At 33.8% G+C, this 72,089-nt stretch overlaps 1 protein-coding gene across 1 annotated transcript; it reads left to right on the forward strand.

The window, feature by feature from the left end:
• Positions 1-19,311: 19,311 nt before the first annotated feature.
• LOC140438859 (uncharacterized) lies at positions 19,312-23,873 on the forward strand. Its single transcript, XM_072528502.1, has 3 exons — positions 19,312-20,242; positions 20,428-22,905; positions 23,359-23,873. Exons 1-3 carry the CDS (start codon positions 19,312-19,314, stop codon positions 23,871-23,873), a joined length of 3,924 nt encoding a protein of 1,307 aa, XP_072384603.1.
• The last annotated feature ends 48,216 nt before the right edge of the window (positions 23,874-72,089 follow it).

The raw sequence follows: 72,089 nt of genomic DNA on the forward strand, positions 1-72,089 counted from the left end.
AAGTTATCAGTGTTCGGCTCTAGCAGTCGGACGATACGGACGCGAGTCAGCGAAGTGTGCTTAGGTGGGGACAACTGACCTGTTGTCAACGGAGCTTCTCAGCTCCCGGTGCGTAAGACACCGTGCGTGGCACAGGCACTTGTTTTTCAAATAAGCGAAGAGCGGATGCGAGGCTGTTATTAAGTTAAACCTCGAGGGGTTGTCTTTATAGGCTCCTCGTAGGAGGCTGGTCGACAGGGATGACACTGTAAGGCTTAGTATTTAGAATCTAAGTCGGACAGAAACGGCCCCTGCCTCTGAGGTGAGTGAACTACGGCGAGGTTGCTGGGACGACACCCAGGAAAACTGTCAGGCAGCGGCTTGGCAGGAAGAAAAAAACAGAGCAAATTCCAACAGTCTTTTGAACCTATGTTCACAGCCTTACGGCACTATGAGTGACTTTCCTCCCCAAAACAATGTTGTCACGCAGGTGACAACATGCGAAGCAGAAGACGATGACAGGCCCCAGTCATCCACCCCCTCATTATCTGCTGCAATTAACTTATACAACAATTTTACCGCGAACTTGAACAATCCTATGGATAATCTACCAACATCATCCGATGACGACTCCTATTCGCCCGAGTCCGAGGACGAGAAAATCAGTGAAGACGATATGGACGAAGCCATCCCCGACGAAGCATTGAACGCTGAGTCGGACGAATCTTTGAACGTTCAGTCGGACGAACATCTGAACGTCCAGTCGGACGTATCATTAAACGCCGTAGCCCCGCCCCCACAGGAAAACAACGTTGAGATGGAAGCCCCATTGAAACAGCTTAAAAGACAGCGTGCCCCGGAAATCGACGAGGATGAAGAAGAGAGAAAAAAGGCCAAAGAGATGGAAGCCATAGAAAGGGCCAAGGAGTTAAGTAGGTCAGTCAATGCACTGACCGAACAAATGAAAGAGATGAAGAAAGAGATGCGAGCCAGGGAAGAAAAACTTCTTACTCAATTAAATGAGCTAAGAAGGGAGAATCAAGAAAAAGATCGGGAAGTCAAAAGACTAACCGACAAGATCATCGAGTTAATGGATGCATTAACTCAACAAAGAAATGAGGCAAAACTCGTAAAAGAGAATGCAGAAAGCATCCAAGTACAACCCCCACCGCAAGAAAAACCCGTCAAGACGAGCTCGACTAAAAAATCAAAGAAAACAAATAATAAAGAAGTCATACCCATCATACCTAATGATGACGGTATGAAAATCGAAGGAGAAGAAAACTGGCACTCCACCGGCACCGAAGAATGGATAACGGTCGAAAAAAAACCCAAGCAAAGCGCAGCGGAAAAGCAAACGCAGCTTATCCAAAAGCGCAAAGAAGAAGAGATGGACAGGACCATCAAGGCCAGGCAGGAAAAGAGAAAAACTCTAGAAAATAAACCAACAATAAAGGAGCCGCAACCTCCTATCAAAAAAGTTGATACTAAGAAAAAGGAGGCGCAAACTCCTACCAAAAAAGTTGTCAACATGGAGTCACAACCTCCAAACAAAAAAGTTAAAGAAAAAGCGACCCCTGAGATCACACCTGAAGTGGTCTCTACTCCCAAACAACTAAAACCACCGGCGATAATTCTAAAATCAGTCGGCGAACACCAGAAGATACTGCAGCAAGCTGCAGCAATGAAGATAATCTCGGCAAATAAATTTGCCAGATCAGGAAGGTCTATTGTTATCCAAACAAAGACCAGGGAGGATTACCTAAAAATGGTAAGACTCCTAGAGACGTACACCCCAAAGGTAGATTTTATCGTGTATCCCATTGATACCGATAAAATGAAACGAGTAATTATTAGAGGACTATCGGCAAAAACCGATACAAATCTAATCCTAAATGAAATCTAAAGTAAAGGAGTAGAGGCCACTAAGGTCATTAACATAATCTCCAAAAAACCAGACAGGAAACCCCTCCCATTGTTTCTGGTAACAATTAAGGCAGAAGAGGACGCCAAAATCAAAAGCATTTCTGACCTATGCTACATGAGGATCAGCATAGAGGACGAAATGAAGACAAGACAAGAAACAATTCAATGTTTTAACTGTCAAGGCTTCTACCACAGTTCAAAATCTTGCCACTGTGGTTCTAGATGCGTAAAGTGCGGAGGAAATCACCTTAGTAGCGAATGCGAAAAGGACAGGGAAACTGACCCAAAATGCGCTAACTGTGAACAAGCGCACACAACAAACTACCGCGGATGCCCAAGAGCTCCCAAGAAGAAAGCCGCCCCACAACAACAAAGGGCAAGGCCTATCAACACAAACAACACCAACAAAGGTGTTAGCTACGCTCAGGCTACTAAACATGCCTGAAAGCGTGACCACAGAAGAAAAAACAGCCAAAAACGAAGCGGCCGCACTAATCGCGAAATTCAACGCTGATCTAAATGCCAAAATGGCACATGTCACCAACATGTTAGATCAAATGCAACAAGTAATGACAGCCATAGGAAACATAGGTCAGAAATGTTAGTACACCAAACGGAAGATCTTCGCATTGGGTCATGGAACTCTGGCGGACTATCCAAAAAAATCAACCTTCTGGATGAAATGATAAATAGATTAGAGCTCGATATCGTAGCCCTACAAGAAACCAAATTAGTGGAAAGAAAGAAAACAAAATTTCCCGGCTACGATATCTACAGGACGGATCACAGAGCACTATCAGGTGGAACAGCCATACTTGTGAAAAAAGAAATCGAACACGAACACATCCCAACACCAGATGGACTGGTCACAATGGAAGCCACACTCATAAGAATAAAAGCCAACAACGACTCACTAAAAATAGTGTCTGCATATGTCAGACCTAACGAACCGATCCTAGATGAAGACTTGAGCCTAATATTAAACTCAGAAGAGCCTACTATAATAATAGGAGACCTTAATGCGAGATCTCCTAATTGGCACGACAGGACGACCAATAACAACGGACGACGACTATGCAACTATCTGGAAAACAGACCAAATACGTACGTGATCGGACCAACTGAGCCGACATGCTTTCACGGACAACTTCCCACTCATCTAGACATTGCAATCCTACACAACGTGGGTCAACAATATGAGATACACTCTCTTAACGAAGGCGATTCGACACATAACTTAATCGTCCTGACCCTGGGTGCAATAGAAACAAACTATTTGCAGCCCCACAACAGAAAAAAGACTAGTTGGCCAAACTACAGAAGAATTGTGAGCGAGAACATCGGTAATATCCCCACAATCAACAATATAACAGAACTAGAGGATAGTGTAATAAAACTAGAGGAAACAATTATCAACGCTATCGATGCCAGCTCCAAAACCGAAACTATAACTAGACAAAAAGGAAGATTTAGAGATATAAGCACAGAACTTAAAAACTTAATCAAACAGAAAAACCGGAAAAGAAGAAGAGCATACCGCACTAGACCGGTAGAAGACAAAAGGATTGCAAATGAGCTAGACAGGGAAGTGAAAAAACAACTTCAAAATCATCGAAATGAAAGCTGGGACTCCTATATCGAAGAGCTAAATCCAAACAAATCTGCGTTCTGGAAACTATCAAAAATACTACGTAAAGACAAAAAACCCATACCCCCTCTACATGGAGTAAACGGGATTGTCTACACAGAAATCGAAAAAGCAGAAGTCCTAAAAGACGAAATAGAAAGGGCGTGTAGAAACAACGAACACCCCAACGAAGATATAGATTTTGAAGAAGAGGTAGAGAGGACAGCAAGAAGACTAAAAAGGACAAAAGACAGAATAGGGATACTTCATACATCTCCCGAAGAAATAAAAGAACTCATAAAGCAGACCAACGCCAAAAAAGCCCCTGGTCCAGACAACATCACAAACAGGGCGCTGAAAAACCTACCTACAAAAGCTATTGTCTATATTACCAACATCATAAACAATATGCTGAAACTAAGATATTTTCCAGACAGATGGAAGGAAGCTCACATAATCATGATTGCAAAGCCAGGGAAAAATGGCACATTTCCTCAAAACTACAGACCAATCAGCTTACTATCATCAATAAGCAAGATTGCGGAAAGAGTAATTCTAAAAAGACTGAATGAAGAATCTCAAGCATTACACACCATTCCAGAAGCTCAATTCGGTTTCAGAAGTGAACATTCCTGTGAATTACAAGCACTAAGACTCACAGAATTTATAACCAAAGGTTTCAACGAAAAGGCATACACAGCAACCGCATTTCTGGACGTCAGTAAAGCATTTGACAGAGTCTGGCACAAAGGACTCATCTACACAATGAACTCATTGGGATACAGCGAGGCGATGACATGTCTCCTTGCGTCATACCTTGCTAACAGAAGGTTCCGAATTCGTATAGGGGCAACCCTGTCTGAAGTCGGAGCCCTGGAAGCGGGTGTACCTCAGGGTGCTGTGTTATCACCATACATGTACACCATCTATACGGCCGACACGCCAACAGAACCTGGATCTCTGTTAAGTCTTTACGCAGACGATACAGCAATTGCGGTTAGCTGGAGAAACCCGGATCATGCAGCTAATCACCTGCAAAGAGCACTAAATAGATTCCAACGATGGTGAATAAAATGGAAAATAGCCTTAAACCCAGACAAAACTCAGGCTGTAATGTTTAGTCATAGAAAAAGTGTACCAAACCGAGAAATTACGATAGACAACACCCCAGTCGAATGGACCAACCAGGCAAGATACCTAGGAGTGTTACTCGACAAGAAGCTAACATTCACAGAACATATCAACCAACAGGTATATAAAGCCAAAGCACTGAAAAATCAGCTCTTAACGCTCATAGGAAGAAGAAGCAAACTTAGATTTAAAACCAAAATCAGGGTTGCAAACAGCATCATCATGCCAGTCTTAACGTACGCCTCGGCAGCTTGGGGACATACCTGCAAGTCAAACAGAATGAAGATTCAGAGATCTCAGAACCAAATCATTCGAGACGCCATAAAAATACCAAAATACGTACCCCTAAGGTACGTATTTAGAGATTCAGGACAAACCAGGATACTACGGACGCTAGACGAAAGAGCATACGATATATTCAATGGACTTACAAACCACCCTAGTAGGATGCTAAGAGAGCTGACGAACTACAACGAAAACATCAGGACGGTACACAGAAGACCAAAGCAGCAAATAGCAAGATATAGGGAGAACCCAAACGAATAACAAACGATGCAATGGTGCATAGTCGTCATAACCTCAAGATGAAGATAGATAGAAGACTAACCAAAAAAATATCTCTGGCGAGAGGGTACGCTTTTTCTTTTAGGTTTTTAGGTTTTTTAGGTAGAATTAAGTCCAATATACACCGGGGTGAGTGAGAGCAGTATACACTTGGGAATGCTCACCCCAACACACGCACACAAATAGGATTAAGGAATAAAAAAGGAAAGAATTGGGACCCAGGCATATTATAGTTCCGAAGCTCCAAGGAAGTCCACAAAAAACAAAAAAAAAATAAAAACAAAAAAAAACAAAAAAAACAAAAAAATATATAAAACGGTCTCTCTATTTGAATCACTCGGATTCATCCATTACCTAAACCTTTGTCACTATATTTCCGTAAATTCACTTATCACTGACCAAATATGGAGGGCCCATCAGGCTCTACATATACCGTTACAACGGACTAGGCCCCTAAGGCGGATCAGATGAATACTGATATTCTCGCGAAATCCGAGCACTGAGGTCTTGTGCGGCATACAAGGGCTCAGTGGCCGGACCCCACTCGGATGCTCGGCCGGCGAGGAGAACAAAATTTATTTTGCCAAATCGGCGGCCGAGTGACCGAGCACACACTCTTTTCCGAACATAGAGTCGTCAGCCACGGCTGGGGGCTCTATGGTCGGAACACACGCTTTTTTTCTTTTGTTTTAGGGACTCAAGTCCCGAAGTCATGATAGAGTAACTTCAATAGAGTCAGTAATGTAAATAGGGAGAAAAGCCTAGATGTGGCTACCCCTACAGTTAGGTGGCATAACCACAGTAATTAAAAACAGAGGGTGTTCCATTACCCAGGACACCTTAAGTAACTTTCAATCACTCAGATCATAAGCCTCCTCACGTAAGTCACACGATGAGGAGGGGTGGACGAAAAACCTGGGGGTCAGATAGGTACCACTTCGACTAGCGAGGTGTGACCGGTTTGATCTTCGGACATGTGGATCCCATTCTTAGATTGGTATACACATGTTCCTAGGGGCAGGGTTGATCACTGCGTGTGTGTGTGTGTGTGTGCGTGACCGCTTGTTATAGATCAAACAAAATCCCAGTCTAAAACACTTTGTAAAATGTGCAAAATGTAACAATATTCTTTCCTATAAAATAAAAATATTATAAGATGAGAACTGTAACATAAATAATATTCTAAATTTCCTAAAAGTAATTCAAATTTTTCTCCACTTATGAATTAATTCAGTAGTTGATTATAAATGTAGATTATTACAATTATTACATTAGTAGTAGATGCTACTGAAATTGTAAAATATAAAAAAAAAACAAATAATCAAGAATATGAAAAATGTATATCCAGGATATGCCGAGGTAGATATACAATTGCGACTTACAAATAATATGTTAAATGACTATTTCTCATACTAAAGCGTATATTTATTAGAATTTTCTTAATGAAAATTGAGCAAGCATGCCCTTTATTCAAAAAATCAATTTTATATATTTTTCATTATCAGGTGCAAATTCATTAATAGCCTCAATTATTTAAGTGCAAAAATTAAAATTAGAATTCCTACGCATGTTTTAAAACAAAATTAAAAACACACACACACACACACACACACACAAAGTATTTCTTTATATATTCAACATATTCTTCGTGTATTACGTAAAGATTAATTAAACCAAATATATTTGAGGTTGTTCAATTACTTCAAAGGGATTTTAACTACGATTAATGTTTCCTACCTTGAAAAGGAGCGAAACAGAAGTTACGTTACCGTACCGAATTCCGTTTGCTCAATATATTTCAGCTAATTTTTCACTTGACATTTTCTCCGGGCAGAATTTCCACCGACCGATTTTCCTAACGTATCCTTTACGCTTCGAGAATATTTTACTATTCAAACTTTCGATTATTGAAGTTGCTGCTGGAGAATTTCGCTTAAATCCTGCGGGCTTTACCAAGCTCGTACCACATAAACTTATAAATTACTAAAATTGGTTGGTTTCAGCAAATATGTAAACAGCAAAAAGGAATTTTATTGTCTTACCTTCTACATTTATTAAAAATAGCTATTTAAGAACAATAAATTTTGGTTTATGCCAAATTAATTATCGTCAAGCATCCTTCATTCATCTTCCATTCATCTTCATTGAAAATGTTTCTTTAAGGTTCTTTATTTTTACATAGTTCTTTTCAGTTTTCCACATTAATTAGTTTCATGTCTTTAAAAACCTGGTGTTTACAATTCTCTTTAGGTCTTACTCGTAGCATGTATTTATGTTCATGGCTTCAACTTAGTAACTTCTTTATTAACACTATCGGGTTATCATTCCGGGCGGGCGCGCTATCATTCCTGTATGCCGCCTTGTTACTAATTTCAAGTTTCCGTAAAGTAGTATTATTAGTTAGATCCGATTGTACGCAGCGGCGGCTCGTAGCCTAAAAAAGTGGTGAAGATGAGGAAAGCTTGCCGGAGCCAAAAGGAGTTTTGGTACCTACTTCGCGCCCAAATCTCATTAAAAATTCGTTAAAAAAATGTGAAGTTAAGGGCCCTAATAACTTTAAAACAGTTTTTTAGGGCACTTATATGATTCGTTCTGCTTGCCTGGGGTATTTTAATTCTAAAACTTGACATCTCATTGAGGGTTTTTTGGCGATTAAAACACCACGCCTGCTAAAACGGGTTGGTGAGTTTCGATTCAGCCGCCCACTCTGAGTCAGATGCTGATTTCAGCCGACCACTCTGAATCAGACGCAGATGTTTAAAATACTAGTTGGTCGACCATGTAAAAGAACATCCCTTTTATCTTCATTTTTCCAATGCCTAAACGGAGTCTCTAATATATTACACACCAAGTCATTAATTTAGCCACCATTTAATATAGTCTTCTGCAGGTCATCATGCAGGGTAGAGTCGATGGCAAAAAGGGAATAGATAGAAAGAGGAAATCATGGCTGCGAAATATTCGAGACTGGACAAACATGACTGTGGACGAATTATTTTACGTTGCAAAAGACAAAGAAACTTTTAGAAATGTGGTCGCCAACCTTCGTTAATGGAGACGGCATAGGAAGAAGAAGAAGAAGTCATTAATTGGATTCATGTCTGTCTAAAGTTATTTTTGTCCAGATGAAATCCACGAGAACACTTTATATCCGAAATCCGAAACAAACCACAGAGAAATAAAGTGCACTAAACAGATAAAATTAATACTTTGACTAAACTAAACTAATAAATACTATACTATACACTAAAAACATCTACATAATAGACTAAATTTCAAAATATCGTCGCTGAGAGAAATTTACGAAAAATAGGAATACCAAATACACATCCAACAGTGGGTGAAGACGGATAATATATTTTTAGACGAAACTGCACTCACCAGTTTTCTCAGCTATCACTAAGGATAGGCTGACGTCACGTTGCCATGGCAACCGTATACTCCTTAGTATTTAAGTGGAAATCAGCTGCTAAAGTTATTGTTCTCTCATATTATATCATATTTTTGCATATTCCAAATTTCTTTTGTAGTTGGGCAGTTGGTTTGTGAGATATAGATATCCACATTCCACAACTCGTCTCGTAATGTTTAATTTTTCAAACAGCTGTGTTTTTATGGAAATTCGTTTACCTTTTGTAAAATCATTCAATATTGGTTGTATCGGTTTCATATTAGATAATATTAAATTTGTAGCTCTTTATTTTTTATTATATTTGGATATATGTGAATTTATTTATATTTACTATTTAAATGGGAATATGCCACAATTAAAGGTTAAAGTAAGTTTATTGGAGTTTCAATTTCCACTTCGGAACTCGTTTTCAAAATACATTAAATTTAATATTGAAATTGAAATTGAAACGTCAATAAACTTACTTTAACCTTTAATTGTGACTTATTCCCAGTAAAATAGTAATTGCTTTAACATACCACAAGAAAATAGCTTCAGAACAATATTGTGTAGATTTGTCTGTTGCTATTATTTATCCCCCAATAGAATTTTATATAGTCTACTTGCCCTTATTATTTTTCTATGGCAATATGTATACCCAATGCGAAATAGAGAAACCAGCGAGTTTAAGCTTAAACATATATAATCTCTCCCTTTCTGATGACCTCAATGGTTATATAGAGGTTTTCGTATGTGCACAAAGCAACAAAATGTACTTTACCCCAATGGAATGATAGCACCAACCGCTACTGAAAAAGACGACGTCTTCAACGACATACAGGAACCATAAAAAGTATTGATTATGTAACAGCTTCCACCCCCCACTGGATGGGACGACTGATGGTGACTAAATGCTTGATGGAAACTGAATGCTACGACCGTTGAGCCCAGACTTGTTGTTTAAAAGCAAACGCTAGGTGTGGGCGATAAATACTCAACAATCTGCAATTTTAACAAAAGCCATTCATTTTTCTATCGTCCGTTGTTTATATACACTGTATGGAAGAACACTCTTTTGTCTGTTACAAATTATTTAACAATCGTTAATTGTTTTATATCGTCTGTATTTTTGTACACGGAATTCTGATTAATTATACGGGGAGAATTAAAACTAACCAAAAACTTTTTAATGATTTAACAAGGTTTTTAAGGCCCCTGTAATAGCAACCAACAGTTGATACTTAAAGCTAGCTACATTAGACTTGCAATGGACAATTTATGGACTGACAGCATGAAGTACAGAGAAAAAAAAAATGACTCTCTAAAATCTCTGGTAGGACTACACTTAAATTACCTAGTTTTATGATCGTAACTACCTACTTTATAATTAGTTTTATGTCTACAATAAGTTGTGTACATATTTGGATTACCATGGCCCGACTTTTAATGTGGTAATCGTCCTTACATGAATCTCTGTTGTTGGAAAAATTATAATAATTTTTTAAAAAAACCGAAGGCAAATTTTGCCAGGAGTCGCTGTGAAAAGAGTCCGTTGTTCGGAGGTATCTTCATATTCACCTACATATGAAATGTTTGGTGACCTAAAAACTATCGGATCAGCAGAGAATTTCGGTGTGGAGTGATGTTGGTTTACAGAAAATTTACTGTAAAACGAAATATATAGTTAATAGATCAGAATCAAAATAATTATTTAAAGAAAAATAACAAATATACATTTTTTGTAACCTTACAAACATTTTTTAATATTAATTTTACAGTTCCAAGTAAAACATCTGTTAAACATAAAACGCAAAACGTAGGTCTAAAATTAAGTAAAATAATGATAACAAAAAACTATTAAATATAAAATATTTATGGCTGAAAATTTGATGAATTTTTTAATTGAAATCTAAGAAAACGAAGAAGAACAAAGATTAATACATTTTTGTGCAAAAATACGTCATACTACAAAACTACAGGTTTAATTATTTTCCTTGCCAAAATTTATCTCTAATTAACAATCCAATGGCAGTGTTTAGTTTTCACATATTCTGCTTCAGATATTTTAGCATACACGAATATTATTGTTAATTACATAAACAGCTTAAAAGATTAATTGGAAATCAGCAAACATCATGCATAATTGCATCGTGCATACAAGTACATGAAATTCTAAAATTGTACTGCTAATAAAAGAGAAAACATACTATAACAAAATTCTAGTTAAATATAACACAAATCAGACCATAATTCAAGCGGCTAATTAATTTTTATATTATATAAAAACGCAGCTATGAGAGCTCAAATATGCAAATAATTATTATATAATTAATACTGAATAATTTAATTACATATTATTTTCTCATATTATCTAATTTAATATCTAAACTCATGGTAAAATATTTTGCGAACGGTATTTGAATTATTTGAACTATACTACCGTCCTAAAAAGAATACGCGATATGTACAGCCAACTTAAAACCTAGAAATCGGCTATCAAAGTTTTTTCCCAGGACTTTATATGTTTTGATAAACTATATGTTTTTAATTATATTAATAATAACATGTTTTAACGAAAAACATGTTATATTTAAAGTGTGGGCTGCGCTTAGCCACAATCTGAACCATATCTGAAAGGTGTGGTCGGTTTTCTAAACCTTTCTCTAACTTAGTTCCTTTTTTTTTTCATGTTTTTTCAAATTTAAAAGTCAATAAAATTAATTTTTTAACGTTCACATTTCCTTTGCGACCTTTCCCAACTACATCAATAAAATCTCTGAAATCACAATTTTTTTGCTTTCTCTTCACAGACAGTTCGATTTGGCAATGAAAACTATCAGCGGACATAAAAGTATGTCCAGGTTCGCAGTGATTGCAAGTTATTTTTCGGCTTGTATTTCGCTACAGTTTATTATTTTACCTAAAAAAGTAAACAATGTCCAGTTCTTTATCTGGCTGGTACAGTTGTCCACAATATTATTATATTTTATTGTTTTCTCAGAAGTACAAAAAGTTTATTAAAAGCTATTAACCTTTGTAAAAAAAACTTTTTTAAACGTGTCCATCTTTTGCAGATCGCAAGAAGCACATGTTGTGTAGAATTAAATGTAGTTTCTGATTGTTCTCTACATTATTGAAGCATCTTTTGGAATGAATTATATGGTTTTTCCAAAAAAAACATTTGTTACACGATTCTTAAAAACTCTTATCTTTATGCCTATGAAGTTTAAACGATTTACTATGTCGCATTCTTCATGTCCAAGCTTAGTGAACGAGATATTTTTGGCGTTAACTTTTCTCCGGTAAGTCTCGTACGAAACATGTACATTAGGAAACTTTTTCTGGAAATTTTTATGCATTAGGGTGATTGATATATTGTTACCAAGGTATCGGGTGTTCCCCCGATAATGGGAAAACTCTGGCTAAAAGGACTCAATGTGAGCATTTATTCCTGCGTCGTCTATTTTTCTAATGGAGGGTTGTCCTATGCGTCCATGTTGAAGTGGTGTGAGCTGGCCCGAAGGAGTTTTTGATAACGTATCATGTAAAACGACTTTATTATTTGGTTTATATCCCATTGTCGGTAGATAAAATGTTTAAAACGTTTACCGACTCACCTTCCTTCCTATCCAGATATTACTGAAATGTGATATCCTTTCTTTTACAATCTCCTGTTCTTTGCTCTACTGTTAATACCTTACATGTATTAAGAATAAAATATTTTCTTTTCCTCTTTCAAATTTTCCAATATTTACTGTTTATTTTTTGCCTTTTCTTTTCGCACATAATAAAACAATATATTTGTTTTACAATAATTGCATCCTGGCAGCACAAAATGTTTTTAAGCAATTTAATTTAGTTTTTTTAACTTTCTATTTTTTGTCAGGTCATTGTTATAGACTTTTATGATGTTTTCTTAAGTGTGTACTAAAATAACAACAAATAATTTTAATATACGATTACTAAATCTAAAAAACACATTTGCAAATAACCATAACATAACACTTACTATCTACAGAATCTGTCTCTGATTACGAATGTCTGAAACAATACAATTATGTTGAAAAATGTGTAGAACTTTTGTGATTTTATAAGGTAATCTAGAGGACTAGAACCTTTGGTGTAGATTTTAAACAATAGCAGTGTTATCACTTCCCCAAAACGCTTTATTTTTTTTTTGAAGTCGTAAAACACCTGTTTTTTGATGTCTAATATGTTTTTCCATTACCTAATAATGTGCAAAGTTATCTACGGTATTGTTGGTCTATTATTAGATACTGTTTCTACCAATATGATGTCACTTAATTTCTGTTGTACAAAATTAGTCTTTTTAATAACAGCGTTTCTATTTTCTGGCCAACTTAAAACCTTATCGTTTAATACAGTGCAAGACATCTCAATTATTTTTGAAAAACCTGATGTTCATTTTCGGATGATAAATATTTTAATGGCTGTAATTCTTACAACACATAGTGAGCAAAGTTACTTCCTAGATTATCGTTTGTTTGTAGCAGTGGATTCTAAAGTAGCACTATTGTTCGGACTTAATCTAAACTGGCAACAGCGCTCCCACGTCTTACCTCTCGCTGCAGCATCGCGCTGTCCAAAATTTGACTCTGCGAAAGATTTCACAGAGAATTCTTTCTCTTGCGTTTCAGCTGCCGACCAAAGCAGACACACCGCTCTTTATGTTTCAACTAATGATAGAATCAGCCACCCGGTGAATCATCAGATCACGGGTTAACTATTATTGTAAGTTATATTTCTTATACAAGCAGAGAGCAAATAAATGTTAATTGTATTATCTATCAAACAATTTAATAAGAATAAGAAGTACTTTATATAAATACACACAACAAAAAGAACCACCGCTTAATGGAAATATACCAAAAGTCGAAGGAACAATCCGAAATGTCAACATATTCATTGAAATACATTTGGACGATGTTAGAGAAACCCTGCTCGTTTTCATGGTCCTTAGCGCAGATGATATAAACTAGGTTTTATACTTATAGCCCTTCAACATAAATAAACATTTTTAAAATATATAATCTACAAATTGCTACGTCATTCGCTGTGCCAGAATTCACGGCACCGCCGGGCTTTATACAAAGAAGTAATTTCCACTTGTTCACAGAACAATTTCGATACTAAGAAAGACCTTATTGTTTCACGTAAAATAAAAATTTTACTAATAATTATTCGTTAAAGAAATTCTTTGTAATAAATAGTTTTAAAAATTAAAAGCATTTATTTGCTCAAGCGAAAAATTTATTAATATTTATCTTTTAAAAACTCACTAAATAAATACTTTTATTATTTTACATATCGTAAATATTATACTTACTGATTTTACAGTGCCTCCATATACTTAACGATTTTATAAATAATACACATATTCTATAACACATTTAAAAATTCATTTTCTTTATATTTTTATTGATTTTTGATTATTGCACAGGTATTTGTTTTTGCACACTGCTCTCGCAGTGAATTTAAGTTGTTTTGAGTGATTGCGCATCATACTTGTTTAGATTTAAGACCTATAATTAATAATGGAGGCACTGAAGAAACAACGAGTAACGGCAAAGTCGGCTTTAACGCGAGCATATAATTGGTGTGATCAATTTTTAGATTCTCAGTTAACTATAATAGAAATACAATTAAGAAAATAGTCAATAATTACATTTTGAACGTTATAATGTTATACAAGGTAACATAGAACAAGCCACAAACGATGCCGATACTCATGAAAATCGTGATTTTATGGAAAAACACTATTTTAAATATTTAACTTTATTACGAGAAAAGTGCAAATATCTCGTAGAATCAAATCTACCCACTTTTTCCACTCAAACTCCCACTGTTAGTATTCATTTGACTCTCGACCTGTAAACATCGATACGAATTAGGCGAAAGTTTATAGTGGTAATTAAAAACGGGCTCCGGCCGCGTTTTTACCGTCATTATCGTTCAAGTGGATATACTATTTATAAACTATTTAAAAATTAAAATATACAGTTTTAACAATTAAAATGAGTGCTCCACCAGATTTATCGGTGAGTGTTCCTTTTTATACTGCTACTGTTAATGGTCAAATAATAAATACTCAATATCAGCAACAGCAAATTCAACCAGAATGCCCAAATGTCCTTTTTCCACAAAATTTACAACCAAATTCAGCACAAATTTTAAATAACCCACCAACAACAATATATTATGTTCCTAACCAAGTACTATCACAATCTTCCTCAAACTGTCAATACAATCCTAAAATAAATCCCACATTATCTTCACCTCAAAATGGAGCTTACGATTCGATTGAGATGACACGTACATTACAAAGTGAAGAATCTTCAGGGGAAATCAGCGACATTGAGTCATCGGACATCCACGAATGGCAAACTATACAACATAGTAACAAAAAACGCAAAATTAATCCTCCGACACCAACAGAAAACGAAGACACAGTAGTAACTAGCAATAAATTTCAGATTCTACAAAATGAAAACGAAAACGACAACAATAACAGTACAGAAAATACCAACGAAACTCCAGCAACCTCTAAACCCCCACCAATTTTTATATATGGTGTTACTGAATACAATAAAATGGTTAATAGCCTATCGGAAGTAACACAAACAGAGACATTCTATTGTACAGCATTAAAGAACAACACAATAAAAATAAATTCCCGTGACTCAGAAACATACCGAAAACTGGTAAGACATTTAAACAGCAAAAAATTGTGCATCATACGTACCAAATGAAAGAGGATAGAGCATACAGAGTTGTAATTCGTAATCTACATCATACAGTGCCCATTAATATAATAAAAAGCGAAATAGAAAAACATGGGCATTTAGTACGCAATATTGTAAATATAAAACACAGAGTAAGTAAGGACCCTCTAATGATGTTCTACGTCGATATAGAACCTAATCGAAATAATAAAAAAATATATGAAATTCAATTTATAAACAATGCGAAAATAGTTATTGAGCCACCGTATAAAAAGAATAACATTGTCCAGTGTACCAGATGCCAATTGTATGGACACTCTAAGACATACTGTAATAGACCTTATCACTGTGTCAAATGTGGAGGCAACCATATGTCAGCTGATTGTAAAAAACCTAGAGACACACCCGCCATATGTGCTCTCTGCAATGGAGCACACACCGCAAATTACAAAGGATGCATGGTATATAAAGAGTTAATTAGCAGTAGAAACAGAGCAAGAGGAGTATCATCGCACACTCCAGTGAACAATCAACTACAATATAACAGAAATACAGTACAGAATAATCCGCACTTAAACAATCAAAATCACGCGACTTACACACAAGCAACGGGTGGAATAAATGTAAATAATGTCCATAAAAATACGAACTCATACAACCAGAATCATGCAACTTACGCTCAAATAACAAGTGGAACACATGTAAGTAATACAAACAGTGACATTGGAGAGATGATGAAGAGTTTCCTTAACGAATTCAAAGCTATGTTTTCACAACTAATTAATCAAAATAGCGTGATCTTAAACATGCTTTCCACAGTAATAAATAAAATTAGTAATGGAACTTAAGTCACTACGAATTGCACAATGGAATGCCAACGGCCTAGGCAACCATAACACAGAAGTTACTAACTTTCTTAAACATAACAAAATTGATGTTCTACTCATATCGGAAACCCATTTCACTGACAGAACGATGTTCAAGATCCCTCATTATTCTATTTACAACACCAACCATCCTGATGGAACAGCACACGGTGGCGCTGCTATTATTGTACGTAACACTATACCACACTATGAGGAAATAATGTATCAGACGGAAAAAATACAAGCTGCAATAATCTGTATCAGTTCTCAATCATGGTCTTTTGACATTGCGGCAATGTACAGCCCTCCAAGGCATAATATCACCACAGCAGAATATGAAGACTTCTTCAAACATCTATCAAACAAATTCGTAATTGGAGGTGACTGGAATGCCAAGCATACAGACTGGGGATCAAGACTATGTACGACAAAGGGAAAAAATCTCAGACAAGCCATAGCTAACACAAACAGCTCTTACTTATCTACAGGGCAACCCACCTACTGGCCATCAGATCCAAACAAAATCCCAGATCTACTCGACTTCTTTATCCTCCATAACATGGCCTTAAATTATTTTGACATACAAGCATCCTGGGATCTGTCCACCGACCATACTCCCATAATTGTGACACTATCTACGCAAATTATAAAACGTCCGAATATCCCTAAGTTGACAACATCAAAAACCGACTGGAATATATTCGAGTCTTACATAAATGAAAATTTAAATTTAAATATAAGATTAAAGCAACCAGACGATATCGATAACGCTGTGCTTCTTCTCACCCAAACTATACATGCAGCCGCTGAAATAGCTACACCCCCTCAGAATGACAAAGAACCAAGTGACACCAACATACCCGTATATATAAAACGTCTTGTTGCACAAAAAAGAAGAGCCAGGCGCATATGGCAAAGAAGTCGCAATCCTATAGATAAAAATGAATACAATAGATTAACACGGCAACTTAAAACTGCTCTACAAGACGCGAGGAATGATACATTTGAACTATTCATCAACAGCCTGTCAAAAGAAGACCACAGCATCTGGAAAGCAACGAAATCATTCAAGAGACCTATACAGCACATACCACCTCTAAGGAAAGCCGATGGAAGCTGGGGAAAAACTGAACAAGAAAAGGCATCAATATTTGCTGAACATCTCTCACACGTTTTTGGTGCACCTGAACTTAATAACAATAATAACGAAGAACAAGTTAAAAACTTCTTAGACGCTCCATGCCCAATGATGCTGCCAATCAAATACTTTACTCCTAATAATGTCAAAGAACAAATTTCTAGATGCAATAACTACAAAGCACCAGGCTTTGACATGATCACTGGGCTAATATTAAAAAAATTACCGAGAAAAGCAATTGTCCTACTGTAGCGTTATAACTGCTACATTGCCTGCTTTCTTTCTTATGTTAATATATTTCGTTAATTCTATTCTCCAATTTCCATATCTTCTGTCATAATTCATATTCTTCTATATCCTCCATTGTATCTCTTATTTTTCTATATATTTTCTCAGATATAGATTGTATCAGAATTATATCGTTACTTAATTGATTCATTATTCTCTTTTCATTTTTACTGGTATTTGGTATAAAAACCAGTTGGCGTCCAAATCTATCTTCTTTATATATATATATATATATATATATATATATATATATATATATATATATATATATATATATTTCAGTATCTACCTTTCCTATTTTCTTAATAATCATCATTTTTATCTTTTACTCAAGTTTCTAAAGAATGAATTTTATTTTCATCTCTATTTCTGTTACTTTGGAACGAGAGGTGCCATCTTTATTCTCTGTTTAGTTTAATATTAGTGACAAAGACTCCTTTTTGTTGACATTTCCCCCTTCCCGTTCGATACAAAAGTCGATATAATGGCTTTTATTTCTAAAAATGTCGATTTTCTTCATGACTTTTGTAAAAGTATAAATAACCAATTGTGTCGTCTCCTGAATTAGGAGTCAACCTCCGGGATACATTTCTCAGGTGCAGGTCAATTTATATTAACATCCAGAAGACCAACCGGCCTGAGAATGGCACTATCATTCCAATAGGAGAGTTGACTCCAGGGCAAGAAAATCCACAACTAACAACATGGCTTGCTAACAACCATAGCAGAAAAGACCAGGATAAAACCTAGGATTTGGTGACAAGCATTTTTCCTTACTATAATGTAACACTGTAGCAAGAAGTCAAATAATTTTTATTTAAATTCAATATAATATTTAAACATGTATTTTTCTGCCCTTTTTGTTTAATATTTTAATAAACATGTGTTAATTTAACTGTGTATTGTTTCTTCTTTTTACTTGTTTGCGTGTGTTGCTCCAGAGTAGGCCATATTCACGTCCTGAGTGAGCTAGCCAGGGAGTGTTTCGTATAACGTCTAATGTAGCAATTTTGCAATTGATACATTAGGGGTTATGACGTTAAAAAATTGGTCCCAACGGGAAACGATTTGTCACTCCAACGTTGTTAGTGATGTTAGTCTGATTGTAGCAGCAAACTAAGGTTTGCGATTACAAGTTGACAACAGCAGCTCAACGTTGGGATGTTACAAATTGAGCCTCGAAGGATTACAAATTGGCACCCAATGAATGTTCGTTGGAACGTTACAAATTGGTGTCTAACGTTACAAATTGGCGCCCAACGTAATATACTCTGAGTAATGCATACATTCTTGTATTTAGTTGAAACAATACTTTTATATTTTCTTGCTATTATTATCTTTAACATTTTTCTTCCTATTTTGAGTAGTAAATTTATTAAATTTCAGTAAAAATATCTATTTTCTATCTTACTTACTTTTTTATACTTATTTTTTTATCTAATTTTTACTGATAGTTTTTTTTGATCACCAACCTTTTTTGTCTGCTGGTTATCATTAACCTTGACAAGTTCATGTGTTGTTGGGTAGTGTTAAAACTTAATTAAATATAAAATAGTAGTTTTATATTATTTTCGTAAATTTAATTATCTTTATCTTTAAAGTTGATTTGGTTACTTGTTGGTTTACATAAATTATTGTTTTTTAAATAATCTTACAAAATGGCTACCATCAACCCTAAGCATTTGAAAACTGATGAGTTAACCTATGAGTTAATTATTAGAGATCTTGAGGTTCCTTCTACTGTCGATGAGAAAAGAAGAGTCCTTAGTGGAATTTTGTCTCAGGAAGCATCAGACAGAAGCTTCTCTGAAACAGTTGTCCCTCTTGAATTTGAGCAAGACCATAATCAGGCCTTGGCTACTCTTGCTGATTTATCTAGTATCATCGATGAATTTTCAGGTAGTAAGTCTGATTATAGGTACAAATGTATTTGTTCTCGTTTAACTCATTTGTCTGGCCGTGTATCTCGTCTGAAGACCACTTCTTCAACGCAGGAAACACTCAAAAGACAGTTACGGAGTAAATTATTGTCAATTGAGGGTGTGCTTGTGGAAAAACTTAATCTTCCTTCAGAATCTACTCCAGTTAGGGTAGAATCACATACTGCATCTTCAGTAGTGAAGTCTGTGCTCATTTATAAATGGGGAATTCAAAAGTTTTCCGGCAAACAGCCTTTGATTCCTTTTCTTGAACAAATTGAGACGCTTAAAATCTCCAGGAATTGTTCTAATGATGACCTGTTTCTTTCTGCAGGATATCTGTTTGATGGCAATGCTTTCACTTGGTGGCATAATCATCTTCTTAAAAAGACATTTCAGTCATGGTCTGACTTAGTTGCCGCTTTAAAGGAAACTTATCTTCCGGCAGATTATGAGAGGAATTTGTGGGAACAAATTCGTTCTACAAGGCAATCTTTTCGAGAACCTGTATCTACATTTATCTCTAATTTTGAAGCTCTTTTCTTCCGTTTACCTTCTGTCGTTTCAGAGAAAGATAAAGTATCTGAAATTAGGCGTGGTCTTTTGCCAGACTACATCAAAGCTTTGGCTTTGCACGATATAGACACTGTATCTGATCTTACCTCTTACTGTAAAAGAATTGAGTCTGCGTTATCTATACCCCACTTTAATAATAATAATAAGAAATTTTCATATGAAACAAATTCACTTGATGAAATTTGTTGGAATTGCAACAAACGAGGTCATGTGTATCCTCAGTGCAGGTACCAGAAAAATAAATTTTGTTATGGTTGCGGTTTTAAGAACGTTATTAAGGCACATTGCCCCAAATGTTCAAAAAACGAAGCGCGAGGTTGTTCGATAGCGGACAGGAATCAACCTTATTGCAGTCAAATGTCTGCATCAAACCTAAAAGGGAAGAACATACCAGGAAAAAATTTGAAGAAAACTTCAAACAAAGGACAAGCAGAGTAACATTTCAACTACCACCTATTATTAAAACGCGAGCTGAAACTTCTGATTCTAATTGTGATTTTAATCCTTTACCTATAGACAAAACTCCCATAGATACAACGCACAATGTTTCTTTAAGTCCTGCGAATATTTCTTTTCCGTTGATTTCAACGTCTGATACTTTATGTAGAACTAATCCTCTTCTCGATATTCGTACACAGGATAATCGACCATATATTTCAATAAATATTGGCAGTGAAACAATATCTGCACTTGTAGACTCTGGTAGTAATGTCTCTATTATTGGCTCTCCAGCCTTATTTCTTCTTAAGAAGCTGAATTTGCATCTTCACTATGATGTTTCAGTACAGCTAACTACTGCTGATGGTAATGTCCAAAGTACCTTAGGTTATGTGTTTTTACCTGTTACCTTATCTGGTAGCACACAAAAGTTAAAAGTTTTAGTGGTTCCTTCTATCTCACATAAAATGATTTTAGGTATGGATTTTATGAAATTGTTTAGAATTTCTTTGGATTTCACAAATTTTTCGTATAGTACAGCTAAACTGTCAACTTGTGTTGTTAATACTATAGTAAGTTCAGAGAATTTATCCACCCATCAGCTTTCACAACTACATTCGGTAGTCAAACTGTTTAAGGAAATAGGCCCAACAGATTCTATTGGTAGAACCCACTTGTATACTCACCATATAGACACTGGTGATGCGAAACCAATTAGGCAAAGACAATATCCTCTTTCGCCTGCTATGCAGAAAATTCTCAACGAAGGAGTTGATGAGATGCTTAAGTTGAAAGTCATCGAACCATTAACAACCAGTACACCTTGGTTGTCTCCTTTGTGGTTGGTTCCGAAGAAAGATAGTTCCTATAGAGTTTGTTTTGATGGTCGAAAACTTAATTCGATAACAGTTCCTGATAGTTACCCCATGCCTTTAATAGATTCAATCATATCTAAAGTAAGAGATGCTAAATTTATTTCGTCAATCGATTTAAAACAAGCTTTTTATCAAATACCTTTGGATGATCAATCCAAATTAAAGACTGCATTTACAGTTCAAAATAGAGGTTTGTTCTGTTTTAATGTATTACCTTTTGGCTTAAATAATAGTGCACAAGCTATGTGCAGAGTTATGGATTCAGTTATAGGTCCTTTACTGGAGCCTTATGTTTTCTATTATCTTGATGATATTATTGTTGTTACTCCTGACTTTGATTGTCATATCAAAATTCTTAAAATGTTGTTTAAGAGACTTAAATATGCAAATCTTACAGTCAATTTTGAAAAGTGTCAGTTTTGTAGACCTTCTCTTAAATTTCTTGGTTTTGTTGTAGATCAACAAGGGTTAAGAACTGACCCAGCTAAAGTAGAAGCTATTTTGGAATATCCAGTTCCAAAAACTACTACTCAAATTCGTAGACTTATCGGATTGATAGGTTATTACCGTCGATTTTTGAATAATTTTGCATCCATTTGTACTCCCATTTCTGATTTACTCAAGGGTAAAAAGAAAGGACAGTCTATTGTTTGGACTCCAGAAGCTAACTTAGCTTTCAGTCAGATTAAACAGGCACTAACATCTGCTCCTGTTCTTGCTAGTCCAGACTTTGACAAGCATTTTTATCTTGCTTGTGATGCAAGTGACACTGGTGTTGGGGGTGTATTATTTCAAAAAGAAGATGGTTTAGAGCATCCTATAGCTTTCTTTAGTAAAACTCTCTCTAAAGCTCAACGTAAGTACACTACTACTGAGAAAGAACTGCTGGCTATTTTATTATCTATTGAAAAATTTAGGTGTTATATTGAAGGAAGTGAAAACTTCACTGTGATTACTGATCACTCATCCTTACAGTGGTTATATTCCATGAAAAACCCTTCTCCTAGAATTGCCAGATGGATAATGAAACTATCCTGTCACAAGTTCACTGTCATTCACCGTAGTGGTTCTTTAAATGTTGTGGCTGATTCCCTTTCTAGAATACCTGAACAAAATCCTGAAATTTCTCTTTTAGATTTATCTAATCTTAAAACAGATACTTGGTATAATAATATGGTACAAAAAGTACAAAATAATCCAGATCAATTTCCTGCTTTTAAAGTTCATGGTAATGTTCTTTACAAGCATATCTTTTCAAGGAATAAGTTTTCAGATCCTTCCCCAGAATGGAAAATTTTCGTTCCGTCTCCTCACAGAAAAGATATTTTGAAACTCTTTCATGATGATCCTACAGCTGCTCACCTAGGAGTATATAAAACGCTCTCTAGAATCACGGAATTGTATTACGGGCCTAGAATGAGACTTTATGTCGCAAACTATATCAGTAAGTGCAAAATCTGTGCTGCTAGTAAACCAGGAAATGTACCTCCTGCTGGTTTAATGGGAAAGTACAGAGATATTAATTTTCCATTTCAGTTTTTATCTGCTGACTTATTAGGCCCTTATCCTAGATCTAAAAATGGAAATCGTTTTCTTTTAGTTGTTGTCGACTGGTTCACGAAATTTATTTTTGTCCATCCAATGGCAAATGCTACCTCTACAGCTATTGTTAAATTTATTGAAAATCAAGTTTTTCTTATCTTTGGGGTACCACAAATTTTCGCAGTTGATAATGGGAAACAGTTCGTTTCCAATGATTTCAAAAATTTAATGAATAAATATAAAGTACAAAAAATTTGGTATAATGCGAGATATTTTCCTCAAATAAATCCTACTGAGAGAGTTAACAAAACTATCGTAACAGCTATTCGTTCTTTTATACATGATAATCATAAAGATTGGGACAAAGAAATCTTTAAGATTGCCCAGGCTATTCGCCTAGCCAAACACGAAGTTACACAATTTAGTCCTTCGTTTCTAACTTTTGCCAGAAATATCCCTTTGGACGGTTCCTTCTTTGGTGCAATAGAAGACAAAGCAAGCAATGTCATTAATATTAATAACAAGCTATTCGACCCAAGACCACTAGAAAATATGTCTTCTATTTTCAAAGAAGTGCAAAAGAGAATACGTCACTCTTATGCGACGAATTCTAGCAGGTATAACCTTCGTAGACGTGATGTCAAATATCACGTTGGTGATAAAGTCTGGAAGAAAAATTTTGTCCTATCAAAAGCTGTCGATGATTTCTCTGCAAAACTAGCGCCAAAATTTGTCCCCTGTATTGTCAATAAAGTTTTGTCTAAATTAGTCTACAATTTAAAGGATCTAGATGGAAATGATCTTGGAAATTTTCATGTCAGGGATATCAAATTAGATGTCACTGATTCTAGTGACGATGAAAATCAGTAATGCATATTAAAAATATATCTTTTGAGTAAAACTTGCAGTTATACTATTATATCTTACCTTTAAGTGTAATTTAAACTTACATATATCTTGTATTGCATATATTTTAAATTATCTTCTTATCTCTTTTGTTAAGCTTATACATATTTTTATTACCTGCGTTAACAAATATCTTCGTTATTTATGGACTTTTCAATAAAATATTTAGTTATGAGAACCTTTGCTAGAAAATTTATCTACTACCTTTCACAAGTTTGATTGTTATTTACTTATCTTTATCTTCGTTTAATAACACATTATCTCTTACCTTTGCAAGTTAGCTACTTGTATTACCTTTATGGTGTTATTAAAACTATTGCGGTAATAACTTATGTCTAATTTTCATACCTAGTGCAAGTGTCTTGTTTTTCCGTTGAGTGGGTTCAAATATGAGATTTGTTCGGACAAGCACATAAAAATTGCCTAGGATGATTTATCTTCGCGGGACTTGAGGTCACTGCAGGAAAACTATTAACAAGGGCGTTAATATTTTCCATTTACCCATTAGGGGTGTTGCGTTAGGCATAATTCTTTATCTTTTGGAGTGAAAGTAATCTTATGCATATATCTTCTTTTATAGAAACCTCTGGTGTAAGATTATGAAGCTTTGAAGTTTTTGATTGCATTTGAATTGTCTTTAACATTTTAAATACATACGTCTATATTTATGCAGTTCTAGTTCTATTTCTTTTGTGTAGATCCCTGGATAGTGTTTAGTGTTATAGCAATTTTATATGATATTACCACAACTTATCTTATCTTTGCTTTGTATTTTCCTTTATCATAAGTGAGCCAAATTTTATGCAGTATCTTTAATGTCTTTTGTGTAGAACTTTGACTTACTAGGTATTGTGAAGAATATACTTATCTTTATCTGACAATCAAAATTACTTGTGTTACTTAATTATCTTGATATTTACCTACCTTTAATTTTTGATACTATTTGGTACAAAAATTACTTTATCTTATACTAGCTTAATGTCAATTTGCTGTTTTATTGACTTGCCTTAGTCCATAAATATGCATATGCAATATGCCGAGAATTCATTCTCATTATCTTCTTATCTTTAATAAACAATGTAATTGTTTTCAGACCATACTGTCTATTGAAGTTTAGTCATAATAAGTTTCTCTGATTTAGTTCACAATGATTGCCCTCATCAATGCATAACTACAATGAATTTTCTTTTTCTTGAGTGTTATATTTTAATGAAATTTTTTTTATTGCATTTACAAGGTAGATTTAACCTTATGCATACTACTATTTAGAAATCTGGTGTAGGGTTGTGTCTCTTTGAAATGACAATGGAAAGGTTTTGTTTTTTATACCCTCTTGTATAACTTTGCTCTGTACAATTTTTCTGTATAGATTACTTTATTATTCTAACAGGTGCATAACGTTTGGATTTAAATCAAAGTATATTTATGACTAATTTTTCTTCTTCAGTTCAACTGAGTATAATTTTGTGCAGTTTTCTTTTCATCTTGTGTAAATTTTATACTTAATAGATGTCTAGATTGGTCTTACTAAATTTTTACTTATTTCTTTTATATTTTGATGTTTACCTTATCTTTCTTAACTGCTTATAATGTTCTACTCATACTATCTCATGCAATATATGCAACTAAAATCTAGATTAGTATTATGATAACTAATATTTGGATTTATATACCTACTGCATTACTGATGATTATGATATCTTATCTTTTATAACTTAATGATTATATGCATATCTAGTGATATTGCTAATATCATAATTACCTTGGTTTAAAATTAGCTTCCCTTAAGAACTAACATTCTTGAAAGAATGTCTTTCTAACGATGTTTATCTCCATGAGTGATAGATACATCGTCCCCATATTAGCTGTTTTTGTATGATATTTATGTAATTACATATATATGGGACCGAACTGTGGTGGAGATGTACATTTATACCACTGGATCTTCCTTTAATGGTAAGGTTGTCTTTAGGGTATGGCGTCGGGGGGTTCATAGTACACAGGACTGTCGTCTCTGAGGAGCGCTTTCGAGGTTTAACCATGGATTATGAGCTACTGCGTTCATACCAACATGATTTCAATCGGCCCAGTGTATAATCGATGTACAGTACCAAAGATTGCGGATAACCCTTAACGTAGCTTTTCTCCCTCTTGGTCTACGACCAATTTTAGTGTGACGAATACTATAATTCGTTGGGATAAAATATTTCCCTGAGTATTAACTCTAAAGCCCTGTTACATGCTGCTACAATGTATAGCACATAAATATTTGCCTCATAATTTTAGTGTGACGAATACTATAATTCGTTGGGATAAAATATTATCCTGAGTATTAACTCTAAAGCCTTGTAAGGAATTGCTATAAGGTATAGCATAGGATTATTTACCTTACAATTTTAGTGTGACGAATACTATAATTCGTTGGGGATGAAATAATACCCAGAGTGCTCACTCTAAAGTCATTTAGTGTATATAGTATTACAATACTGTAATACATAGTTTATAATTATGTAGTTAAAATTTTAGTTTAACGGATACTATAATTCGTTGGGTGATAGTCAATTATTTTTTTGACTTAGGTTAATATAAGTATATTAATTTTTATATCTTATCACAAGTTAACCATTTTCACTTTATTTTGTTTAAATAATAGTACCTAAACTTACAAGTTATTATACCTATATCTAGGTATCTAGATAACTTTATTATTTGGTAAAGATTACCTTTATTATTATTTTGATGATCATAACATATAATGAGTTTAGTGATGAGAAAAATTTCTCAAGGTACTTTAGAAATTTTTCTACTGGGTGGTGGAAGTGTGTAGCGTTATAACTGCTACATTGCCTGCTTTCTTTCTTATGTTAATATATTTCGTTAATTCTATTCTCCAATTTCCATATCTTCTGTCATAATTCATATTCTTCTATATCCTCCATTGTATCTCTTATTTTTCTATATATTTTCTCAGATATAGATTGTATCAGAATTATATCGTTACTTAATTGATTCATTATTCTCTTTTCATTTTTACTGGTATTTGGTATAAAAACCAGTTGGCGTCCAAATCTATCTTCTTTATATATATATATATTTCAGTATCTACCTTTCCTATTTTCTTAATAATCATCATTTTTATCTTTTACTCAAGTTTCTAAAGAATGAATTTTATTTTCATCTCTATTTCTGTTACTTTGGAACGAGAGGTGCCATCTTTATTCTCTGTTTAGTTTAATATTAGTGACAAAGACTCCTTTTTGTTGACATTTCCCCCTTCCCGTTCGATACAAAAGTGGATATAATGGCTTTTATTTCTAAAAATGTCGATTTTCTTCATGACTTTTGTAAAAGTATAAATAACCAATTGTGTCGTCTCCTGAATTAGGAGTCAACCTCCGGGATACATTTCTCAGGTGCGGGTCAATTTATATTAACATCCAGAAGACCAACCGGCCTGAGAATGGCACTATCATTCCAATAGGAGAGTTGACTCCAGGGCAAGAAAATCCACAACTAACAACATGGCTTGCTAACAACCATAGCAGAAAAGACCAGGATAAAACCTAGGATTTGGTGACAAGCATTTTTCCTTACTATAATGTAACACTGTAGCAAGAAGTCAAATAATTTTTATTTAAATTCAATATAATATTTAAACATGTATTTTTCTGCCCTTTTTGTTTAATATTTTAATAAACATGTGTTAATTTAACTGTGTATTGTTTCTTCTTTTTACTTGTTTGCGTGTGTTGCTCCAGAGTAGGCCATATTCACGTCCTGAGTGAGCTAGCCAGGGAGTGTTTCGTATAACGTCTAATGTAGCAATTTTGCAATTGATACATTAGGGGTTATGACGTTAAAAAATTGGTCCCAACGGGAAACGATTTGTCACTCCAACGTTGTTAGTGATGTTAGTCTGATTGTAGCAGCAAACTAAGGTTTGCGATTACAAGTTGACAACAGCAGCTCAACGTTGGGATGTTACAAATTGAGCCTCGAAGGATTACAAATTGGCACCCAATGAATGTTCGTTGGAACGTTACAAATTGGTGTCTAACGTTACACTACTAACAATGATATATAATAGTATCATAAGATTAGCCTACTACCCGATTAATTGGAAGTTCGCACAAATAATTATGATTAGTAAACCAAATAAACCACCTAATATTACTACTTCATATAGACCAATCGGCTTACTTCCAATAATGTCAAAAATCTTAGAAAGACTTCTGCTCCAAAGATTCTCAGAAGACATCGGAATTAATTCAGTGATCCCCACACACCAGTTTGGTTTCCGCGAAGCCCATTCAACTCTACAACAGTGTCATAGGATTGTTAAAAATATTAATGTATGCCTCGAAGAGAACAAAATTTGCACTGCTGCCTTCCTGGATATAGAACAAGCCTTCGACCGTATTTGGCATGATGGTCTCCTGTATAAACTTAAGTCATCCTTTCCCACTCCTCACTATCTACTCTTAAAATCATACCTCACAGAACGTCACTTTCAAGTCAGATTCCTTACAGAAACCTCTCATTACTATCCCATAAAATCCGGTGTCCCTCAAGGAAGTGTCCTGGGTCCCCTCCTGTACCTCATATACACTGCTGATATTCCAACAACAAATACGACCACAGTAGCCATGTTCGCAGATGACACCGCCATAATATCCATCGATGATGACCCCCAAGTAGCATCAGGAAACCTTCAAATACACATGAACCTACTACAAGACTGGATGAATAGATGGAAAATCAAAGTTAACCATACTAAGTCTAATCAAATTACATTCACCAACAGGAACATCATATGTCCAAGAATTAGACTGAACAACACATTACTACCAGTAAAAACAGAAGTCAAATACCTGGGAATGACACTTGATCAAAAGCTCACTTGGAAAGCACACATCTTGGCAAAAAAAATCCAAATCAACATGAAAATACGTCAAATGAATTGGTTAATAGGCCGAAAATCACAGTTATCCACAGATAATAAACTTCTCTTGTATAAGTGCATAATAAAGCCTATATGGACATATGGGGTGCAACTATGGGGCTGTGCAAAGCCTTCTAATACCAAAATCATTCAGAGGATCCAATCCAAAATACTCAGAATGATTTTCAATGCGCCGTGGTACGTTAGTAATAAAACACTACATGATGACTCTGGAATACCGTTCGTTGAAGACGAAATCAGCAGACTAACAAGAAATTATTTAGAACATCTGCCAGCCCACCCCAACGAGGAAGCAAGACAATTACACCTACAACCAGAAGTCAGACGAAGATTGAAGAGACAGTGGCCAACAGACTTTATTCACTAATTTTAACTTTAATTTTAATTTCCATTTCAATTCTAGTTTCAAATTATAATCCTACACTGATTTTATTTGTTAGTGTTAGTATTGGGAGTGTTATCAGTGGATAATTTCTCCTCTCATGTATTTGCAATACTCACATTTACTAATAGCTTGTAATAGCAGATTGTAAATTTACAAATTTAATAAAAAAAAAAAAAAAAAAAAACTCCCACTGTTACACAAACCACGCCTACTAAGGTAAAACTACCCCAATTATGTCTACAAATCTTCTCAGGCAACTGCGATGAATGGATATCATTTCATCAACTCTTTACGTCTCTAATAATTGATAACCCCTCGCTAACAGATATTCAACGGTTTATATACCAGAAATCTTCCCTAAAAATTAAAGCTCTCACCTTAATTGACTCTCTCGAATTAAGCGATGATAACTTAACAATTGCTCTTGATCTGTTAGAAGGTCGATACTCTAATAACTTAAGTATAATCAACGCACACTTAAAATCCATTTTGGACTACCCCACTCTCACTAAGGTTAATGCCCAAACACTCAGAGACTTCGTAACTTTAATAAGAAAACACATACAATCCTTAAAGAACTTAAATTCCAGTAGACATTTGGGATATCATCTTTATATTTTGTCAAGAATAATTAACTATAACTCCAAAAAACAATAGGAAGAAAAAATAATTAAATCAGATTTACGCACATTAGACAAGGTTCTAGACATTTTAAAAGATAGGTGCAATTTATTGGGTGATTTAAGTGACTCACGTGACTGTTAAATGGAGAAACCTATTCGGAAATTATCTCGCACTACTTCTCTTCACACCAATGTTACCTATAATAATTCTTCTACTATACTTCTACAATAGAATCTTGGACCTTGAATGCGACATTAATGAAAAAACTGGAATCATTCGAGCTGTGGGTGTACAGAAGAATTCTGAAAATATCATGGACAGAACACGTTACAAACAACGAGGCTCTGGGACGGATCAACAAAGAAATGGAAATTTTAAATACAATAAAAACAAGAAAATTGGAATATCTCGGACATATTACACGTGGAGAGAAATACACCTTCCTCCAACTGATTATGCAGGGAAAGATCCGAGAAAAGCGAAGCATAGGGAGACGTAGAATGTCATGGCTGCGCAACCTGAGAAAGTGGTACGGATGTATATCAAATGAACTTTTCAGAGCAGCCGTCTCAAAAGTCCGAATAACTATGATGATTGCCGACCTCCGCCGCGGAGATGGTACTTAAAGAAGAAGAAAATATTGCATATTTTTTTCTTGTTTCTTCGTCGTACTGGCGGTCAATCAGAATATGCTTCACCGTCAATGGGAGAGAACAGTTTCTGCAGGTTGGAGAAGATTCTTTGTTGATTAAGAATTTATGGGTCAGTGCAATGTGTCCAAATCTTAGTCGGTTAGTTATTACTTGGTCCCTTCTATTGGATGGATTGTTAAAGATGGTCTTCACAAGGGGATAAATCTCATAAAGTTTGGTTCCTGAATCTTTCCAATAGTCTTGCCATATGTTCATACAGTGGTCTTTAGTTAGGGTTTTTGAGATCGAAGTATGGGTAATTTTTTAATTTGGTTGTATATTTTGAGTTTATTCGACTTGTGTTTGCTAGGTTGTCCACTTTCTCATTTCCAGCTATTCCTACATGCGACGGTATCCAGATAAATGCTACTTCTTTTCGAGTTGATTGTATTATATTTATCTCATTTTTTATAGCCCGAAATATTGGATTTGTAGGGTATATTTGTTTTACACCTAATAGAGCATTTAATGAGTCAGTGATGATGATACATTTATTCTCACTACACATTTTGAAGAAAATTAAGGCTTCCAGAAGGGCTGTGGTCTCGCCTGTGAAGATGCAGCAGTTTGTAGGTATGGATATAGTGTGAGTAGTGTATTTACAGTAGTATGCAGCAGCGTGTCCGTCATGAGCTTTAGAGGCATCACTGAAAATTTGGAGATAATTAGAATAATGAGGTAAATATACCATGGGTGGCCCGAAGAATAAATGAATCCATACTGGACCAGCTAAACATAAAGAAAAGACTAATAACACAAATATCAGAACAAATAATAAGCTATTTTGGACATGTACTTCGAAGAAATGGTCTTGAAAAACTTACCATCCAGGGAAAAGTAGAAGGCAAAAGAAATAGAGGTAGATCTCCCACACGATACACGGACCATATTGTTGCTACCATTGGCGCTCCATTGTCAGAATGTGCTAGAATGGCAGAAGATAGAAAAACGTGGAGGAACATTGGAAAATTTAGCTAATAGCTTTATGATATCACGATACCTGCATCAGGTCAACGACTAAGAAGAAGAAGAATAATAAGATATCACTTCAGAGTACAAGTGTTTAGTGAAAATCGGATTTGTAGTTGATTTGGGGTATTTTGTGAGGGTTAAGTTAATGGTAAGTGGTTGGATTGTCCATAGCGGAAAATTTACACTGACTTGTCGAGATCGATTTAGCTTATCCATATCAAAGTAAGAAGATTTTACTCGTTCTATAAGGGGAGTACTATTTTTAGTTAGTTTTGTAGAACCAATAATGGGATGGAAAATTTGGGAGAATACTGGATGTTGTTTCTGTGCTGATATTTTCCTATATAGTTTAGGGTTAGTTGTTGGCGTCTAATATACAGAGGTGGTTCTCTCGCTAAAACTTGTAAACTACTAATAGTAGCCTGTTCTGAAGGGACCCAGTGCTAACCTCAAAGCTGTAGATTGTATGCTATTTAGTTTTTTTAAAGCAGTTTTGCTCCCATTACCGTAATATATGCAACCGTAATCTAATTTACTTCTAATAAGTTATTTGTAAAGGTTAATTAATGTTTTACAGTCGGCACCATAAAATTTATTCGATAATATTTTAAGTATGTTTAACCGGATTTGGCATGCTTGTTGTAATTTAATAATGTGCACATTCCAATTTAATTTTTTATCGGAAGTTAGGCCTAAAAAACTTACTTCCGTTGACTGTTTATAGGTAAAGCATTTAATGTTAAATTAATTGTATGGTGAGTTTTATTTTTACTAAAAATTACGTATTGATTTTTTTCTGCAGAAAAATTGAATCCGGTTTGTAATGCCCAGTTTTAAAGTCGATTTAACATAATAAGTTGTAATATATTTGTTGCTGAAACTAGGTTATTAGATTTGGTGTAAATAACAATATCATTCGCGTAAACACTAGCTTTAATAGGAGCTCTAATTACATTTATGATGCTATTAAAAGCCACTAAAAATAAGGTTGGACTTAAGATCCTTGAGTGATTCCATTATCTAGCATTTTTGGAGAACTTGTGATTCCATTTATTCTAACTTGTATAAAACGATTACTTAAGAAATTTTTTATAAAAGCAAGCATGTTACCTTGAATTCCATAACTATTAAGTGTTGCTAATATAGAGTGTTTCCATGTCCTATCAAAAGCCTGGGTTATGTCAAAGAATATTGGAATCAACTTCTGATTGTTTGCAAAAGCTTCATTGATTGAGGTTTGTAGTGAAATATGATTATCTAATGTAGACCGTACCTTGTGAAAACGTCTCTAAAATGGGGCAAGGAGATCTTTTGTTTCTAAATACCAAGTTAGACGGAGATTTAAAATTTTTTCCAGTATTTTGCACGCTGCATGTGAGAGAAATAGGACGGTACGATGAGGGTATATCTTTGGGCTTATTGGGTTTATTAGGTTTATAATGGGAATAGTTATTACCTGAGACCAGAGTTTTGGAAATTTATGTTTTAAAAAACAGGTATTGCGTAAATCTAACAATATTATTTTTGCTCTGAAAGGTAGGCGTTGTATGAATATTGGTGGAATATCATCTTGTTCTGGGGATGTATTTTTGAAGTTTCCAATAGAGTATTCTAGTTCTTGAAGAGTTATGGTAGCATTTAATGGATCACTAGATTCTTTATCAACGATTTCGAATAATTCTATATTTTGCTTATGTAATAAGACTTCCGGCGTTATATTTTGGTCGCTAAAATTTTCTTTGTAAACTTCGGCTAAAGGTTCACCAATAGTTTTTTTACAGGTGATGATCTCATTAATATATATTAGTGCATTGATATACTTAAAGGAGTTGGTACATTTAAGTTTCCGAATTTTAGACCAAATAACCTGTGAAGGTGTTGATCAATTTATGGACGATATGTAGTATTTCTTGGGCTTATTGGGTTCATTAGGTTTATAATGGGAATAGTTATTGCCTGAGACCAGAGTTTTGGAAATTTATGTTTTAAAAAACAGGTATTGCATAAATCTAACAATATTATTTTTGCTCTGAAAGTTAGGCGTTGTATGAATATTGGTGGAATATCATCTTGTTCTGGGGATGTATTTTTGGAGTTTACAATAGAGTATTCTAGTTCTTGAAGAGTTATGGTAGCATTTAATGGATCACCAGATTCTTTATCAATGATTTCGAATAATTCTATATTTTGCTTATGTAATAAGAATTCCGGCGTTATATTTTGGTCGCTAAAATTTTCTTGGTAAACTTCGGCTAAAGTTTCACCAATAGTTTTTTTACAGGTGATGATCTCATTATTATATATTAGTGCATTGATATACCTAAAGGAGTTGGTACATTTAAGTTTCCGAATTTTAGACCAAATAACCTGTGAAGGTGTTAATGAATTTATGGACGATACGTAGTGTTTCCAAGTATCTTGTTTGCTTTTTTTCATAAGATATATTGATTCAGCTCGGAGTTATTTAAAATTAAGTAAGTTTTCATCTGTATTATGTTTTTTAAGTTTAATAAAAGCATGTTTACAAGATGAGAGTACTTTTGCAATACCACTATTTCACCAAGGTACGGGTTGCTTTTTACAGGCTTTTGTCTTTCCTATATTTTCTAAAGCTGCTTCTATAATAATATTATTTAAAGAGGTGATATCATAGTTTATATCATTGCTTAAATGGAAGCTTTCAAGTTTATTATTGATATGGGATTGATGCTCAGGATTGAGGATGCCCAATTTGTATATTTTAATTTTCAGGACTGATATATTGGGAAATCAAGGGGATGAATGTGATCTGATGTTATAGAAATTGGAAAGTGGTTTCTATTATATAATGAGTTCAACGTGTGTCATGACAATGTACGAGGTAGTTGAGAGTGATTGACTGCATAAAGATATATCAATGACGGAAAATGAGCCGTTACAAGAATTAAATCTAGTTATATTCCCTGTATTAAGTAACAATAAATCAGAACAATCAATTAGGTTTTTCAATGAGTTACCGTATTTATCAGTTTTGTGACTTCCCCATGCCGGGTGGTGACAGTTTATATCTCCTAAAATTAATTTAGGATGTGGAATTTGGTCTATAAGATTATTTAATTTGTGAATATCTAGATTACTAGGGTATGGTAAACAAATGCTACATATGTTATTCAATTTATGATAGGTAATAGAGACTGCTACAGCTTCAAGATTGGTACCTAGCGCGATAGATTTGGCTTCCAAATCAGCTCTGGTGAAAATAGCTACTCCACCACCAGCTTGTTGAGCTACTCGATTTTTTTTAAAACATTGAAAATTTTTTAAATTTATGTTATTTTGTTTGAAGTGGGTTTCTTGAAGACAAAGAATTAATGGGGAAAGCTCACCGATTTGTAGTTTAAACTGTTCATAATGGGTATAAAACCCATTTATCTTCCATTGCACTATAAATGAATTAGTCATCCCTTGATTATCCTTCAACTAGTTATGATTCGTCAGTTTCGTCAGCTGAAGAAGGGTTGTTAGGGTTTTTTTTTTCTTTTAGTCGGGTGATATTATTTCTTAACTTAGAATTTTGTGTGTAACAATAAACAAAATTAAGGATCTGAATTAGTTCCTCTGGTTCATTGGAGTAATCTTTAGAAGTTAATTCAGGATTATGAGAGTTTAAAAAATTTTCCATAAAATCACAGATTTCATTGAAATTTAGTATAAATGAAGGTGATCTGTTATCGATTTTGTCTTTGATGGATTCTAGGGAGTGAATGATATCTTTGCGGGAGGTTTTGGAAGAAGTTTTGGGTTTCTTTTTTGGTTTATATTGCTTAGGGGTATTAAAAATTGATGAGTCGGTTTTTGAGTTGTCTTAATTTCAGGAGATGATATGTTATGTCTTTTTAGCTGTTTAGAATTGACTGCATTATTGAAGGTTATTGGTGTTTCTGGTGTCGTAGTATTTTCAGTGTTATTTATTTACAGCTGGTGCTGTTGTTTTGGAAGAAGAATACGAAGTGTTTGGATTATCTTTAGACATGTTGTGGATGAGGTCGATTTCCGTAGTATTTTCAGTGTTAGTTACAGCTGGTAATGTTGGTTTGGAAGAAGAAGACGAAGTGTTTGGATTATCTTTGGATATGTTTTGGATGAGGTCGGTTTCCGTAGATTGATATATTTTATCATTAGGTTCATTAGGTTTAGATAATGACGATGTGGTTTGAGTTGAATCTGAGAGGGGAGTTGAAGGGGTGTCATTAGGTTCATGAGGTTTAGATAATGATGATGTGGTTTGGGTTGAATCTAAGAGGGTAGTTGAATTATTTTGGTTTGAAATGTGAGGGCATTCTGATTCTTGATGACCAATAGTTTTACATTTGGAGCAACTGAATCCGTCTATGAAAAGAAATACCTGGTAGGAAGTATTATCATGAGTTATGGTAAAAGAGTCAGGAATGGAGATATTTTCCAGGGGTGTAATGCATGATTGCCTTCCAAAGCTCAGAATATGACTGAACTCACTTTCAGACATACCTACTAGAAGAAAAGTCATTTTGGATACAGTGTGAATACCCAGTTTTTGTAATTCTTGTTTAATTATTTCGTTCGGGATTGTAGGACATGCATTAGATATTAGAAGTCTCTGGGCTGGAGAAATTAATCTTCTTACTTCGACTTGACATCCATTTATTTCGATATAATTATAAGAATGAAGAAGAGCACCAACAGTGCTTTTTAAAGAGAGGTATATACATATCCTATTGTTAGCAATTCTGGAGGCAAAACGTACATTAATTGGACCCACTAGTGATCCAACAGCTACGACGTAATCATGGATTTTTGTACCTTTAATGCTGGAAATGACTATTGCTTGTTGTTTTGTTGGATGTTTAAAATAATTTACGACATCTGAGTAACTGTGCTTAGTGGAGTTGTATGTATTATTATTGTTGTATAAAGTCATTTTATTAATTTTCTTGATCAGAAATTAAGCCGGTCCTGCGGCCGGTCCAAAAAACTGGTCAAGACCCAACTAGAATTTTTGTTATCTCTTTACGTAGGTATTATTTAAAGATTATTTTGTTGTTGTTACAAAAATAATACGAAAAGAAGTAGTACTCACTTAAATAATATTGTCAGCAGTAACTAATGCACTTAAATTTGTAGTAGAGGTATAAAATATTTATATGATTTGTTTTTACCATTTAAAATGACTATATTTTGGGACAGCTGATAACGTGGTATTCTCCGTTCATAAATTGTTGAGAGCACGAAATGTGCCTCAAACTCATAAAACGGTCGTAAACCATAGGCGTTCCTTAGGTGCTTATTCATTAAATAATAATATAATATTTTTTAATACTGTTATATATATATATATATATATATATATATATATATATATATATATAATATTATTAATATTTTAATACTAATATATTTAGCAAAAAAACAATTAAAACTTTCACGGCTAATGTTATGTAATTATATTATATTAATAAAAATAAGAATACCTTATCTCTTTGGATATTTCAATACTAATAATCTTCGCGTTTAATCACTTTACTAGAAAACCTGGAATTCATATCCGAAGGTACTATTCGTTGCAAGATAATTAGGATGGAATTCCCCAGATTTTTAATAAAATAATGGGTATGATTTTACTACGTGCCTCGTTTGTTCAGTTTATATTCGAAACTTAACTTAAAAGGGTGAAGTTATTACGAACGAAAACAATTTTTTTGTTTAGTACGTTTTTGATCGCATGTAATTTACGGCTCGTCGGTGTGTCCGGGTCTACGGCAGTAATTAGCGTCTCGAATATTTCTTTTGCGAGTTATATGCAGTGCGTGAGTGATTTTTTATTTCATATACCTACGAACATATACGTACCTTTCGCTCGTGCTCGTTTTGTTGGATTGTTTGTGATGGCTTCATCATCAACATCATCAAGTTTTACACCGGTACTGTTGCGTACAGTCAGTAAGTCTGTCTATTCACCAAGAGAGAAGACTATTGCCCTGAAGGTTCACGATGCTCTGGTTTCCTCAGAATCCCACAAACACTGTTCGCAACATAGTCGAAAGTTGTGCCAACATGACTGGCGTAGGAGAGTCAACTATATATAGGTTCCTATCAGAAAGAAGAAAACACGGTATACCTAACCCAAACACAAACGAACACTTAAAGAGAGGGAAAAAGCCTATTGAAATTGATGAATTTGCCAAAAATGGTATTCAAAGGAAAATTCATGGATTTTTTTTTTCAAAAAAGAAATACCAACCCTACATAAAATTTTACAAGAAGTTAGAGACGACCCGGATTTGCCTCATATCGGACGAACTAACTTGTGGCAAGTTTTAAAAGAATTAAATTTCTGGTGGGAGAAATCAGACCGAAAATCACTTTTGATTGGGGGGATGATTGGGGATTGATTTTGACCGGGAGGAGATAATATGTTGGAGAAGAAATTATCTAAGATCCATACGAAAATTCCGGGCTGAAGGAAGGCCCATCTTCTACCAGGATGAAACGTGGGTAAACTCAGGTCATACTCTAAAAAAAATTTGGTCAGATAAAAATATATTATGCTCCAGGCAAGCCTTTATGGAAGGTTGGTCTACTGGTATCTCCCCACCTTCTAATAAAGGCAGTAGATTAATAATTTCTCACATTGGCAGTGAAAAAGGATTTGTTAAGCATGGTTTGTTGGAATTTCAGTCCAAAAGCACAAAAGACTATCACGAGGAGACGACAGCTGATGTTTTCGAAGAGTATTTTAAGCAGATGATTGAACACATACCACCAAATTTAATTATAGTATTAGATAATGCACCTTATCATTCACGACTAGTAGAAAGACTTCCAACGACTGCGTGGAAGAAACAGGATATTCTTGACTGGCTGCGGAATAAGTATCTGCCTTACGAAGATGGAATGGTAAAAGCAGAACTTCTAAAAATTGCCCGGCAACACAAATCTAAGTTCAAGGAATACGTAGTTGACAAAATGGCGGAAAGGCGAAACATTACAGTCCTTAGACTTCCACCTTACCAGTGCGAAATAAATCCAATTGAACTCATTTCGGCACAAATGAAAAGTTATGTGGCTAGAAAAAATACGTTATATAAAATACAAGCTGTACGTGAATTGTTATACGAGTCTTTACAACATATTACAGAACAAAACTGGAAAGATGCAGTAAGGCATGTAATAGAAGAAGAACAAAAAATGTGGGATCTTGATAACATAATTGATGCGACCGTAGAGACACAACCGCTAATTATTAACCCTCAAGATGACTCGGATTCCGAAGTTGATCCTATTTATTTTGGATTTGAATAGTTTTCTAATCGTAATTATATAAGGTAAGTAATAATAGTTGTAATCGTAAGGTATTGAAGGGGAAAGGCGCAAAATGTCGCCTGTCAAAATGTTCAATGTGTTTTAAATGTATCCATTTTTTTTCAATTCCTGAGAAAACTAAACAGCATTTTTGAAAAATTTAAAGGCAGAATAAAATATTTTTTAGACTAAATAAAAAGTTTCTTTTTTGCATGCAATATTTTTAATTAAAAATTATACTAAATGCGGGCCTGCGTAGCGCAAGCGGTAGGATGCTTGACTCGCAAGCCGGTGGTCCGGGGTTCGAATCCCACCGCCGGCAAGAACATCTAGACATTTTAAAAATGTCTATAGGCCCCAGGTCGACTCAGCCTGAATAAAAATGAGTACCTTGGGTAAAACCAGGGGTAATAATAGACGGTTGAAGCGTAGCACTGGCCATGTTACCTTCCTTGTATACCGTAGGCCCTAGATATAGCAGACTACCCTGCTATACTCCCAAAGCCGCGACAGCGGTATAAAACGGGAGACTATTATATAATTATACTATATTTTCTCTTTTATTTTCACCCCTGTTACATGACATATTAAAATAAACATTGTAGAAGTTTTCAGGGACTTTTTGCCCTGAGTAATAATGTAATATTTCATTCTGCGTTTAAATTTTTCAAAAATATTTATTAGTTTTCTCCGGGTTCGAAAATAATGGATACATTTAAAACACATTGGAAATTTTGCCAGGCGACATTTGGCGCCTTTTTCCTTAATTAAATAAATAATGTATCTTTTACAAATGGCAAGAAACTTTTTATTTTTGAATAAAATAAATAAGTTTTATTAAAAAATGCAATTTACATTTAGTACAATTTAAAAGATATATTTATCTAGTTCAAATAAATGTTTCAATCATATACTCTACGACACTAGTCGTTCATCTCTAACCATTTAAAATACCCCCGTAATAGGATTATAAGGTATTTTATTCCTTCAGATATAAGGTGGGTTAGTCGAAAACGTCTTAAACCGTCAGTTTTAGGTTGGTTTTTACTATTATATCGTATTACCTATCCTCTCTGTATTTCAGTTTTCTAATTAGGGTTAAACTTGTAGTGAGCTATCAACAAATTGTGAACCGACTGTAGATTTGATCGCTATCAGGGCCGAACTCAGCTGTATATGTGTACTATGATTTGAAAATAGATTACTTTTGTACTAATATACCTTATTTAGAATTTTCTAACAATTTGCAGCGACTATTTGTGCATTAAAAATAGGTGGAACTTCTTGGGGCCAATTGAATAAGGGTTACCTAAAATGCTTGTTTCTGATACCAACTAGACATCGATTATTTTCATCTATTTATAAACCAACAATTGTGAATTAATTTTTATTTTTTTGTTAAATTTGACTAAAATTTATGATTTTTATATGTAACTACAATAAAGGAAATAAAATAAATAATATCAATAAAATGTTTGTTGAGAACATCGGACTTAAAATCGTTTCTAAATTATTGGTTTTATTATGTCTTATAATATATATTACCGTTCCTTTATCAAGAAATTTATATCGTTTTTGGAGTATAAACTTTTATATTCTTTATATTATCATAAAAACGATATTCTCAGATATGGGACCGCTGAGATTTATTGGTCGGCATTAATTTTTTCAAGCAAGAGAAGGGTCTAAAATTCCTTCTGTTTAAAATCCCATCAATCAATCATTCTTCCTGGTGCTGTGGATATACACGAGTTTATTTGTCAATTTGTTTGGGGCTCTGTAAATCCCGGAGGATTTAACCTAAATTCTAAGGCAGAAACTTGAATAATCGAAAGTTTGAATAGTAAAATGTCTCTAGAGCGTAAAGGATACGTTACGAAAATCGTTCGGTCGAAATTCTATGCCAGAAAGGACTTCTTAAATAAAAAATTAGTTAGAGAATGTTGAAAACTGCCTCTTTGAAATTGTACATAATACACAATATTGTATTATATTATAATTGTCTTTTGTGTGGTAAACAAATGTGCCTTTGTTATTTAATGTATAAATAAATTAAATATTTTAAGCTTCCGTCTGAAAAACGGATTATATTAAAAATTGTCATAAAACGCGATTAACTGGAATAAGGTTGTACTCATATAGACCAGGGTAATAAGGAAAAATTATACCCTGTTCGTGATATTCAAAAGGCCAGGGTACTGAAAAGTTTTTTTGATGTATAATACTTATACAAATATATTCTAACTATTTTCTTTCGTGAGATTTATTGATAATTTATATATATATATATATATATATATATATATATATATATATATATATATATATATATATATATATATATATATATATATATATATATATTTATATATATATAATATATAAATATATAATATTATATATATTATTATTATATATAAATATATTTATAATCTACAAATAATATATGTATAAAAAAATATTTAGTATATATATATATATATATATATATATATATATATATATATTTATATATATATATATATATATATATATATATATATATATATACTAAATATTTTTTTATACATATATTATTTGTAGATTATAAATTTTATGACATCGGACTTTCAAAACAAAAGTTACAGTATCTTTTTTTTTAATGAGGTTGGAAATGTTCTAAACACCATACCATTAATCGGCGTGTGTTAAATTCAGGGCAGGGGAAAACATCCGAGCCCATTTCCCCCTGTGTAGAGGAGGTCCTGCAAACGGATGCCTTCCTGTTGCCCTGCCTACCAACTAAATTCACCCATTCTTCGTTAAGACCCCCTGTACTTGTTAAGTTAGCGAACGAAACTTAGGGGTGCCTTGCGCTGCCTGAATTGATAATGAATATTTGTTGCCGGTTCTTAGGTAGGAGCGGTAAGGAAGCAGGGGGAAAGTATATGGAATGTATTGGTATACTCTTTAATAATAAGGTATAGGAATACTAGGTATTAGGTAATACTAGGTAACAATAAGTGAATATAGTAAACAAGTGTAGTACATACATACGTACATACACATATACACACCTACGTATACACCAATATACACATATCCATATATTCATTCATAATATTTAATCATAACCAGTTTTGAATGGAAGCGGATTGCCCCAAATCACTCTCATCCTGTCTCAGTTTCTTTCTCTATCATGGACTTTATCTTCATAATTTTTGTTACTTAGTCTATAAGAAATTCAAAGTTCTCTCTGCTTTCCATAGCGACACGTATCAAGTTGTCAGAGGATATTTCTCCTAGCTTTGTTCGCATTATATTATGTTGTTCTGACGTAAACACTTTGCATCTGAAGATACAATGCTCCACATCGTCTTCTTCATTACATAATGACGCAATTATCATTGCTGGTTTTTTGTATACCTACGAGTGTAAGTGTAAAACCTAAAAGATCCATGTCCGGTGTGAGGAACTGCATAAAATAAAAATTTACTCACTTGAACTTACATTTGAACCACTCTATAACATTGGGTATTTATTTTTTGGTCTATTGTGCCTTGTTTATCTAGGTCTCCCATTCTGCTTGCCATTCTGTTAGTAATGTTTCTCTAATGGCAGCTCTGATCTGAGGTAGGTGGCCGTCTCGAGAGTTACAGAGCGTCTGCCGTTCTTTCGCTAGGAGGTTAACAGGAGCGTGCCCGCTATTACCTGTAAGGCCATCATTGAAGTAGTCCTGTACGCACTTATTACTTTTAATAAAGGCTTTTGCTGGGCTCTGGTTATCATGTCTTTGTAGTTTTTGTAATTTAGTACATCTGCTCAAATGGAGGTTCCATATAGGAGGGTCAACTGTACCACTTGCAGGTGCATTCTTCGTTTTTGGCTGCTTGGGCCTCCTATTGTCGGCATGATCCTTTGTAGGGCTGCCGTCCTTTGTTTTGCCATCTGGACTACATTTGTCAGGTGTTTCGTAAATCTTAGGCCTGCGTAGATGTATATTCCTAGGTATTTTGCACAGTTTGTAGGCATTATATATATATATATATATATATATATATATATATATATATATATATATAGGCAATAGTACTACCAATTTGAAAAGTCATCGTCCTTTTAGTATGACCACTTACTTCCGGTTTGCTTTCTGCCAGTTCGAGATCGCTTCTAGCCATCCAGCTGTTGACTTTTCTGCAGCATGTGTTGACTTGTATCGCCAGGTCATCTGCGTATGCAATAGCTAGAGTATCTGTACCATAGTCTATTTCGTCTATTTCTAGTACCCCGTTATATAATATATTCCAGAGTGTCGGACCTTGCGGTACGCCGGCTGTTCTGTATTTTTTGCCACTGTAACGTATCTATTAGTAAGATACCCTTTAATAAAAATCCTTTATAAAAGGTATATAATTTAAAAACCCAATCGGGCTATATCACAAAACGTTTTCGGAATCCATATTTCATCATCAGTGCACTAGGTGGGTATACATGTATTGAGCCACTAAATATATGGGTAAAAACCCGTTAAACATTGTTTTTTATTTTTATTTTTTTTTTATAAATTTAACCAAATTTAAAAAACAATTTTTAACGGGTTTTTACCCATATATTTAGTGGCTCAATACCTGTATACCCGCCTAGTGCACTGATGATGGGATATGGATTCCGAAAACGTTTTGTGATATAGCCCGATTGGGTTTTTAAATTATATACGTTTTATAAAGGATTTTTAATAAAATTGTTTGTTATATATGGTATACAGCCAACTACAGGAACTTAGATTCCTTGTGGATACCTTTTAATGATATTGTTGAGATATCCTGACACCCGTGCTAATTTCAATTTTGTTATATGTGCCCAGTTGGCAGAGTTGAAGGCATTCTTCACATCAAACATAACCAGTATGGCCCATCATTTCTTTGTGTTTTTTACAGTATCAGTTAATCTTTTTACCGCGTCTATGGTTGATTTAGCTTGTTTAAATCCGTATTGTCTGTTAGAGGTAGTCTTTCTGTCACTTAATTCATCAAAAAGTTACAGTATCTACTATTCTGTAAGTTTCAGTATGACCAGTTCAAAATTGAAACCGACCACATTATTATTCAATTTTGTTATAATTTGCCACAGCGTTGTACAAAGTAATGGCAACTCTCTTAGCATGATGTTTCGTTTAGGGCGTTTCGATGTCGAAAGTAATGCTACCTATGGATGATTAATATTATCGATGTTTCAGATGGAGCCATCTCTCTAGAACACAATTTGATGGCGGCAGTTCAAGACATAATTCTTGTTTAACGAAATTTTTCATGTTTAGGAAAAAATATTTAACGTCTTATTGCAAATATTTTCCACTTATACAGTTTTATATAATATGAATATTTTTCATATTGTGGCAAAACTTTACAATAAAAAATTTTTGAAAAAATTCAACGGTATTATATTTTTATGCTTTAAGAAAATTAACAAAATTGTATGTTTGGTTTTCCCGCTTTATACGGAAAAAAAATAGTTTTTTGAGTTTTTTCAAAAACGAAAACATGAAGTTTTCTTAAAATTTGTCAAAATACTTCTGGTTATCATATACACCTTCTCAAATGTTTTAAAATTTTTTTAAACTGTAGACATATTGTCGTAATAAAAGGTTATTTCTACCATCGTCCAATAGCTTTTAGTATGCTTAGAGTTACATTCCACCTAATTTCAAGAAGAAGTCTCCATGACTTCTAGTTGCTTCATATAAAGGTCGCTAGTCGCGCAAAGCCTGTTATGATACTACAACGACTATATATATATATGAAGAGTATTTAATATGTAAATATATATGCCTACTTTTGTAAATGTTTTATGATAAATTTATACATCATACATAGTCATTTAGTATCTCGAATGTCTCTCCATAAACCCGAAAGGAAATTTGAATTAGATTAAAAATGTTTTGCATCGACACTTTATTTTTTTTTATAATTATTTATTTATTTTTATTTTTTCTTTTTGTTAAAACCACACATGTCTGGTATGAAAATATAATTTTTGTTTCCGAATTTGACAAACGTGTACAAAAGCAATTCTTGGTAAAAAAACGTTCTTTTATCACTACAAAGATTTAAAAAATCGTTATTTTAATAAGTTGAGACTTGAGAACGCCGAAGAAAGCAATTTGTAGACTTATCAAAATGAAATATTTCCCCTCACAGGAACCAGAATTGGCTTACGAAAAGCCGAGCAAGCAGAAAAAAGCGCAAATTGTGATATATGGCGGGAAGTGGATTCCACTTTATTTTCATTGACACTCTCCATGAGTATGACAGGTTTGAACATTGGTATTTCCTAATGGGACATAACTTAACCCGATAGGAATAAATATTCTATACAAAACAATCCATAAGTCAACGTTGTCACTTCCAGTCGTGAATTTACCGAACGAAGCCCTTGGAGGATTCATAGAAAATGATGTTTTTCGAAGCGTATGAATAAAAGCGGATGTCCGGTTTTTAGTTTTTTTAGACTAGCTATAGCAAATAATCAGAATTAATATTGGTCCATTTACATCACAACGTATTAACAACGCCAGGTCAAATTCGGTCCTCGAGATAAATATTTTTCAAAAGTTGCAAGCTGTAAAAAAATAGTAAATTTTATTTTGTATTTAACACGTTAAAAAATATTGAATGCTTCTATTTAATATAGTATATCAGACTTTAAAAACTAAAAATATCCATTTAATTATTTTATGAAAATTGTTGCTTGTTGTTACAGTGTTGTTGTTACAATTATGCAAAATTGGACTGTCCACTTTTATTTCGACTTACGAGTATTATTTTTTTTTGGCGATTCGACTAAACACATAAGGTAATAGTTATTTTTATTTAAGTTTACTGGAAACATCACTTAAACATAGGAACAAATTTTTGGTGAATAATAATATATTAAATTGCGCCAAATTAAACCACTGTATGTTAATTTTATTTTTGTTCATTGAAATTGAGTGTATATTGTCTTAAATCGGTAGTACATAGATAATTTAAATCTGTCAGGTTATGGAGTCGTGCCCTAAGATCTTGTGGAACGTAAAAAAATGCCTATTTCTTTTTAATAAAAGTGTCCTTCTCTAGAAACTAATAATTATTTTTCCGGTGCCCCTGCCGTTTTCATTGTTAATGTGAAGTTTGTCTTCCTCTGATATCCTTAATGTAGTCTTCACATTCATTACTTAACATTAGTTTTAGACATTAACAACTGACACCAAGGCTGCAACTGGACATGCTAATATATATTTCAAGATTCCAAGTGTCACTACTTGTGCTTGATACCAATTATTGACTAAGATACTTGATAAAAAATAATTAAAAAGTTTCAAATAAGTGAAGAGCAACAGGGGTTTCGGTGTAACAGATCAACTATCGATGCCATATTTATAATAAGATAAATAGAAAAGAAAGCAGTAGAATTTAAACCACCTGCATTCATCTATTTTATCAATCTCACTAAAGCCTTTGATTGTATTAAACTACAAGATGTGATTTAACTTTTAAACAGAGAAACTATAACAGTCACTATCTTCTTCTTAAAGTGCCTATCCATTCCGGATGTTGGCGATCATCACGGCTATCTTTACTTTATTTATTGCAGCGCGGAACAGTTCAGTGGTAGTCGTGTTATACCACTTTCGTAAATTTTGAAGCCAGGAAATGCGTCTTCTTCCCGGTCCTCTCTTACCATTTACTTTCTCTTGGAGAATCAGCTGGAGAAGGCCGTAACGTTCTTGATTTCTCATTACATGTCCTAGATATTCCAACTTTTTAGTTTTGACGGTCATGAGAATTTCACATTCTTTCCCCATTCTACGCAGGACCTCCACATTAGTAACTCTGTCAACCCAGGATATACGTAAGATGCGCCTATAACACCACATTTCGAAAGCTTCGAGCCGATTCATAGATGCAACAGTCAGTGTCCATGCTTCCATTCCGTAGAGCAGAACTGTGAATATGTAGCAGTTCAATAGACGGCATTTTGTTTTTAATGATATGTCTCGACTGTTGAAAATGGCTCTCATTCTAACGAATGCTGCTTTTGCTTTTATTATTCGCTGTTTAATTTCTGTTGAGTGGTCCCATTGGCTATTTAAATTGGTGCCTAGATATGTATATTGTTCGACTCTTTCGATATTCTGTTGGTTGATTGTAAGATGAGCGTTTAGTATTGGTTTTTTACTAATTGTCATAAATTTGGTTTTCTTTATGTTAAGAGCTAGTCCGTATCTATTGCTGACTTCTGTTATGCGATTTGTTAATATCTGTAAGTCATTCAGATTATCGGCAAAAACTATAGTGTCATCTGCATATTTAATGTTATTCAACCATTCACCGTTTATTAGTATTCCTTTCGCACAACCGTCTAAAGCTTCCTTAAATACCCATTCAGAATAAATGTTGAACAACAATGGAGACAAAATACAGCCCTGTCGTACTCCACGTTCTTTTACAATTTTATGAGTTAACTGGTCTTCTATTTTGATTTTGGCCGTTTGATTGTAGTAAATGTTTCTGATAATTCTAAGACCTTTGTTGTCAATTCTAATTTCTTGCATTAGAGTCATTAATTTGTCATGTTTTACTCTGTCAAATGCCTTTTGGTAATCTATAAAGCATACGTATATATCACAATTCACATCCCTGCATCTCTGAAATAGCACCTGTACAGCAAAAAGGGCCTCCCGTGTTCCCAGAGCATCACGAAATCCGAATTGTGTTCTTGTTAGTTGTTCCTCACATTTTGTATATATTCTTTTGTGAATGACCTTTAGAAATGTTTTAAGTAAATGGCTCATAAGGCTTATAATTCTATATTCTTCGCACTTTCTCGAATTGGGTTTTTTTGGAAGATTTATAAAAGTTGACACTAACCACTCTTGGGGAACCACGCCCGTATCATATATACTGTTAAATATATTTGTCAACCATTTTATGCCATCATAGTCCATAAGTTTTAAGAATTCTGAGTGAAAATTATCAGGGCCTACTGCTTTACCATCTTTGGTGCTTTTGATGGCATATTTTACTTCTTCGACTGTAAATGGTGGTCCAGATTCGCAATTGGTGTTTGTTGTAATACCAGTGTTACTTCGTATATCTTCAAAAGTTTTTTTTACGTATTTAATCCAAATATCTCTTTTATGCTGTATTTCCAGTACTATGTTTCCCTGATTATCTGTTAGCAATCCAGTGTTCTTGTGTTTATATAAGCCTGCCGCTTCTTTAATCTTTTTATGGAGGTTAAATGAATCATGTTTTTTGTTGTAATGCCTCAATCTCTGTACACATCAAACTAAACCAATTTTCTTTTGCTATTTTAATAGCCCTTTTTATTTCGTTATTTATGTTGTTGTAGTAATTCTTATTATCTTTAGCGTTTCTTCTGTCTTCCATCATACATAGAATCTCCTCCGTCATCCATTCCTTTTTATTTGTTCTTTCAGGTTTTAAGTATTTCTCTGTTATTTCTTGACTTACTTACTTTGTGCAAATTTTCTAGTTCTACATCTGTGTTATCTGTTTCTGTACGGGCCCATGGTTTTTCTGTACGAGCCCACGTTTTTTCTTTTAGGCATTTTTGTACCTTTTCCTTTACTGTTTTATTTTTCAGTTGCTTGCTTAATATCGTACTTCATAATTTTTGGTCTTTGAACTTTCTTTAAACTAAGTTTCATTTTGGCGATAAGTGGATTGTGGTCCGAATTTATGTCGGATCCCGGGTACGCTTTAACAGATGTTATAGAGTTTCTAAATCGTTTGTTAATAAGAATATAGTCTATTTGATTTCGTACTGTGTGATCTGGAGTATCCTGGGGAGATTTCCACGTATATAGTCGTCTTGGAGGAAGATCATAAAAGGTGTTTGTCACTACGAGCTGTTCTTCAGTTGCAAATTCAATCAAACGGTCTTTGCGTTCATTTCGTTCCCCTAGACCAAAGGATCCCACTAAATTTCCACTTTGTCCTTTGCCAAGTTTAGCATTAAAGTCTTCCATTATTAGTATTATTTCGTTTTTCCGAATCCTTTTGACAATATTAGTAAGGTCATTGTAAAATTCTTCTATGATTTCTTCTGGGGCGTCCGCTGTAGGAGCGTATACTTGAATAATGTTTGTTTTTATGGGAGTTGTGTTTAGCTGAACTAAGAGCATCCTTTCTGATACAGTTACAAAGTGACTGACACAGTTGGCAATTTTATTATTCATAATTAGGCCCACTCCATTTATATGTTCGTTCTTAAGATTTCCTGAGTAGAATATTTTGTGATCTTTGATAACTCGGTATCCCGTATTTGTCCAGCGCATTTCGCTTATTCCCATGATATTAATCGAAAGTCTTTCCATTTCTTGAATGGCATTATAGATTTTTCCCGCCTCGTACATTGTTCTAACGTTCCATGTACCTATCTTAATGGCTGTTCGCAATACTCTTAGAGATACATCATCTAGAATGTAGTTTGGTTCGTGAGGATTTCTCTTGATAACGACCTGGAAGGCCTCACGGTTTGAGCTAGATTTACCTGCCCTGCCGGATCTTGAATTCCGATTTTCATGATCAGTAGTCGGAATCTTAAAGTTTTTTATCACCATGATAATTGTACTAGAGATACTTACAAGAAGTCTTTAATGCAGTGGTTTCTCCTTGCCTTCTGCATCCTTATGCCGTTCACTAAAAGTCTTAGTTCCTCCGCCTTCGAAGCCGATTTCTCAAACTCCAGGACAAAAGAGTGCCCTAAGATCGCAGTATCACAGCCGCTTAACTCATAATGTGAGTGTCGCCTGTGAGTATCTGGAATTAAGCCTACAGGATTTTTACTTCCTACAGCCTTAATCCAGTAATGACATTACTGCTGCCTAATGTCATATCCTCAGTTGATCTGCGGGTACTTATTTGGCAATGCCTTATTCGTACCTGTCCTGCATATCTGCAGGAACTTTCCCTATCAGCCATATGGGACGTGCCGTGTCGAGGTTGAGGATATCCCCCGCCCAGTCTGTCTTCCGTGAAGTACAGAAGAGCCTCTACTCAGTTCGGAGCTCCTCCTCCACGAAAGCGGAGACCAGCCACGGTCACTATAACACAGATAATACAGGATATTAACTCTGATTATAAAAGAAGAATAAAAATAGGAACCAAACTAATGGAGGAAGTCAACATTCAATCAAGACAAAGGTATAGCTTATGCGTATTATTGTTTAACTGGATTAAGGAAAAGCTAAGAGAGGAAGAAGTAAAAAAGTCAGAAACAGTGTACAAAATGGACAATAAAGCTTATCATTGCTCATTTCCCATAAAGAAAAACAGTGCAATAAAGATTCTACGCTACGCAGATGACGCAGTAATAATATCAAATAATGAAGATAACCTACAACAAATGGTCCACGCTTTGGAAGCTAACGCAGAAAAGTTTAAATTTAAAATATCAGAGCTAATGAGATGCAAAATTGTAATAAACGAAGGAATAATAGAACAAGTATCGAAATTCAACTATACGGGAGCGCAAATATCGTTTATAGAAACATCTCCGAAGGAACCCGCAAACAAAATAATAAAGCAGCGTACGAGACGTAGTATGGAGAAACAAGAACATGACGATAGTAGGAAAAACACGGATATATAGAATTTTTTATATAAAATTGATTGCACGTCATTCAAGATTTACGATGTCAGAACCCCACAGAGTTGCCATAACATCAGAATAGTTAGTAAGTGAGGAATTTTTAAAATGTCAACTATTTGTCAAACTATTATACTAACAGTAAATACACTTAGTTTTAAGACTACTGCAACACAGTAAAGTACATAAGAAAATATTTTCATACAAAATTATATATTCTAAATTTTAAACTTACCTCTTTTAGAGCATTAGTAGTAAAAACGTCCCGCCATTATTTTTTATTTAGAATAATCTATCTTATATGAAAGGTTATTAGCATTCTACAGACTATTTAGTTGTTTTCGCATAGTACGTAGTAAATTTAGTATGTATTTATAAATACAATTAATTAATATATAATATATTATGATCAATAAGAAATCAAAACATAAACAAAATTCTTAGTCTAAAAAAGCGGCAACAATTTATACAATTTTACCACACGCTGAACTGTCATTAAAATTTGAAGTATTCCTATATCAGTTACCTACAATTGTCTAGTCTATTTAATTAAAATTAATATTTTGTGGAATATTAGACTTAAAGAGTTATTTCATAAAAATTTTATTATTAATAATAACAAATGTTTTTGGTTAATTAATCAATATAATTTTAAAATTCCCAATATAATGATAATTACATTTTTCTTATTAATATACCATGTTGACGCCTATGAAAGACCGAGCAGTTCCGTATGGATGTCATATTATTAGCTGTGTTAGGAAAATTTGAACTCTAAGGTTGACGTTCTGGAAATTTTAAATATAAGTGACGTATATATATTCAGGGATTCTTCCCTCGCTCAACCGTTTCCATCTCTCTCTGTTGTCCCATTCCCCATTGTTTGGGCCTCTCTTACTCATGGTGTCGTCTACTTCGTTCCTTCAGCATTTTCGGGGTCGTCGTCTTTTCCTCCTTCCTATGGGGCTCCATTCGGTTATTCTCTTTATCAATCTACTGTCGCTAGTTTTTCTTACATGTCCATACCATTTTAGTCTTTTTTGTTATATGTTAGTATGTCTGTTTCTATTGATGTTCTTTGCTTTATTTAGTCATTACTTCTCCTATCCATTCTTGTTACTCTGCAGCATCTTCGCAGACATTCTCTCTGTTTCTACTACCTTACTGCTGTTTTTCTTGTTTATGATCCAATTTTCAGCCCCATATATCATAATACTTCGCACTAATTTTTTATAAATCTGTATTTTTGTTTTTATATTTAGGTGTATATCCCACCATACTGAGTTAAGTTGTCGGATTGCTGTTCTTGTTTGTCCTAATCTTTGTGTAATTTCTTCCTCTGTTGTTGTCTTTTTCGTGATTATAAACCCCAAGTATTTGAATTTACCCTTTCCTTTGATTGTTACGTTGTCATCAATCTGTAGATCTTCTATGTTTTCTTCACTTGTAGATAGGTACTCTATTTTCGCGAGGTTAATATCTAGGCCAGCCATGGTATATTCTTCTTGTAGTTTCTTCATCATGTAGCTGAGGTCGTCTTGGTCTTGTGCAATCACTACTTAATCGTCTACAAAGCTTAACGTATACAGGTATTCGTTCCGTACCGGTACTCCTATGCCTTCGCATTTTCTTTTCCATATAGTCAAGGCTTTTTCTTAGTATATTTTATATAGGGTTGGAGATGTGGAACAACCCTGCAGGAGCCCTTTTGTTGTGGTAAAGTCTCCTATGATTCTTGTTTCCATTTTAATGGACACTTTATTTGCTTTATACAAAGTTTTTGTAGCTTCTATGAGTTCCGTCTGTATTTCTAAGTTGTACATTGCCTTCCAAAGTTCTGTCCTTGGTACAGAGTCATACGCCTTTCTCAGGTCCACAAATCCCAAATGTATATCTCTATTTTTTCCTTTTTTCTTTTCTAACAGTTGTTCCAGTGTGTATATGTGGTCTATGATCTTCCTGCCGTGAAGCCTGCCTGATCCTCCCCGATTTTGCCTTTTATCGCTTGCTCTATCTTTTCTTATAGTATCTTCCGATATAATCTTCCTATTAATGATATTACGCTTATTCCTCTGTAGTTTTCGCATTGTTTTCTATCTCCTTTCTTAAATATAGATGTCATATATGCCTCCGTCCATTCCTTTGGGAGCTGTTCTTCATGTCTTTCAGAAATATCCATTGTATCATCCAGTGTAATTTTTTTGATCCGTATTTTATAAGCTTAGGTGAGATGCCTCCAGGTCCCGGTGCTTTCTTATTTTTGATTGCCTTTATGGCCGTTCTCATTTCCTTATCTGTTCTTTCCTTTTCTTGTTGTGGGGATCTGCTTCGTCTTCGCCGGTTTTCTTTTCAAATGAATTGTGGTCTTTGTTCTGTTAACAGTTCCTTGTAATAGTCTTTACATTCTTTGTCCTGTATATTTCCCAATTTAATTTTTTCTTTTGAGTTTTGTTTCAATCCACTCAGTACTTTCCATGACTCTGAAGTTCTTGTACCTTCTATGTATGTTTCAATATTTAAGCAAGTTCTTTCCCATTCTTCATTCTTTTTTTGTGTTACTTGTTTTTTTCACTTCTCTATCTTTTTCTCTATAGTCTTTATAAACTTCATCGGTGTTTTTGGTCAGCCATTTTTTGTATGGTTGCTTTTTTTCTTCAATTAATCTTTTTGTTGGTTCATTTATTTCATAATAGTGCTGTTTATTATTGTTATATGTTCTTTTTCTCCAAGGACTTCTAATGCTGCTTGTTTTATACTCGCCTTTATGTGCTCGTATATTTCTCCGATGTTACCGTATCTAAATTCTATTAATTTTTGGTCTAGACGTTGTTGGTATAGTTGTGACTTGCAACGTTTTACTTTGAAAAGTGGTATATAAGACTTGTGTACGATTGGTATTACCCTATGTTATAGCAACAAGCGCGGAAACAACAATTACAAAGAAAATCTGAAGAACACTATAATAGAGATGAAAACCTGAGGGCGATAGCAGGTAAAACTTTAGAGACAAAATCACTAATACACAAATCAGAGACATATTTCATGTAAATGATGTCGTCAAATGGGGACGCCAAAGAAGACAAGAATGAAACCAACACACTAACAGAATGGGACAAGAGAGACTAGCCCAAATAGTAAGAGATAGAAAACCAGAAGGTAAAAGACCACAAAGCAGACCCAATAAAAAATGAAGAGATAGCTGGCAGTCAACATCGCAAATACTGCTACATTGACATTATTTAAACTTTTCAACTCTCTGTATGGGTCGTTCTCTATTGGTAGTTAGAATTTATTTAAATTAATAGTATTCATTCGCAATTTGCTATTTATGTTTTATACCATATCGGATTATATCGAAATTTTGTGTCATATAAAATATAAACGTATTAAAATATATTTTTTACATATATATTGTTGGGTTCTTTTAACATTAAAGAAACTTCGTTGGAGAGAAGGCTAGAAATAATTAAGGCAACGTTTCACAATAAAACATTCACTTCTATAAGACCACTTACAGGAAACTGATTGGATTTCCAAAGGAAAGAGCCACTTATAGATTTAGGTAATATTTATATCCAAGTACAATTTTTAATCTGACTGACAAGGAGCTATCCTTTCGACATTTTATAACCAACATGTTTGGTTTTTTAACAATGCGCATGTGTTGGAACTTATAGTTAAACATAGAACACCTTGTGTCACACTAAACATAAAATATGTTAAAGCATGCTTTTATTGTGTTATGAACTTATTTCGCTAAAACGCTGTTGGGCCTTGGTTGTAATACCAAAACTAGATACTCCACCCTTCTCCCTTTTTTTAATAAATTTGTTCATTGTTATCGGCTATAACGACAATTTTTGTGACAGAGCGTAAGTGTGTTCCATATTTAGTTTTTACTTCCACCGTTTTTACCTTTCCGACTTTACCAGGGATAGTTTTTTAATTCTTGCTATAGGCCACCTAAAAGAAGCAACATTGTCCTACTTTACAACTGCAAGCATTCCTTCTTGTAAATTTGGCAACGATTTTCTCCATTTAGGCCTGTTTTAAAGTTGCAATAAATAATTTTGGTAACACTTTTCATAGCATTTGAACACACAACCTCCAAAATTTCAATCTAAGCCGAAGAATCTCTATTAAATTAGTTTCATGAAAACTTGTCAAACCAGCACCTATTGGGAAGTAACCTGGGGTCAGATAGTCTAGGTCAGATGAATCACTATTAATTGGCATGAAAAGCCTTAAATTTAATATTTCATTAACTTGAGTAATCAAATTAATAAACTTCTAATACGTTAAACTATTATTTCCTATTATCCTATTGATATAATTTTTTGCACTCTTTATCTCAGCATCTCGTAGACCCGCAAATACTGGTGAATAACATAGGATAAAGCAATATTTAATAAAATAAAGGCAAAAGTTTTTTAACCTGACATTGTCTTTTAGAAATTTTTGTATTTGATTGTTTGCTCCCCGGAAGGTGGCACCATTGTCACAAAAGATTTTGGATGGTTTATTTCTTCTATAAATGTTCCAGTGATGTTCCTTGGGACTGTTGCCAAATCGGTAGATACCTTCGGCAAAAATCTGTAGATTTCGATATATCATATACATCCTTTTAAATTTTAAATTATCAGCAATATTTGGAATAATAAATGTAATAAACTATACATTAACCAATTTAAATAATATCTAATAAACACAAACAAATTGTTATTAATAAAACATTATTATTACCTGCACAAAAACACAGAAAATCGGTGGACGATACAACAGTGTCGACGTACGCATGCTGAATACGCTACAAATCGCGAAAGAGCAGCAATCCAGTGGAACAAACATGTCATTTATAAAACATCCCGACGTTTTATTGAAATTTGCAGTGGGTGATTGCAAATCAGGAGATCTCAGTAATTGTATTAAAAATCCCTGTGTTCCGTTGAAAACTTTCCAAATGTATAGTGTAGCATGCCTGACAGTTCTTAATAAATTTACTAAAAATTTCTGAAATCGGTGCTGCTGGATCCAACACTGTTCTCTCATTTCTGTCGTTGGGATTGTCAAATCGCAAACATGACAAAAGTAACGCACATCTCTCTTTTGACATAATGCATCTAATTATTTATCTACTAGTTCCATTTGAAGCAAAAATAGTATCTAAGTTTTCATTGTTTGATTTAAATAAGCATGTAAATGCTAAAAATCCCAAAAATGCATGAAGTTCTCTGATGTCAAGTTCTTTGAGAGAAGGTGAATTTTAATTTTTGATCTTGGCTCTTTCTTAGCCGATTTTAACATTCGTCCATCTAAGAGTTATGTTGCAAATATTATCACTAAATAATAACTTCCAAACCTGCAAACGGTCTGCACTATCTCCAGTTTTTGCTGTAGGGCGTAATCCAGGTAACTGTAAAACTATTATTTTTCTGTGAACGCCGGCCTCTATTTGAAGTTAGAGAACTTTAAGTAATGCTTTACTATGCGGTCTACCGTCGCTTTTCTACTATAGCTTACGGTCTACCCAGCGATGCGGTGTATACGATGTATTCGTCAAAAAAATCTTTACAAAGTGAATAAAACGCATAAATCATAATAATTTCTATTTTAATTTTACAAATCAATACTTTCAATAAATAATTCTTCTAGATTATGCGTCTTTGTTCACTTTGTAAAGATTATTTTTGTTGATATTGTATACATGTGCGGCTAATCACCATATTTTTTTCTCAGAAAGGTTTTCAAACAACAATGAAAGGCACGTTTGTAGACAAACTGCTTATTACTAAATATAATAAACATTTATACTACTATTATTTAGGAATGTAAAATAAACTATGCAAATTTAGTTTCTTTACTAATATGCAAATAACATTCTAATCTTTTCCCAGAGTATGCACAAATATGAACCCCTCTTTTCGAATAACCTGGTAGATTTACTTTCATTTTTGTTACATTGATTTTGCTCCAAATGTTCATTACTTGTGAATAAATAATATTTTTTACAAAATTTTTCTTGCATCTCATTATTTTGTGCATCAGGTAGATCGCACCCTCGAGGTAGACCGCATACTACAGTAAAACCGAACTTTAGTACAATACATACATAATAATTCCAAGAGATTTGACTTACCCTCTATTTCCGACTCCGTTTCGGGATCGCTGTCAATAGCAACATTTCCATCACAAATTAACTCAAGTTCGCTTATATCGTCATCTACCTCATCAAGACATTCAAAAGAGTTTTTTTCATAGGTTTTATCACTATATTTGACCTCTCTTGACGTATTTGGTCCTTTATTCATTGTCAGGTAAATAGTAAATAAATACGAACACTAACAACCCGTCTATTAGACGAAAATCACACTTTTAATCTAAATATCTTTAGAATAACAACCTGCAAGAAACTGCCGATCTCAACACAAATAAATAACAACCAAACTTAAAAAGTCATAAACGGGCGAACTTCAAAATTTTTTAGGTATGGAGATATCCCACATTCAAAAAGCGATGCCGTCTGAGAGACGGGGCATTAGTACTTAAAGGTTAAAGCTTATCTTCTTAAATAATTGATTTAATCTTTAATTAGTTTAGTAGATTTAATCTATAATCTATAATTAATAAATCTATTATAATAACTACGAACTACTTTTAATTGGCTAGATATTTTACTCCAGTCGCCAGAGACAAAAATGCCAGTGAACATCTAAAAATCATACGAACAAGCTGAATTTGACTAAACGTGTCATTTTGTCATCTCAAAAAAAAGTTTTTGTTTTTTACCCCCACTTTTACTACTTTTACCCCCTGGCTTCCCCCTAAAACCCCACCTCATAGAGGAAGAAAAACATAAAAAATCTAGATGAGATATTTTTCAACAAAAATGTTTATTAGCACTTTTTTTGTAGAATAAACCGTTCTCTTCAAAATAATACAAGCGACATAATGTGATTTTTAATGCCAGGTGCAAACTCTGTGTATTTAATTCATTTTACTTCTATCATCTGTCATCTATATCATCGAATATTTAGTATATTCAGTGTGCAATATTTTTAAAAATACATAGTATTAAATTTTAAAGGCAATTAAAATTTTTTGCTTTTAAATAAAAAAAAATTATTTCAATAAAGAACTAAATTGGATAGAAATCTATTTAGTAATTACGTTCCTAAACCAAACAGCGCTGCTCTCACCCAGAACTAAAACGTATTTCAGTGCTGGGTCCTCAATCATTTGTCACATCAAATTGGAAGAAAAATCAATAAATCAACCTTAAATAAAATGGCTCGTTAGTTTTCATATATAGTGGACACATACACAATTTGATTACACTTTTTTCATTTTTTACCATCAGTGTGATATTTTAGCTTAATGAGTAGTTCTATATAGATTGTCCTGAAAATTTGTCGATATGATAACAGAGAGCATTGTCAATATAAAATAAAAACTATAAAATTTGAAACAGAATTTGCTAAGAGGGTAAATATTAACTAGTTACTATTGAAATATTTAGATAGTTTATAAAAAATATAATATTTTTAAATTATTTTGCCTTTTTTCTTATCTATCATGGTTCTATATATTCCTTAATCTAGGTTAGATAACGTTTATTTTGCAAGATATTTTTTATAGAAAATAAAAACAAAAAAGCATCAAAACCTTTTTTATTTTTAAAAATATATTTATAGAAAGACCTTAATATAAATAGCAAAATAGGTTCCCAATATCTGTATAAGCTAACCTACTTCGAAATTATCAGAAGATACAGTGGATAGTGCTTAATACGATAAGTTCAACAAGACATCGTCATATTTCTTTAAAACTTTAGTTTTACAAAAAATAACAGATCTTAAGAATTTAAATTAAAACTCATCAATCAAACAAAAACCTCCTAGGTACAAGCTAGGTTAATTTGACCCTGACGAAGACTGCAATATCGTCAGCGTATCTTAGACCGTAAAAATCTTCTATGGACAGATTTTTAGAGAAGAGCATCTACCTAGACTGCTAAAGTAGAGGTGACCGAACTCTTTGTGGATAGCGTTCACCTCCTTTTTCTTTGATGGTTGCTTTACATTTTGCTCATTGAGTCCGTAAATTTACCAGGTTGATATGCATACTGACGATTGCTTAGAGTATTATCTTTTAGCACTTTGTCTCTTATATACCCAGTCAGAAGTCTTTAATACATAATGTAGAATATATATATATATATATATATATATATATATATATATATATATATATATATATATTTATATAAATCGGTAAGATAGTTTAGAAACAAATTCAGATTTCTGCTTTAATCTGGAGCCTTCTAAAAATTGCAAGACGTGGCCAGACGATGATAAAGATATTAAAACAGACATGGGGAATCTAAAATTTGCATTCCACGACATGTCTATTCATCTAGGCAGAAATCCTAACGAATTTGTTTCTCGTACTCATACAGAGTAGATCCGAATAAAATGAAAAAGACAGAAAAGATTTGATTTCACGCTCAAAGCGTATATGTATCTATTGATACGTATTTCGACTTAAAAAGTCTCATCAGAATAGTTATTCATAGCCGTTTTTAACGTGAAAAATAATCTTCTCTGTCTTATTAGAAGCAACAATAATATGGCTTCGTTATGGACGCAATAGCGACATCTGATAGAAAAATCGGTAAGATAGTTTCGAAACAAATTCAGATTTCTGCTTTAATCTGGAGCCTTCTAAAAATTGCAAGACATGACCAGACGATGATAAAGATGTTAAAACAGACATGGGATATCTAAAATTTACATTCCACGATATGTCTATTCATCTAGGCAGAAATCCTAACGAATTTGTTTCTCGTACTCATACAAAGTAGATCCGAATAAAATGAAAAAGACAGAAAAGATTTGATTTCACGCTCAAAGCGTCTATGTATCTATTGATACGTATTTCGACTTAAAAAGTCTCATCAGAATAGTTATTCATAGCCGTTTTTATTGTGAAAAATAATCTTCTCTGTCTTATTAGAAGCAACAATAATATGGCTTCGTTATGGACGCAATAGCGACATCTGATAGAAAAATCGGTAAGATAGTTTCGAAACAAATTCAGATTTCTGCTTTAATCTGGAGCCTTCTAAAAATTGCAAGACATGACCAGACGATGATAAAGATGTTAAAACAGACATGGGAAATCTAAAATTTTCATTCCACGACATGTCTATTCATCTAGGCAGAAATCCTAACGAATTTGTTTCTCGTACTCATACAAAGTAGATCCGAATAAAATGAAAAAGACAGAAAAGATTTGATTTCACGCTCAAAGCGTCTATGTATCTATTAATACGTATTTCGACTTAAAAAGTCTCATCAGAATAGTTATTCATAGCCGTTTTTAACGTAAAAAATAATCTTCTTTGTCTTATTAGAAGCAACAATAATATGGCTTCGTTATGGACGCAATAGCGACATCTGATAGAAAAATCGGTAAGATAGTTTCGAAAAAAATTCAGATTTCTGCTTTAATCTGGAGCCTTCTAAAATTTGCAAGACAGAAGATTATTTTTCACGTTAAAAATGGCTATGAATAACTATTCTGATGAGACTTTTTAAGTCGAAATACGTATCAATAGATACATAGACGTATTGAGCGTGAAATCAAATCTTTTCTGTCTTTTTCATTTTATTCGTATCTACTCTGTATGAGTACGAGAAACAAATTCGTTAGGATTTCTGCCTAGATGAATAGACATGTCGTGGAATGCAAATTTTAGATTCCCCATGTCTGTTTTAACATCTTTATCATCATCTGGCTATGTCTTGCAATTTTTAGAAGGCTCCAGATTAAAGCAGAAATCTGAATTTGTTTCGAAACTATCTTACCGATTTTTCTATCAGATGTCACTTTTGCGTCCATAACGAAGCCATATTATTGTTGCTTCTAATAAGACAGAGAAGATTATTTTTCACGTTAAAAAACGGCTATGAATAACTATTCTGATGAGACTTTTTAAGTCGAAATACGTATCAATAGATACATAGACGCTTTGAGCGTGAAATCAAATCTTTTCTGTCTTTTTCATTCAATATATATATATATATATATTTAATATATAATATATATATATATATATATATATATATATAATATATAATATATATAGATATATATATATATATAATATATATAATATATATATAAATAATATATATAATATATATATAAATAATATATATACATAATATAAATATACATAGGAGAATTATCTCGTAATTTTCACAGTAGAGTGATCTCACATCGTAGTGATATAAAAACCAAAAAAATAAATGCATGTGCACTGACAGAACATGCATTATCGTTGAAACATAAATTTTATTTCGAGGATTCCTGTATTTTGGCAAAGGAAAAGAACCATTTAAAATGTGCTTTCTTGGAAACGTGTTCCATAGAATCTAGTACATCTTGCATTAATAAACAGTCTGACATAGATAAACTGAGCAACATTTATTGTTAAGTTTTCTTTCTGTTATATAAATATCAATAATGATAATATATCTGTACACCATATATAAGTTGTTTTTACAGTTAAACCTCATCTTCGTATTAAAAAATTCTTAATGTGTTAAAGTAATTATATTAGTGTTTATATTATATACTTTTTCTAATTTGACCCACATAGCTTTTATAAGTATGTGACATTTGTACTTTCATGGAATAAATAATTAAATAATGTATTGCATGGAATTTTATTTAAACAACTGATGAAAAAAATACAAACAAGAAAAAAAATTAAGCATGCTTTCCAACTACATTTTCATTATTTAGAAATTGTAGAGTCATTTTGGATTGTACAGAAGTGTACTCAGTTAATTCTACCTGTATGGAAAAACAAAAATTAACGTACAGTTTTTATAGGCATCATAACACCTGGAAGGTTCTTGTAGGAATAGCTCCAAATGGTGTCATCACATATGTCAGCAGTACCTATCTTGGAACCACTTCAGTTAAAAAATTGTTAAAAATTGTGACATTATAAATATATTTTATTAACTTAGTTTTAAATCTTTAGTGTTGCTTATAGCTTTTTCTCTTGAAGGTATGAATATATCTTTACGAATCAACCCTTAAACAAATTTATGACATCCTAGCTTTGTTGTAATAAGAAAAATTGTTTGATGATCAATTCCTAATATTTTTTATTAAATTTTACCATTTGTTCTCTTCTAACATAAAATATGATTGTCATCTATTCCAAATTGTCTTCAAACCAGAGATATAATTTTAAGAACTACCTCTGAAATTAATTGTGAAAAGTTTTTTAATCAGGAATTTATTGTTGTAAATCTTGTAATAAGTATCCTTTATAAAACGCTATAAATCCACATTTAATGGAGCTCATATCTAATGCTATTGGAGTTGTTTTTTGTGTAAAGAAGATAATTACATTACAACAATAATGAATTATTTAAAGTTTTGGTATAATAAATTTATTTTTTAAATTTTTATTCTATGTTCACAACGTAAAACCTTGTAAATATTTAATGAAACACTGTTTACTTTTTGAAAAGTTTAAATGTTATAAAATTTTTGTATAAAAATAAATTTATTTTCTGACAACTTATCAATAAAAATCAACATAAGCAACAAAAGAAATAATTTTAGCAGCAGTAATGTCCACCCAACTATACATTTATTGTTAAATAAAAAAAATGTGAAATACAATGGACCAGCCAGTTGATTATGTTGATCAAAATTTACATTTAATAATATAGAAAAAATAATCAAGTCTTGCTATTAAAATCTATCTTAATAATAAATAGAAAATATGAGAAAACAAAAATATACAAAAACGTATGTCTTGTGATAATGAGACCTTGTTCAATGCTATTTATTTATTTGTCAACGAGAAATTGCCCAATCTAAATACAATATTATATTACTATACAATATGTACTTAGTCCTTATACACTACTTAAACTAGGAGAAAACGAATATCATAAGTCTTTTACAGGATAAAATCACTGAGAACTAAAAAGAATAAAATATGAATTTACATATTTTTCAACTTCATAAATAAATTCAATGATTTATTGATTTACATTAAAATAACCCTAATAAAAACAACAAAATACCTTAAAATAAGGAAAAAAATAATTAAAGTTTTAATCAAACATAATTATCATACCTTAAAATATGAACTTTGACAGTAAATATCTTAATACTTTGATATTCTTACCTCACAAATTTACGAACAACAAATCAAACCAATCGCACACATTGAATGTTCAGAACCAAAAGTCCTTATTTATTCTTTTAATTATTAAAAAAATCAACATTTCTAACTTTTTATGGGAGAAATAAACGCAAAACAGATTTGTTTGGAAAGGTCTTATAAGCAGAGCCAATTGTGACGTCAGACTTAGGTAGTCCATTAAAAGTTAACTCATATTTTGCCCTTAATAATTTTTTGTTTGGTTAGCTCGTTACCACGATAAAATAAATGACCATTAAAGAGCAAATAAAATGCTCAAAAGAACACAAAAAATTAATAATAAAATAAAGTGGTCACAATAAATAAACAATATTCTCATCTTTAAAATAAATTTCATTACCTATGTAAAATAAATTATAGAAAATTGTTGCAATAGTTGAATAAAACACGGTAGTGCTTTAATCATTTTATTACTTACTGTCAGCTGTTAGCGATGCTAAATTATTTAATTTTGTTTAATTGTTAGAATAATGGCAAAATTTTATTTTACTTTATAATTCGGTGGAGATATTGATTTCATGTTAAAAATAAGAAGATATTAGAAAATTTAATAAACCTTGCTAACATTAAATCGAATGAGGTTGAAGTTATCCGACTAAGCAACTCCAGGACTACTCAGGAAGGCACTTAACATTTATTATAAAAACTTATTGGGACTTGAGATGATTGCGCTGGGGTATAAAAGCTCTATCCTGTAACCTTTTTGGTTTTTCGCACTGCTGTAAAGATACTTCATCACGCAGGGAAATAGCGAATGGTTTAGACAGAGACGTAGTAGAACATCGGAAGTAGAAAATTATAGCTACAATATTTTAGAATTTCTACAAAAATTAATTAAAAATGGACATGCAATGATTTATATTATTAACTAAATCATATATATATATATATATATATTTATAGAAACTCATAAATATTGAAAAAATCTGCAAAAAAGACTCTAAAGAGTATCAATTATTGTTTCGCCAAACGTTTTCGCCAAAGATAATTAATTTGGCTTCTTCAGGGCTGAAAGAGAAAAAATTATAATTAGCTATCATATATTATCTATTTAAAAACACTGGAGATCTTACCGTAACTTAGAATTGTAGAGTTGGGATGTTAAAACAAAAAAAACTTAACTAGTAACAACATAGTGGTTTTTTGGTTACTATGTGAAAAAAGTTATCGTTGGAAATGTATGGTAGCTTGGTAGCTATGAACTTGAAAAGTAAAGGTGTACCCAAGGCTGACCGAAAAAACAATTGCAACTGCATTTAAAAAAATGACTTAATATTTATTTATTTAGCGTATGGCTAAATACATGAAGTAAATAGAGTAATAATTGTAAAAATCGTAAGTACATAATTTAAAAATACAAACATAAGATTGTATAAAAACGAACATAGACAAAATACAGATAAAATACAAGATAATACAAACAGTTGAGTTATCCATTCAAGGCTTGCAGGCGTAGTTTTGAAAAAGTCTTTTGGGTTTCCTCGATATGCCCTCAATTTACATGTCTCCACTATGTGTGGGATGGTTTGATCTGGAGCTCCACAGTCGCAGCTGGAGGTAGGCTGTTTTCCCTATTTATGTAGGTTGTGTGCGCATACTGCATGTCCCGTTCTAAGTTGGTTTAGGCTCTTCCATGTGTTTCGTAGCTGGTCGAAGCCATCAGGCTATTGGACTGGGTCAATAAGGTTGACTTAATTCTTTGAGTCATCGGCAATAAATAATTTTCTGATTGTTGGAAAGTTCACATGTGAGGTTTTGTTATACCAGAACACATGCGCTGACAAGTCAAAGTAGTTCTTATGATTCCTTCTAATGCCATTAAGGTTCATTGGTATAACAAAATGAAATTAATTTCCACTTTAGAGTAAATTATTATTTAAGATTTTTCTTAATTAAAAATTTTTTTTAAATATTATATTGTTCATATATTATTATTATATATCTTATTGAGATGTATCTAAAAAGAAGCAAGGGAATGTTATCTTTCTTTAATTACTGAAAATTATTATTTAAGTTGGTTAGTTGTTAATGTATCAGTCAAGTTAGTTTTCTGTGATGTTGTAGTGTTCTTGATATCACATTTAAGTAAGAAGTGGTTCTTGTGGAGTGTGATTTCAATAATTGAGAGGTTTGGCCGATGTAGGAATTATTGCAAGAGAGGCATGTAATGTTGTAGACAATGTTACTAAGCATATCTATAGGAGTCATCATCAGTGATATCACTCCGGGGTCAACATTGCCGGGTTTTTCATTGCCATAATTCAGTAATATCACTCCGGGGTTAACATGGATTCTGAAAAGTATTGAAAATAACTTTGGTAATAATAATAATAATAATAATGTTACTTTCGACGTAGCAGACCACCGCTACCAAGAGTAAACTCTTGTAAGAAACTAGGAGTGCTGTTACAAATTGTGAACACTGAAGTTCTGCCCAATTATGTCGTAGAAGCCCATACATTGGAATATATGCACACGCTGATTTACTGCGCAGCAACAGCAATTGCTAATGTTATGGGCATTAAGACCAGAACACGACGGGGTACTAATATCGGAGGGACAGATAACAGAGTTGCACCTTGGGAAAAACGGCTGCTAACGAAAATTGAATCATTACGTAGGGACATTGGTCAAATCACGGAATATGTTCGAGGAACAACAAGTAGAAAAGTAATCAGAAGAGCTGAAGAAATAATGCTAACCACCGCAAGACACTCACAATATAACCCAGAAAACAACACAGCACAACAGTGCCTGGATACATTAAAACAAAAGCTTTCCGTTTACTCAGGCCGACTAAGGAGATACAAAATTAGTAACAAACGAAAATCTGACAATACGCTTTTTGAAAATGCCGAGAAGGCGTTCTATCGGAAACTCAATTCTACTGCAGAAAGTGCCAATAAATCTTACCCAAGCCGAGAAGAAATCCATGAGTTTTGGGGAAATCAACTTTCCACACCAGCCGCTCTTAACACCAATGCTGGATGGATCGAAGATACGGCGCACAACTGCCAACACTACGTTACTGCTCCCTACGAACCCTTCACCACTGAAGAAGTTTCAAATATTATCAAAGAGCTTCATAACTGGAAATCTCCTGGACCAGATGGCGTTCAGAACTTCTGGCTTAAAAAGTTCTGGAGTATTCATGAGTGCCTATCAGCAGTAATTAATAACACTATTTCTAATCCGCAGGAAATACCATCTTTCCTAACCCAGGGAACAACTTATTTAATTCCCAAAGATCAAAATAACACCCAAGATCCAACCAAGTACCGCCCAATTACTTGTCTTCCAACTCTGTATAAATTGGTCACATCCTGTGTAGCCCGGCGTATCAACCAACACTGTACTTTAAACAATATCATAGAGCCACAACAGAAAGGATGTGCTAAGGGTTCCATGGGCTGCAAAGAACAACTTATCATCGACTCTGTCATTTCTAACCAAGCATATAGCAAAAAACGGAATCTCTTTACTGCTTTCATCGACTACAAGAAAGCGTTTGATTCAGTGCCACATGAATGGCTTATAGATATATTAAAAATATATAAAGTCGATGATAACATAGTGACCTTTTTAAAACATATAATGTCAGATTGGAAAACAAAAATTCACCTCAAAATACCTGGTGAAAACAATATCGAAACTGAAAATATTGCAATCAACCGGGGCCTATTTCAAGGAGATTCGTTGAGCCCACTGTGGTTTTGTCTAGCGATGAACCCCCTATCCCAGATACTGAACTCAACTGACACAGGTTTTAGCATCAAAAATAACACCACTGTTGTTGCAAAGCTTAATCATCTATTGTATATGGATGATTTAAAACTACTAGCTTCCACTCGAAGTCACCTGGATCAGATGCTAAAAACAGTAGAAAATTTCTCTAATGATATTAGTATGCACTTCGGTCTTGACAAGTGCCGTGTCTTAAATATAATCAAAGGAAAGGTTCAGCCCGGCGGATTCGATATGCAAAACGGCCAGAACATCGAGGCCATGGGTGAAAATGATATGTATAAATACCTCGGAATAAAGCAAGCGCGGAAGATTGACCATAAGCAAATGAAAACTGAGATAACTACTGAGTTTATACGAAGGGTAAAACAGCTGCTTCGTTCACACCTTAACAGTAAAAATTTGTTTAAGGCACTAAACACCTACGCATGTTCCGCGCTTAGCTACTCATTTGGTATTGTCAAGTGGACAAAAACCGATATAGAAAATCTTCAGCGAAAAGTACGAACACACCTCACAAAGGCACAAAAACACCATCCTCGAAGTGCAGTAGAAAGAACGACATTACCGCGGCATTTAGGAGGACGAGGGCTTATGGATATAAGTGAGCAACTAGAAAAACAAATTACTAATTTAAGAACTTATTTTCAGGTGCAGGCTGAGACATCTACTCTACATCGCGCGATTTGCGCAGTAGATGATACAACACCGATCAAACTGAGGGAACCAGAAATGTGCATAAACCATCTTAATAAGGACGAAAAAATGCGCATCTGGATGGGTAAACCTCTGCACGGGCGACATCCCAATGAGGTCAGTCAAGACCATGTCGACAATATAGCGTCGAACTATTGGCTGACATCAGGAAAGATGTTCCCTGAAACAGAAGGTTCACTACTGGCCATTCAGGATCAGGTTATACCAACCAAAAATTACCTAAAATATATCGTCAAAGACCCTCAGGTCAAAAATGACAAATGCCGATATGGGTGTCAAGCTCAGGAAACCATCCAACATCTTACCGGGGGCTGTCAGGCATTTGCTGCAACTGAATATAAGGAACGGCACGACTCAGTAGGAAAGATCATTCATCAAGAGATAGCTATCAAACTGGGACTTCTTCAAACAAACCATCTTCCATATTATCAATACGTTCCTGAGAGTATACTTGAGAATGACAACTACAAGCTATACTGGGACCGCACTGTGCTCACAGATCAAACAGTGGCACATAATAGACCGGATCTCATACTTGTTAATAAACTAAAGAGACAAACAACATTAATTGATGTGGCGATACCCAACAACAATAATCTTCGTGTTAAACAGAACGAAAAAATCGCCAAATACAGGGATCTGGAAATTCAAATACGAAGACAGTGGAGAATGGAAAGTACCCAGACAATACCTATTATTCTCTCTACTACTGGAGTCATTCCAAAAAACCTCCTAGAAAACATAAAAAAGCTAGGTCTGAATGAACATCTCTACAAGACCATCCAGAAAGCTGTACTACTCTCAACGTCCAGATGTGTACGAAAATTTCTGGGAGATACTCCAGCATACCAAGTCACCTAGGGCTCGATAACACGGAAAGAGTCCCACCAGAGCTCAATCCTTTTGATACCGTAGGTATCTGGGATGAGTGAATTTTCCCCTTAGAGGGAGTGTGAGCCGTATGGCTAAATCTGGATGTTACTTTCGACGTCCAGATGCGTACGAAAATTTTTGGGAGATACACCGACATACCAAGTCACCTAGGACTCGATAACATGGAAAAAGTCCCACCAGAGCTCAATCCTTTTGATACCGTAGGTATCTGGGATGAGTGAATTTTCCCCTTAGAGGGAGTGTGAGCCGTATGGCTAAATCTGGATAATAATAATAATAAAGCAAGAGATAGCCGTCAAACTGGGACTTCTCCAAACAAACCATCTCCTATATTATCAATACGTTCCTGAAAGTATACTTGAGAATAATAACTACAAGCTATACTGGGACCGCACTGTGCTCACAGACCAAATAGTGGCACATAATAGACCGGATCTCATACTAGTTAATAAACTAAAGAGACAAACAACACTAATTGATGTGGCGATACCCAACAACAATAATCTTCGTATTAAACAAAACGAAAAGATCGCCAAATACAGGGATCTGGAAATTCAAATACGAAGACAGTGGAGAATGGAAAGTACCCAGACAATACCTATTATTCTCTCTACTCTGGAGTTATTCCGAAGAACCTCCTAGAAAACATAAGAAAGCTAGGTCTGAATGAACATCTCTACAAGACCATGCAGAAAGCTGTACTTCTCTCAACATCCAGATGTGTACGAAAATTTTTGGGAGATACTCCAGCATACCAAGTCACCTAGGGCTCGATAACACGGAAAGAGTCCCACCAGAGCTCAATCCTTTTGATACCGTAGGTATCTGGGATGAGTGAATTTTCCCCTTAGAGAATTTTTTTAGATAATTTCGTCACTCTCAGTGGAGCCGCTGTTAGAGGCAGTGGTTTCGGTGTTAATCCGAATTTTTCTTTTAATTCGTAATGTCTTTTTTTGTTTTTTTCGTCTTTTGTCATTCGAAAATATGCAGTATAGTAGCAGTGTTGAGTTTTAAGTGCAGTTGATGAGGTTGACAGAGATAACGGCAGAATGAAGATGTTTTAGAGGTCGGTCAAAAATAAAACCGACAAATATGTTAGAGAAGTGGTATTTTACTCAAGTAATGTGTTTATAAATATATCAACATTTCCATTGTCCAGTTTTAAAGAAGCGTTTACATGGTGTGTCCAATGTGCCAGTTTCGACCTCAAACCTCAATGTCCTAAGCAGCCGTTTAGGGATATTTCTTTTACAGTTTGAAGATGTAGTTTTTTGTTCCAGTTATTGAAAGTTATACAGTGAAACTCAGGTAACATTTTTTTGTGATCAGATTTTAAAAGTAAATCAGGCATTTTTTTAAATAAACGTAATAATTGCTTTCATACAAAAAAAATTGTAATGTTTAAAGTAGTAAATTTTTATGGTTTGACTTTTAGCTGTCATTTTATTTGTGCAGTTTTGTTTTAAATTTAGTATTAACATATGACAGTTAGCACTATTTTTGACATTTGGTAAATACCTAATCATATTTGAGATTTTGTTTTTGTTTTTTAAATAAGGTTAACCACTATGCATAGTTTCACTTAAAAAGATATTTTTTTTTATTTGTAATAATTTATTTCTGCTACAAATTGTCGCCCATTAACAATTGTAAGTTTTTTCTGTATTTTTTTTACTTATGACTATTAATATAGTGTTTTTATGTTCTCTATATTTTGTAACTGTTTGTGGTGACACAAAAATAAATGTTAAATTTTGTTTTTCAACATTTTGTTTATTTTTTTAACTAACCCTTTTTGAGTTTAATTTGAAAAAGATTTTGAATGTTTTGCATTTCTGATAATTATATCTCCAGTTACAACTAGCTGGTTGTAATAGGTATAATTAGGCACCTCAAGTGGCGCCCTATATTAAATTTCTTGAGGTGTTTCCTGTTTCGTTTTGTTTTTGTTTGTTCCAAGAGATTTATGACCCTTTATTTCATTTTTCTGTAGTTGCCCCAATCCAAACCCTCTTGTCTTTTACTTATCCACGACCCCAGCTCTCCTATCAAAGCCTGAGTGCCCGTTCGCACAAGTAGCGATTATTTTGCTTATTCTTCTCCACCCCCATAGTTTCTCTTCCCTCAATTTTCTACCCCTTGTATTAATACTTCTATGGTAGGCAAAATATTTCGTTACAATATGGATGATTTAAAATTAATGGCTTCCACTTAAAACCACCTAGATGAGATGCTAAAAACTGTAGAAAATTTCTCAAATGATATCAGTATGCATTTTAGACTAGACAAGTGCCGTATACTAAATATAGTCAGAGGAAAGGATCAGCCCGGAGGTTTCGATATGCAGGATGGCCAAAACATCGAGGCAATGGGTGAAAACTATATGTACAAATATCTCGAAGTAAAGCAAGCACGGAAAATTGACCATAAACAAATGAAAACTGAACTAACTTCGGAGTTCGTGCGAAGAGTAAGACAACTAAATCGGTCAAAACAAAAATTTGTTTAAGGCATTAAATACGTACGCCTGTTTCGCTCTGAGCTACTCATTTGGTATTATATAGTGGTTAAAAACGGATATAGAGGGTCTTCAGAGGAAAGTAAGAACACTTCTCACAAAGGCGCAAAAACATCATCCACGCAGTGCAGTAGAGAGAAAAACATTACCGCGATATCAAGGGGGAAGAGGACTTATGGATATAGGTCAGCAATTGGATAAACAAATTGCTAATTTAGGAACTTATTTTTAGGTACAGGCTGAGACATCTATTTTACATCGAGCAATTTGGGCAGTAGATGATACGACGCCGCTTAAACTAAGAAAACAAGAAATGCGCATAAACTACCTGACTCAGCAAGCAAAAATGCGCACCTGGATGAGTAAACCTCTGCATGGCCGACATCTCAATGAGATCAGCCAAGAATATGTCGACAATACAGCGTCGAACTATTGGTTGACATCAGGAAAGATGTTTCCCGAGACTGAGGGTTTCCTACTTGCCATTCAGGATCAGGTTATTCTAACTAAAAAGTACCTGAAATATATTGTTAAAGATCCTCAAGTCCAAAATTACAAATGCCGATATGGATGCCAAGCCCAAGAAACCATCCAACATCTTATTGATGGCTGCCAGGCATTTGCCGGTACTGATTATAAAGAACGCCATGACTCCTTATTATTAATACGTCGCTGATAGAATGCTTGAAAATGGCAACTACAAGCTATACTGATATTCCACTGTGCTTACAGACCAACCAGTGGCCCATAATAGACCCGATCTCATACTAGTTAATAAAATTACTAGGCAAACAACACTTATTGATGTGGCGATACCCAACACCAATAATTAACGTGTTAAACACAACGAAAAGATCGCCAAGTATAGAGGTCTAGAAATACAAATCAGGAGACAAAGGAGAATGGAAAGTACCCAGACAGTACCTATTATTCTATCTACTACTGGTGTTATTCCCAAAAACCTTCTAGAGAACATAAAACAGCTGGGTCTAAATGAACATATTTATAAGGCCATACAGAAAGCTGTACTACTCTCAACATCCAGATGTGTACGAAAATTTTTGGGAGATACTCCAGCATACCAAGTCACCTAGGGCTCGATAACACGGAAAGAGTCCCACCAAAGCTCAATCCTTGTGATACCGTAGGTATCTGGGATGAGTGAATTTTTTCCTTAGAGGGAGTGTGAGCAGTATGGCTAAATCTGGGATAATAATAATAAACCTAATGTGGCTTGTAGATGAGCCCTAACAATTAATAACCCCTATTCTCAGATCAAAGATAAGACTCCTATAGATATGCTTAGTAACATTGTCTACAAGATTCCATGCCTCTCTTGAAACAATTCCTACATCGGCCAAACTTCTCAATTAATGAAATCACGTATCACATTCCACAAGAGTGATTCTTGACTTTAGATTGACCGTTGTGCATTTGCCAAATATGTCCATTCTGCTTGTTATC

The sequence above is a fragment of the Diabrotica undecimpunctata genome, chromosome 4 (genome assembly GCF_040954645.1).
Source record: "Diabrotica undecimpunctata isolate CICGRU chromosome 4, icDiaUnde3, whole genome shotgun sequence".
In the NCBI taxonomy this organism is placed as follows: Eukaryota; Metazoa; Arthropoda; class Insecta; order Coleoptera; family Chrysomelidae; genus Diabrotica; species Diabrotica undecimpunctata.

Excerpts from the sequence above, each read along its gene's own strand:
- LOC140438859 (XM_072528502.1), top strand. The coding sequence starts at position 19,312 with ATGGCTACCATCAACCCTAAGCATTTGAAAACTGATGAGTTAACCTAT. Across the intron at positions 20,243-20,427 it reads ATCTGATCTTACCTCTTACT|GCACATTGCCCCAAATGTTC; the intron begins GTAAAAGAATTG and ends AACGTTATTAAG. Across the intron at positions 22,906-23,358 it reads TTATGTCGCAAACTATATCA|ATTGGGACAAAGAAATCTTT; the intron begins GTAAGTGCAAAA and ends ATAATCATAAAG.